This window comes from Marmota monax, unplaced genomic scaffold (genome assembly GCF_021218885.2).
Source record: "Marmota monax isolate L192 unplaced genomic scaffold, Marmota_monax_Labrador192_F-V1.1 WCK01_AAM20220418_F8-fsc00188, whole genome shotgun sequence".
NCBI lineage: Eukaryota > Metazoa > Chordata > Mammalia > Rodentia > Sciuridae > Marmota > Marmota monax.
The window spans coordinates 3095516-3166098 of NW_026692655.1; the positions used below are offsets into that span (position 1 = coordinate 3095516).

The window sequence follows — 70583 nt, forward strand, 5'->3', positions numbered from 1 at the left end:
TCACCCCTTCTTTCCAGGTTACCTTTTTTGGTCACCTGGAAAGCTGGTGGGTTCAAAATAAATTAGTATATTTCAAACTTCTTTTTTATTTTTTATTCCAATTTGATATATATGACAGCAGAATACATTGCAATTCATATTACACATACAGAACACAATTTTTCATATCTCTGGTTTTATACACAGTATATTCACACTATTTGTGTCTTCATACATGTCCATCTCATTCCACCATCTTTTCTACCCCTATCACCCTCCCTTCCTCTCCTATCCCTCCTTCCTAACTAGAGTTCATCTAATCCTCCCATGCTCCCTCTCCCAAACCCACTATGAATCAGCCTCCTTATATCAGAGAAAACATTTGGCATTTGGTTTTTTGGGATTGGCTAACTTCACTTAGCATTATATTCTTCAACTCCATCCGTTAACCTGCAAATGCCATGATTTCATTCTCTTTTATTGCTGAGTAATATTCCATTGTATATAAATACCACATTTTCTTTATCCATCTGTCCACTGAAGGGCATCTAGGTTGGTTCCACGTTTAACTACTGGGAATTGTGCTGCAATAAACATTGATGTGGCTGTGTCCCTGTAGTTTGCTGTTTTTAAGTTCTTTGAGTATAGACCTAGGAGTGGGGTAGCTGGGTCAAGAGGTGATTCCATTCCCAGTTTTCCAAGGAATCTCCACACTGCTTTCCATATTGGCTGCACCATTTTGCTGTCCCACCAGCAATGTATGAATGTGCCAATTTCCCCACATCCTTGTCAACACTTATTGTTGTTTGTATTCTTAATAGCTGCCATTCTGACTGGAGTGAGATGAAATCTTAGAGTAGTTTTAATTTGCATTTCTCTAATTGCTAGAGATGTTGAACGTGTTTTCATATATTTGTTGATTGATTGTATATCACCTTATGAGAGGTGTCTGTTCAGTTCCTTGGCCCATTTATTGATTGGAATATTTGTTTCTTTTGTGTTTAGCTTTTTGAGTTCTTTATATGCCCTAAAGATTAGTGCTCTATCTGATATGCACGTGGCAAAAATTTGTTCTCAAGCCATAGGTTCTATTCACCTCACTGATTATTTCTTTTGCTGAGAAGAAGCTTTTTAGTTTGAATCCATCCCATTTATTAATTATTGATTTTAATTCTTGTGCAATAGGAGTCTTATTAAGGAATCAGGGCCTAATCCGATATGATGGAGATTAGGGCCTACTTTTTCTTCTATTAGATGCAGGGTCTCTAGTTTAATTCCTAGGTCCTTGACCCACTTTGAGTTGCGTTCTGTTCATGGTGAGAGATACAGATTTAATTTCATTTTGTTGCATATGGATTTCCAGTTTTCCCAGCAACATTTGTTGAAGAGGCTGTCTTTTCTCCAATGTATGGCGAACTTCTTTTTTTAAATAGTAAAATAATTTTTAGACGTGAAAATTTTTAGGCAAATAGATTGAGATAGTTCTTGGGTCAAAGCAGAGTTAAGGTCCTCAAGGCCTCCCCTGGCCTCATTATTTTAGGCCTTTAGGCTTTCAGAGTGGCACGTCTAGTGGTACCCAGAAAGCTTGAAAACCACCGACATGGAGAATCTTGAAGACTCCATGCCAGGAGCTCCTGAGGAAAGGTACAGGAGTGGGGAGAGATGATGGGGCAGGAGGGCAGGAGGAGAGAAGAGATGGGTGGTAGAGAAGTGGGAGGGCCTGAGTCACCTAATCCCCATCTCCCTTCCTCCTCTGCACCTGGGATCCTGAGAAGAGAGGACAGACAAGAATGTCGCCCCCAGGCTGCCTGTGGGCTGAGTCACATGGCCAGGGCTGCCACGTCCCTGGCCTCACAGATGCTGAGACTGAAGAGAGGTTTGGTTTGTGGGCCACGTCAGGGAACGTGTAAGCGCTGCCACGCTGTCAGGGTTGGGCTCTGGGGCTGCTTTCATCCTCCCTGCAGAAAAGGTTTCCAGGCCTGTGGGGTTTCCGAAGAAAATTGGTGCCTGCCTGTGAGTGTTCCCTGGACCTGGACCTGGACCAGCAGCTAAGGCATTACAGACCAGGGGTGGGGAGACAGAACCAATCCACTGCCGAGCTCCTCCAACCCTGCCCAGGGAGCCCTGCACCAACAGAGTCCTGGGTACAGAGCCCTGGAGAAGGCTAAAGGGCTATGAAACCAACAACACAAATCTTTAATGTTTCGTCAGCGCTTATCCACATCAACAGTGGAAGACATTTTCTTAGTGTGATTTACTAGAAAGTGCAACAGGCCAAAGGATTCGTGAGCTTGAGTTGGGCCTCAGCTCTGCTGTTTATGGGCTACTGGGCAGGATGACCCAGGACAGGCCACTGCTCTTTCTAAACTTCAGTTTCTTGGCATTGGATCAAATAAACATTTCTCGGGGCTGGGGTGGTGGCTGAGTGGTAGAGTGCCCGTCTAGCATGCACGAGGCACTGGGTTTGATCCTCAGCACCACATAAATGTAAAATAAAGATATTGTGTCCAGCTAAAACTAAAAAATTTACGTTTAAAAGAGACATTTCTCAAGGAGTTTGTCATAAAACACAAGTCCTGTGGGATGAATTCAGAAATTCATTCAAAAGAAGGATCTGGGATAGGTTAGACAGAGTCCAAACCTTAGAAAAGTTTTCTTTTCTGCACACCTTTTCAGAGACTTTAGTGTTTTATTTATTTAATTAATTGCTTAATTAATTTTTTAGTACTAGGGATTGAGTCCAGAGGCACTTGAACTGAGTCACATCCCCAGCCCCTTTTTAAAAAGTATTTTAATTAGAGACAGGGTATCACTGAGTTGCTGAGGCTGGCTTTGAACTTTCAATCGTGCTGCCTCAGCCTCCAGAGCCGCTGGGATTATAGGCATGTGCCACTGCACCTGGCAAGCCTTTAGAGTTTTAAGGTGCTTCAGAAATATCCATGAGGAAGGTGATGGATGTCTCATGTCCCAAATTTATTTGAACCAGGGATGTTATAGGACTATTGTTTTGTGGAACATACAGACTGGGAAATTTCAAATTAGATGATGTAATCATAAGATCACTAACATTTATGAAGTGCTTAGGGCATGCATGCAACAGTGAACTAAATCTATTACATGTATTATTTCATTTAATCCTATGAGAACCTCATAATGTGGGGGGAGGGCAGTACTTTATACTTGAGGAAAACTGAGGCTGGAGTTTAAATAATATGCCTCAAATTTTCTGGAGTTAAATAACTTGGCCCAGGACCCAACCCCAGAGACCTGACTCCAAAGCTGGACCTCTTAAACTTTCTTTTTTGTATTAGTTGAGCCTCCAAAATCCATGTCCACTTGAATCTTTTTTTTTTTTTTCGGGGGGCGGGTGAATACCAGGGATTGAACTCAGGGGTACTTAACCCCTGAGCCACATCTTCAGCCCCTATTTAAAATATTTTGTTTGAAGCCAGGGTCTCTCTGAGTTGCTTACAGTCTCACTAAGTTGCTGAGACTGGCTTTGAACTTGTGATCCTTCTCCCCTGGCTCCCAAGTAGCTGGGATTGCAGGCATGAGGCCTGCACCACCATGCCTGGGTCCACTTGAACCTTAATGCTGACTTTGTACCCAGGAGATGAAGTATTGTAATCACACACAGGTAAGGAAACCCTGGTTGAGAGAGAAAAGGTGAGCTGCCCAAGTCAGACTAGTTCTAGGGCCTTAGGTCACAGGTCCTACAAGGAGCAGAACCCAGACCTGAACTCACTTAACGCTTCTCCTTGGGGTGGCTGTGTGTAGAGCAAGAAGGTTTGGCCAACACATAGCCAACCACTGGTCCCCGAGAAGCAAGTGGTTCAGCAAGCTCTCCCTGGGGCCCTGGGTGGAGGCAGCTGGTGCAGTGGAGTCTCCACTGAGTGTTGAGATTGGGGCCTTTCATTTCAGCTCCCCTGTGGGCCAGCTGTGTGGCCTTGGGCAAGTTCCTCTGTCTGCCCAAGCATAAAATGTGCTTAGCGAATCCCGAACTCTTCTACCTGATAGACTAAGTAAATGGTCCGGGCGAGTTGGAGGATCAAAGGCCTTCAGAGGGAGAGCATCTCATGGGGAGTACTGGGAGCGGGAGGGGCACTGAAGTCAAATTCCACTCTCCTCTGTATTTGGCCTTGCCCTGGTCAGTGGCCATTCTACCCAGGGGACCAAGAGTCAGATGACAATGGGACTTTTGTGCCCTCCAGCCAATGGAAGGGACTGCCTGGGGAAAGATACAGTAACAAGGCTGCAGGCTGAGCCAGTCTCCAATGCCTGGCCTCCTTAGCTGGGCAGCCTTGACTCTGAGCCAGACACACAAAGGGTGCATTTGAGAGTTTTGATACATAATCCCCCGCCCTGCCTCTAGAGATTTGGAGCAGGCCCCAGCTGCCCTTAGCCTGGGCCTGAAGTTGGGAGAAAGGCCCTGGCTATCCACACTGAACACTGAGCTCTGTAAACCTCCCCTTCCCCAGCCATCCAAGGACAGGGTGGCACATTACAGGGCCTAAGGACTGAATCAACCCTAAGCTTTAAAAGAACAGGAGAGCCAGGCGTGGGGATGCACACTGTATTCCCAAAGATCTGGGGGTCTGAGGCAGAAGGATCTCAAATTTGAGGCCTAACTCAGCAACTTAAGGAGACCCTATCTCAAAATAAAAAGTAAAAAGGACTGGGAAAGCAGTTCAGTGGTAAAGTGCCCCAGTGTTTCCCCACCCCTGAGAGAGAGAGAGAGAGAGAGAGAGAGAGAGAGAGAGAGAGAGAGAGAGAATATGCAGGTCTGGAACTGAGCCACTTGTGTGGATTCCTGGCTTTGCTGCTGTGGGACATTGAACAAGTTATTCAGTCTATTTAGTTCTCTGACCTTTTATTTCATCATCTTTTTTTTTTTTTTTTTTTGGTTTTGGGGATTAAACCCAGGAATGCTTTACCACTGAGCTACATCTCAGATCTTTTTATTTTTATTTAATAAAAATAGCAAGACAGAGTCTCACTAAGTTGCTCAGGGCCTTGCTAAATTGCTGAGGCTGGCCTTGAACTTGCAATCTTCTTGCCTCAGGTTGCCGAGTTGCTGGGATTATTGGCATGTACCACCACACCCAGCCTGGTTCTTCATCTTTAAAATGGAAATGGTCATTGTACCTACCCACGGTAGACAACATAATCCCTCCCTCTAAGATGTCCATGAGGTAATTCCCAGAACCCGCAACTCTGCTACTTCACCTGGCCATGGGGACTTTGCAGACGAAGAGTTTTGAACTAGGAAGATTATCCTAGATTATCCATGTGGGTCCAGTGATATCACAACAGCCCTTAGAAGATGGAGGCCAGAGTGTCAAAACCAGAAAAAGATGTAAGGGCAGAAGCACAGGGTAGAGTTGTGTCCTCAGACCATGGAGGAAGGATCTCAAGTTCAAGGCCAGCCTCAGCAATTTACAGAGACCATTGACAACTTAGTGAGACCCTCAGGAACCTAGTGAGACCCTGTCTCAAAAATAAAAAGGGCTGGGATGTAATTCAGTGGTGAAGCACCCCTGAGTTCAATGGTTCTATCCCCAGTACCAAAAAATAAAAAAAGATGGAGGAAGGGTACCAGCCAAGGAATGTAGATGGCCTCTAGGTGCTGAAAAGGCAAGGAAGCCGACTCTTCCCTTAGCTTCCAGAAGGGATATGCACCTGGATTTTAGTGCTTCTGGCCTGCAAGACCATAAGATAATAAATGTATGTTGTTTTAACATCACCAAGTTCGTGGTTATTTATCATTGCCATGACAGGGAACAAATAAACTACCTAAATGTTGGGGTGAAGATTGAGATAATAGACATGAAGGGTTTTCCAGTGTCTGCTCGGTAATGATGCGTATTCTGGGCTCTCTTTGTAGTTCAGTCATAATTGCTTCAATAGGACCCTCCCCTCCTGGGCCAAGCACTCAAGTTCTCATTTGTAACATCAATTGAGGTTTTTGTCTCAAGATCCACCCAAGAATGGAGAGCTGCACCCCTGAGGCTCTGGCGCTGTTTTGGAATCGTGGCCTGGGGGAGTGTTTCTTGGCCTTACTTTCACCTGGCTTTCTGTTCGGGTTGCCTCCTCCTTGCCAGAAACTAATCAACAGAGCTGCCTTGATCTGCTTCTGGAGTTCAGGTCTCTCTCTCCCTGCCACTACATGGGAGCACTGGTTGTCTCCTGACCCCACTCCAGTTCCTGGAGATGGTTCCTCAGGTGGCCAAGGTGAGAGGTTTTGAAGTCCTTGAGCAGAAAGACAGCAGGTTCTAGGTGGGCCGGAGAATTCAGCTCTCAGCAAGGAGTCAGGGGAGGTGGCTTTGAGTCCCAGCTACCCCAGGTGATCAGGCCTCGGTTCCCCATATCTGCACTACAGATTTCAATTCTTAACCTGACTCCTTCCCAGGACTGATCTACCATTCATGGAGACAGTGATGGGGAAGTATTTGGACCAGCTAAAAGGGAAGAACAGGAATAGGGGAGTCTCCTAGCCACACTTTCAGTTACTTGAAAAACCCAGTCTCTCCCACCTGGAGGGGCCTTGGAACTTATGCTTCTCTTTTCTGGAGTACTCTTTCCCCAGACCTTCTCAAGGACTCATCATTCAATGGTTTTCTCTCCTCCAAGAGGCCTGCCCTGATGACCCTATCTAAAACAAAGCCATCCCCCCATTTCTCTGTCAATTTATTATTTTCTGCAACCTGAAATTAATTAATCACCCACCTCTACCTACAGCAATGTAACCAGTATGAAGGTAGAGTCTGGCCCTCCTCCTAATGGCCCTGACCCCAGTGACTTGATTGACAGCATGAATGAGGTAGCTGATGGTCTAGGAGGTGTGGGGAGCTGGATGCCAGGTGCTTTGGGCAATCCCAAGGCAATGGTCCAGTGGAGCACCCTGTATTCTAAGCCTGGGTGCTAGTGAGGAAGGCAGTCAGGGGGAAGCAGTTCCTACAGTTGTACAGTGGTGGCACTGGGTGCTGGGCAGGCAGCACGGACCTCAAGATACTGTCTCCTCATTTTGCAAGATGAAAAGCAGATTCAATTTAGAGATGGATCAGTGACATACTTGACAAAGGAGAGGACTGCCAAGTGGCTGCGTGGGGGTGGCAGTGGGCACACTGAGCTCTGGTGCCTCATCCCCACAACCATGGCACCAGAGCTCAGTGTGCCCAGGGAGGGGAGATCTTTTAAGCTCCTAGGGATTTTAGGTGTTAAAAACACATTCCCTGTGTTCAATATTCAATATTAGATGGTTCATTTGGATCAGTTGTGACTGGGCTTGGATTTGTTGTTGTTGTTAACTAGCAGATCATGTGATGCTTGAGTAGGAGGATTTATATTGGTGATTTTAGGATGCTGGTTCCATGGTAGATAAAATTATGTGAAACAAAGAAACTGGGGAAAAATGACCAGGGAAGGAATTAAGAATCATATTTTAGCTGGGTGTGATGGTGCACCCCTGTAATCTCAGCAACAGAGGATCTCAAGTTCAAAGCCAACCTCAGCAACTTAGCAAGACTCTAAACAACTCAGTGAGATCCTGTCTCAAAATAAAAAGTGAAAGGTGCTTGGGATGTGCTCAGTGGTTAAGCGCCCCTGAGTCCAATCCCTGGTTCCAATAAATAAATAAATAAAAATAAGATTTTAGGGCTGGGGGGCTGGGGACGTGGCTCAAGCGGTAGCACGCTTGCCTGGCATGCCTGCGGCCCAGGTTCGATCCTCAGCACCACATACAAACAAAGATGTTGTGTCCACCGAAAATTAAAAAATAAATATTAAAAAAAAAAAAAAAAGATTTTAGGGCTGGGTTGTGGATCAGTGGTAGAGCGCTTGCCTTGCACCGGTGGGACCCGGGTTCGATCCTCAGCACCACACAAAAATAAAGGCATTGTATTGTGTCCATCTATACCTAAAAAATAAATATTAAAAAAAAAGATTTTATATGAAAACACCCACCTAGATTTTGAATGAAATCAGATAGCAACAGCAGTCATAGAACAGTCTTGAGCCTAGAAATCCAAAATAACTCCCTCATATCAGGACAAACAAGCTGAGATAAACTTCTTAAAACAGTTTATATACAATAAAAAAGCTCTTGATTGGGGCTAGGGATGTAGCACAGTGGTAGAGCGCTTGCCTAGCATATGTGAGGCACTGGGTTTGATCTTCAGCACCACATAAAAATAAAATAAAGGTCCATCAACAACTAAAAAAAAAAAAAAACCTCTTGATTAAGTAAAATGCATATAAGTAGTGTGTGTGTGTGTGGGGTGGGAGCTGTGTGGCCTGGAATCTATGAATGTCAGAGCTAAAAGAGGATTTACAAGGAGGTTGACTGTAGTAGTTGAGCACTTGGACTCTGGTGCTCCTTAAATCTGGTTTGAATCCCTGATTTGCCAGATGTTTGAACAAGTTATTGATCTGAACTCCATTTTTTACATATATAAAATGAAGATAATAATTAGTTCCTGTTTCATAGGGGTTAATCAGAAAATCTAGGCAAAGAACTTAGCTCAGCGCTCAGCACAAAGTACCGTAGGTGTTTAATAAATGATGGCTCTCAATGCTACCATTTAGCTGCCTGCTCTTTTTACCAATGAACGTACATAGTGCAGTTCTCTGTGCCGTCTTTCTTCTTCCCCAGCAGTTGCTGTCATGAATATCAAGCTGTTCAGTTTTAGTCACAATGAGATCTACCCCAGACATGGAAGGTGCTACACCAGGACCAGTGGGAAGCACTTCCAGTTTCTTAATGTGCAATGTGAGCTGGTGTTCCTTTCCAAGAACAGATAAACTGGACTGTACGCTAAAAAGAAATTCAAAAGAGAAGAAGCCTACGTGTAGTCAAATTCCAGGGGTCCCTCACTGGGTGCATCTCTTGCTGATACAAAGGCCAAGAAGAATTAGAAACCAGAAGTGGGAAAGCCTCAATGAGAGCAAGGAAGCAGCATTGCCCAGCAAGCCAAAAAGGCTAAACATGCACCTAAAAAGGCAGCAATGACTGCTACAAAGGCTCCCACAGAGAAGATTGTGGAACCTGTGAAATTTTCTGTTCCCTGAGTTGGTACAAAATGATAAATGGGCAGATCATATTTTTAAATAAAGACCCACCTATAACCCCTAAAAAAAAAAAAAAAGAAAAAAGAAAAGAAGTGAATAAGAAAATCTGTAGCTCAGACAGGGGCAGGGATAAATTCAAAGTCATTTGTGACTCAGTGGCAGAGGGGCACAGCCTCAATTCCCTGTCTAGATCAGAATCATCCTTGCTCCAGAGGCTCCTGATTCCCCAGAAAACTTTCATTCTAGAAACAAAAACCTGCCATGTTTTCCTTCTCTGAGGGATTCTGGCTCAGGGTGTCCCTTTAGGGGCCTCCGAATGACTCCCGGATGGAATCTCTGTCACACAGCTTCAGCTTAGCCCCTGCCAGGTTTCCAATTCCTGAACCAAAAGGTCACCTGGGAACTCCTGCCAAAGACTAGGAATCGTTCCCATGGCCCACCCTCCTCAGAATCATCATCTTAATTTATGAAGCAACCTATAAAACTTTAGTCCCCATGATGCTTAGGAGCTATAGTGAACCAATCTTACAAAAGTAGACACCTGTGTAAATGTCAAAATAGGTAACAGGGGACTCCTCCAGCACCCTGTATTCTACAGCCCAAAGCTCTTAGGTCAGGGAGAGGCCTGGAGAGTCTTTTGGAGAAGAAGTTCCCTTTTGGATTCCTAACTGAACCTTTTGAGAACCCAAAGGAAGCCATGGAAGTTCTCTGTAGAAAATTTCAAAGATTCCCTAATATTCATAATAATTGCATTAGGTTTGAGGGTCTCTAAAGACCCACATTGGACCCTGTTCCAGGTTGGAACCCTAGGAGAAGACAAGCCCTCTTTCTTCAGATAGGTGATTGCACTACTCAACGTGCTTGGAACACTGCAGTGAACAAGACCCGCGAAGCTCCTGTTCTCATGGGCTTCTGTCTAGTGGGGGAGGCAAGCAGTTTCTGATAGTGATGAGTGTGGGAAGGAAATAGGACAGTGTATGGGAATGAACTGTCCCTGAGAGAAGGGAGACAGTTTAAGTTTGCAGAGGGGGTCAATGGTCAAGCAGGGCCTTTCTAAGGAAGTGACATTAAAAGGTGACCTGAAGAATGAGAAAGATCCAGGCACAGGAAGATTAGATGGAAATGTGTCTCTGGCAGAGGGAAGAGCAAGTACAAAGATCCTGGGTAGAAATGACTTTGGCATAGCTGAGGAACTGAAAGGAAGTTGGTGTGACAGAGCAGAGTGGGCAAGAGGATAGTGGAGAGAGGATGGCAAGAGAGGCGGGGGCCGTGGCATGTAGAAATTTGTCATGAGAACATTCTCTGCCTTCTCCCCTTCCATGTTATTCAAACCCAATCCATGCTTCAAGGTCCACCTCTTCTAAGAACCCTCCACCAATCTGAGCCCTGGGATAAGCCTTAGAGTGTGTCACTTGTTTTCAAGGTCTCTGAAAACCACTCACCCTTGAAGCCAGCCTTTCCCTGTCCCTGTGTTCACTGCTGTCAGCGTGATGATTGTGTCCTTCCCTCCATTTGTCCATTTGTTTCATAAACAATAAAGTTTCAGGGGGAAACTGCATAGGGCATGTTCTTCCAGCAATGTCCAAAGCTCCTTGAGGACAAGGAGCAGATATTAATTCTTATACCCCTCAAGGCCTGGCATGCAATGGATATTCAGTTAAGATTTATTGCACGCAGCAGCTCAAGTAACCTAAGAGTGAACCAAATTGGCCAGGCATGGTGGCATGGCGGCACATGCCTATAATCCCAGCTACTTGGGAGACTAAGGCAGGAGGATCACAAGTTGGAGGCCAGCCTCTGCAACTAAGTAAGACCTTGTCTCCAAAAAAAAAAAAAAAAAAAGGAATTAGCATCCATACAACTAATTAAAACAAATTAAAAAAAATAATAAAAAATAAAAAGGAATATAGCTCAGTGGTAAATTGCCTCTGGGTCCAATTTCCAGTACTGAAAAAGAAAAAAGAAAAATAAACAAACAGTGAAAATGTACAATTGGCTTGCTTAGACCACCTTTGGCCAGGTGATTTTGGGCAAACTACTTGACTTCCTAAGTTTCCTGATTATCAAAATGACATAATATAACGATCCCAGAATCAAAAGTTTGTTGTGAAGATTACTAAGTTCCCGATAGACTGTGGCTATGCAACTACTTCGATTATCCCTATTATCAGTCACCTTATTTTCTCTGTGCTCATGACCCAGGTCTTCAGATGGAAGTCTCCCTCTTGTTCCCTACCCACGGTGCAAACAGGAGCTAGAGTGGTTGTTCTTTAGACCACACCCCAAATCATCAAGGATGTTGTCACCACCAGCGGCTTGTTCTGTCTGTACAGACAAAAGAGCTGGCCTTGCCTTTGTCACAAATGCACCCCCTCGAAAGGCTTTGCCCTCCTCGGCATTGCCCAATACTGGGGCGGCCCCTTGTCAAGATCGCTGCTCGCAAGTCCAGACACTCAGGCCTGGCTCTGCTCCTGGGGGCCCTTGGGGAATCCCTCGCACTCCCCAAACCTCAGTCCCCTCTGAACAAGGACGAGGCTGTTCTAGGTGGTTTCCGTGAGCCCTTCCAGCCCTGGCACCCTGTGTGGCTGTTTAGGCAGCAGCCCCAGAACACATGGGGCAGGCGGGTTGGGGTGTCTGGTCAGGACAGCCCACCGCAAGGAAAGGAAGAAAGAAATAAAAGAGAGAGAGCTTTGGCTCTGGGAGAAGGGGGAGGTAGGCCAGGGGAAGGAGGAGACAGAGAAGGAGGAGGGACCGCGGGCGGAGGGGAAGATAGACCCAGCCCAGAGCTCTGAGTGGCTTCCTGTTGCCTGTCTCTAAACCCCTCCACATTCCCTCGGACCTTCAGACTGCGAGTGCGCTCTGCCTGCTGCCTGCCCGCCACCAAGGTAAGTGGCACAGCCGTTCCCTTCTATGGCTGCACCCACCCAGATCACTCTAGGCCACATCTCTAGCAAGGGACAGGAAGCGGTGCTAGGGGATGCGTGTCTCCCTGGGGCTCCATCCCAACTGCCCCAGAGGGCAGGATCCCAGACCCTTGTGCCTGTTGCTTTTTCAGAAGGTGGATGCACAGTGCAACTTGGTTTTCCTTTTAGGTCTGCAGGAAACAATCTCTGTCCCTGGGGAAGTGTTTTCTCTCTGTGTCTCTCTCCACGCCCGTATCTCTGCTTGCAGAGGCTCCCTGCCTGTCCTCTTTGCCCCCTCCTCCTCTCCTGGGAATCTGATCCTGTCACAGCTACCACTGGGACCTGACCGGAAACAGAGTTAGTCCGGCTCCCTAGACTTTGTTCGGGGTCGGGGGACTCTGTTTTCCAAAAGGGACTTTGTACAAATGATAAATTGACCCCTGAAAGGCAAAGGAGGGGCTTCACCTTTAATCAGCACCTGCTCTGGGAAGGCTGGTCTCCCTTGAGTTCTTCACAAACACACACCATCCCCTACACCCCACGCCGGTTAGCCTGAAATGGCACCTGGCACAGCCAGTCCTGGGCTGGCCATTGTCCCTCCTGGGCTCTCTGGGATGGTCAACTCAGGAACTCCTTATCAGATATCATCCAGCCAAGGCACAGGGAGCAGGGTGTGGCAGGAGGTGTCCTGGAAAGGGAGGGAGAGGGCAGGTAGGACCCCTAGGGCCCCAAGCCCCACTGTTGTGAGAAGTGCAGACTCCACACTGGGCTGGGTCCAACCTGTCTGATGTTAGGGCATCTTCAGACGTGTCCCCCACCTTTCTTCATCCTCCTTGGCTCCTCCAAGTGTCCAGTGGACTTCCTGTGTCCTGAGATGAGTCTCCTCAAAAGCACGCGGAGAGACCTGCACCTTCCCCAGGGAGGACCCTATTTGGCATCCCTAGTCCTAGCTCCCTAGGACTAAATTCCCATATACCCAGTTCTGGTGGTTTGGTGAGAAGCAACCCCTAGGTAGGATGGCGGACTTCAGGAACACGGTTGGTGAACTGTCTTAGGTAAGTGTCTCCTTTGCATTTAGCTTTGTTATCTGTAAAGGAAGAGGGTTGGTCTTTGGGGCGCTGGGTGTCCTTGGAAACTTCCGAGGAAGTCCATGAACTGCCCTTTGAGTAGGTTTCAAGCCCTCTGTGAGTCCCTTAAAATTATGTGCCCTGGAGAGACAGAGTCAGAGACAGAGACATGGAGATACAGTTTCTAGGCTTAAGGTATTCTCCCATGGGTGCCTGACCCCCCAAAATACCAGAGGGCCCAATGTAGGGGATTGGACTAGGCAAGGAAACAAATTTATATTTGCAGGAGGGTGAAAAATGCTGTAATGGGGGTGGTTGGGGAAAGAGAGAGTTAACTTGCAGCCATCAGCTGCCACATCGACAAAGCCTGGAGCAGGGACGTGGAGGGAGGGGGAGGGGGTTGCCTGGAGAAGGAATCAACTTTTGAAACTTTCTCCAAGTCCCACCCACCAAAAGGCTCTTCTCTGCCGTGACTCACTCTCCGAGGAATGCGAGTTACCACGGCAACCTTTTTTTTCAGGGTCTCTGCCTGCTGGCTGGGAGGGGACGCTGGGAACACTCAGAACATCAGGCTCACTCTCAATGTCCCCACCCTCCTCCCCCCTCCCCCATACAAGGATGACTGCAAAGCTCTAGGCCCTGTGCAGATCTCCCAGTGTCCCAGGAAGCCAAGGACTGTGATAAGCTCCCTAAACTGGGTATTCAAAGATTTTTCTTTTCTTTTAGCTGAGCTCAGAAGCTGTCATCTGACCTTGAACTAATGGGTCCCCTTTCTGAGTTCCAGTTTCCTCCTGGGTTAAAGGGCAATAACGGCAGCCTCCTCAAGAGAGCATTGCATGGATGAAATGGGATAATGCATTTCATAATGCACTTTATGCTCTGGGTTTTTAGAGGTGATGGATTTATGGAAATCCAAAGAGCCGGCAAAATGATTCCCAGCTTTTTTCCCCTGGTGGCTCCATCGTTTCAGGCTCTGCGTAGAACTTCTCTTTACTAAAAGAACAGACAGGCATATCTTTTTAAAAACTCATGTTTACATTTTGACTTGAGGACCTTGTCTATGTCCCAAGAGTGAGAGACCCTCCCCTGCAAGCAGAGAGAGCATTGGCCCAGGGAGCCAACAGACATGGTTCCAACTCAAGAGCGGGTGACGATGGGAAAGACACTACCCCTCTCTGGGCCTCAGTTTCTTGATCTGTTACATGGGAAATCCAAGCTAGACGGTCTCCAGGCACCCGGCCAGCTCTAAAGCCATGAGAACCCAAATCTCAGCCACTCCCTTCCTCTGGGGGAATAGCTGGCCTACATTTTGAGCAGCACTTCTCTCCTCCCCAGTGCAAAGGAAACTAGAGAGAAGGGGCCTGGGGACCCAGGGCTACCTAATGGCCTCCATCTGTAAAGATTCCTTAACCAATAGCATAGCTGGGGTTGCTTCTCAGAACAGCAGCTTTCTTCGCTGAAAATAAGCTATAAATAGGAAAAGATGGTGGAAAGGAACGAGCAGAACTGAGGATGTGAAGTAAACAGTTGAACATTTGGCCTTTGAGGTTATTTAGGATGTTGATAAGTATGCGGAGATAAACAGGGACAGACACAAACTCACCTGGGGGCACAGTATAAACACCGACTCACCAACAGGCGCCACTGGCACAGCTAAAAATAAATACCTCCTGTATAAGCTGGTGCAATGTCGTGCGCCCACCTACCTCTCCCTGATCAATACTTTGACACACACATGCTCACAGAATGTCGATTGTAACAAGGGACAGACATGTAATGCACATGCACCCCCTAACAACCCTTATGTTTTAGAGACAGAGAAATTGGAGTTAAAGATGGGAAAAGAACTCACTTGAGGTCACAGGACAGGTTGGAGTCTGAACCAGGCTTCCAGGTGTTTTGAACCATCCAGATGTTCGCCATGAGTGCCTCCCACCCACTTCTGGTGGGTTTGGAGTCGGGCTCATGTACCGTCCTCCACAGGCTGTAAATCCTGTGGGCATAAGTGATTGGCAATACTTTTCTCTCCCCTTTTCTGGCCCGCAATGGCCTGTCCCAGCCCATGAGGCTTTGTCATTAGGCTCAAAGGGCCAACAAATGTGGCTAATCAGGGAGGGAGCCTGCTTCCTGCTGGCTCCCTCCCTGACCTCCAACTTAGAAGGAGAGGACGGGATCTTGGGCTGAGCTTCCAGGCAGCCCAGGGATAGTGAAGTTCCCTGTCCTCCACAGCACAACCTGGATCCTTCCTGCTCTCACTTCCAGCCTCAATGGTGAACCCAGGGACAGCTGGGCTGTGCAGGGCTAGGGCCGGCACGTACTAACTTGACAGAATAATTTAGGAAAGCAGCCCTCTCTTTCTCTTTAGCCAAGAGATGTCTTAGGTGGCAAAGGGACTCTGCCCTGGTCCATCAAGTGATAGAGCTTGGTGTCTAGGGGAGAGATAGGAGCAGTGACACCAATTCTCCCCAGAGCTGGGTTCTTCCAGAAACTTGGTATTAACTCCTCTCATTCGGGGATCATTCTGGGTCCCTTGTGCTAGTCATAGCATTAGGATTTCAGATTTGTCAGGTTCTGAGAAAGACACCAGCTTGCTATAAGACCCTGAGTGACTTATTTTTCTTCTTTAAACCCCAATTTTTCTCTCTTTAAAACAAGAAGCATGGCAAAGAACCTTCGTGTGGCCTGATAATGGTAATCCATCCATAGTGGCTATCAAAAGAACTGTGTTCAGCATTATGATACTAGACTTTTGGGGAAAGGGAATATGGTGGATTAGTAATGTCTGCCACGTGAACAAGAAGGTTGTGGAAGGCAGATATGCCACATGTTTGCTATCCTGTAGGATGTGACAGCCTGGACACTTTGATCTAATTTCTTATCCCCTCCATTTGTGGTCACCCCTGATGCAGCAGTGGTCCTCTAGGGGGCGCCAAGGAGGCTGCCTGGGGCTCCACCCTGAGCCTCTGCCAGCCGCGGTGAAACGTGGCATTTTAGGAGATTTTATGGAATCTCAGCCAGGCTGATTACAGTCTCAGAATCTGGAGCCTCCTCTGAGTTGTCCTCAAAGCTCTCCAATCGTAGGTTTTATTTTTTAAAAATTTATTTATTTATTTGTTTATCTTTGGGTCTGGGGATTAAACCCAAGGATGATTTGCCACAGAACTACATTCCCAATCCTCTTTATTTTTTGAGACAGGGCCCTGCTTTGTTGCTGAGGCCAGCCTTGAACCTTCGATCCTCCTGCCTCAGCCTCTCAAATCACTGGGATTACAGGTGTGCTCCACCGTGCCCAGCCAATCCTGGATTTTAGCATCCGCAATGTCCTCACCATTTACCTTAGCTTCTTCCCTTCCATCAAGAAATATTACACGTGGAAATGAAATGTCTAGGGGCCAGTGGGGAGAGGCGATACTCCAAAAAGCTTTTGCCTGAGTTGGCTCGTAAAGTCTGAGCTGAGGTGGGCAAGGTGGCAAAGGCCTATAATCTCAGTGACTCAGGAGGCTGAACCAGGAGGATCTCAAGTTTGAGGCCATCATCAGCAATTTAGTGAGTCCCTAAACAACTTGGTGAGACCTTATCTCAAAATAAAACATAGAAAGGGCTGGAGATGCAGCTCAATGGTAAAGCACTCTTGGGTTCAAATTCCTGGTGCAAAAAAAAAAAAAAAAACAAGTAAAAAAAGACTGCTGTGTCCAAGGGTTTCCATCTGTTTCTAAAAGAACCTGAGATGTTCCAAGATGTCTCAGGGTACAGCTTAGTGGGTAGAACTTCTAGCCCTCAACTCCACTCCAGTTGTACCTCCTCTTGTTTTTCAAGCTTATTTATTAATCAGACATATTCACATGCTTAACAGAAGCAAAAACTTCTACTTGCTTGAAATATGGGATTTCTGCAGGAAGCTTGGTTGAAGGAGTATTTTCTGCTTTACTTAATTTTGAACATCACTGATCTAAAACAGATTCCTGAAACCAGGCACAGTAGGTGGTGCACACCCGTCATCCCAGCAACCTGGGAGGCTGAGGCAGGAGGATCACAAGATCAAGACCAACCTTGAATTTAGTGAGACACTTAGCAAATTAGCAAAATCTGTCACAAAATAAAAAAAGGATGGCGATGTAGCTCAGCGGTAAAGTGCCCCTGTGGTCAATTTTCAGTACCTCTCCCAATAAACAAACAAATAAACAAACAAATATATAGAATAGCCTCTTTGTTGGACAGTCAGGACAGGGTAGCTTAGATCCAGAGAGGAAAGAAGTCTTCTCCAATTTTGCACAGTGATCTGGGAGCGAAACTTGATCTCAAGACCCCTAACTTCTACTTCACAAGGCCACCTCTGAGTGACTGGGTCTGGTCCCAGGACATGAACAGGAGTGCCAGTGTCCCCACCTTGGCCACAGTGCCACGTCTCTGACTTGGTTGGGCCCAAGCTCTGTGGAGCCCACCCTCCCTGCCTCTGAGTCCTGGCTCCTGGCACATGGCTTCCTTTCTTAGCCTCTAAACTTGTTTTCCTCCCTTTGGGATTGTTTACAAGTAACATGTGATTTTGGAACCCTTGTTTCCAAGCCAGACAGTGGGAGTGAAATGTTTGGCTTGCGTCAGCAGCCCACTAAGAGGCCAGCCTGGGGCCTGGCCATCCTTACTGCACTCTCTGGAAGCTAGGCTGGTCTCCCCCAGGCCAATCTGGGCAATATTTCTTCTGTTCCACCCCAACACACCTTTCTCCTGGGCAAACAGACAAAGAGCTGGGATTCTTTCACAGAATTGTTGAGGGGGATGGAGATTCTGGATGCTTGAATTCTAAGATGCTCTTCTGCACAACATTGCTTACTGCTTACCTTGTGCCCTCTAGTGCAGATTATCCAAGAGCCTTTCGAGGTAGGTATGTTATTCTGTCCATTCCACAGACAGAGCAACTCGTTGAGACTCGAGAGGCAAAGCTCGTTTCTGAAGATCCCACAATTGCTAAGTGGCCGAGCCAGGACTTGAACCTGTACATTCTGGCTCCAGTGCCCATGAGCTTACCTTTGTGCTGCGTTGCCGTTACAACCACTGTTCTAGTATGGTAGTCACTAGCCACAGCTGGCTATTTAGATTTAAATTAATTACAATGAAATACGATAAAAAATTCTCTTCATTTGCTCTGGTCACATTTCAAGTGCTCAATGATGGCACATGGTCAAGAGCTGCTGCACCTGGCAAGGCAGATATAGAATATTGTCATCATCTTAGAAAGTTCTTTTGGATCACAATTCTCCCTAAACTCTTTTCACTCAAGTTAAGATTTAAGGATGGCAGGGGGGTGTACTGGCGCACACCTGTAATCCCAGATGCTTAGGAGGCTGACCCAGGAGAATCCCAAGTTCAAGGCCAGTCTCGGCAAGTTAGCGAGACCCTGTCTCAAAATAAAAAATGAAAAGGACTGTGGTAGAGTGCCCTGAGTACCATCCCCAGTACCACATACACACACACAAAAAAAAAAAAGAAAGAAAGGAGAAAGAAAGAATGAATGAAAGATAAGATAGAAAGAAATTGATTTGATGATTAAAACTCAGGTTCTGTGATTCTCTTCTAGGGGCCTAAGATGATTCTGAGTCACACGATCTAAAATTCTGATTCTGAGATTTCCTCCAGTTCTGACACTCAGTGACTTTTCAGCGTCCAGGGAGAGCCCCAGAGAAGGCCATTGATGTTTGGGGGGAGGCAAGCTGGGGGGCTGGCTGTACTTTTCCATCCCTAGAGTCTTTCTAAAGACAGGAGTGACCTTGAGTTTCGTGTCCTGCTGGCAGCCCAGGACGGGTTTTCAGCTGGCTCCAGAGCAAATAAAGGCAAAGGACAGGACTCGATGTACGGAACAGGAGGCCGCCCTGGCAGGGTGGGGGCGTGGGTTCTGCGCTTGGTGGCCACCAAACCAAGGGAAATACACCTCCAGTGCCTCCTCTGACCAGGCGCTTCTTTTCCTAGCACTGTGGCTAGTTCAGCCCAGCAGGGGCTGTTTAGGTGACCACTTGGGAAGGAGCAGGCGCTATAGAAATGGCTCCCTGAGATGGAGAACAGACCAGTGGCGGAGGGCGGCTGCCTGGGTCCTCCCCCAAGCCTTTCTGCTCATGCCCCAGAGCTATCAGCTCAGCTCTCTAGGGGTCTCAGTCTTCTCATCTGTACTCTTAGGCAGGAAGATCTATCTGCTCTGAGCCCTCCATGGGATGCTGGATTGTCTTCCCTAGAGACAAGGTTTTAATTTAACCCTGGTTTATACAGAGGGTGTTTGGGCTGTCACTGGGCATACTAGACCTAGGCTTGATTGGCACAGGGTCACAGCTGGTGAGTCCCAAACGCTGGGTTTCGACACTGGCTTCTGACCTGCCTGGGGTGACTTTTATGCCCCACTAGCTTTGCAGGGTGGACCCCAGCCTCTTTGGCCAGCGGTGTTTTACAGAACCTCAGGCAGGTATCTCATGGGTATACAGGAAGAATGGCTGTGCTTCCAGAAGAGTCCAGCTGCTTCCCTTTCCTGTCACCCTGTTGTCTTGGAGGAAAAGGGTTCTAGGACTGAGAATGTAGCACTGTGGAGCATAACTCCTCTATGATGCTGTGTTTCATTTTCAACAGTCTCTACCTGCATATCTCCCCTGCCCCCACCTCAGTTTCAGAGCATAATCCCTATTAGGCTCACGGCTCCATGAGGGGAGGAGGGTCTGTCAAGCTGGAATGTGCTCAGATGCTGTGAGACTGTGGGCAGGGGCCCCCTCCCTCTGACCTCAGACTCCCTGGGAAAGCAGGACTCGGGACTCTAACGCACTGTCTGCCCAGTGTTGCCACCAGGCTCCAAGGGGCCAATGTGCATGTGAGAGTGCCCCGGAACCATAAAACCCAGCAAGACGTAGGCCAGAGATGGGGATGGCCGAGAGGGTGCCTGTGCAGCCAGAGAGCCAACCAACAAAGATTCTCCCTGGTCATGGGAGAATCTGTGTCCCTGCTCAGATGAGGGACACAGACTCTGAAGAGCACATCTTTCTGGCTCTCTAATCTGAAGCTCATTACATTTTCAGTCCTAGCTGGGCTATTTCTCCAGTGACATGACTTCTCTGACATTGTAGTTTAGACGGGGTGACTTTTTGTTGTTGTTCCAACTGCCAGTCTCACTTTGATCCTAAAACTTTCATCTCAGACAAGTCCTTCATTGATGCCTCCCCTCCTGTCCCATTTGCCCAAAGCCACATGCAGGAGTTGTTTAACTTATGTCTTCCAAATGGGGAAGAAAGGCGGAAGACTTTTTCCACTTGAGCCTGGGGAGACAAGTGAACAACTGTGTGAAGGAGAGGAACATTCCAGAAACTTCCTGAAGAAGGAAGACTGGACTCCTTGGAGAGCTGGGGCCATTGTGAAGCAATGCCAAGCTCGCACGCCAATTCCTTTAAATTCCTGTTAGTTTTATATCATGCACACCTCATAAAACAGGGGCTGAGGATTTCTGTCTCTTTGAGCCCAGTGAAGGACCATTTGTACCCAAATACTGTCATCCAAGGAAAGATGGGTGATGCCCAAGGACAGGACACATACCAAGACCAACTTGTGCCTGTGATTTTTTTTTTTTGGTGTTGAGGACTGAACCCAGGTCTTATCATGCTAAAGAAGCACACTACCACTGAGCAACACCCCCAGGCTTGCCTGTGGCATTGCAAGAGCATTTTAAACCCAGTCTATCTCAAAGTTCACCTGACCTAACATCCTCAGTTGACAGATGGAGAAACCAAGAGAGGACAAAAGACTTAATTAACATAGTAAAGTCTTGAGGTAGAACAAGAACTCCTGGCATTTAATTCCCAGCTGAGGAATTCCACAATGTTAGGGAACTCCCACCGTCATGCTTGGTCAGTTGAGAAGTCTTGGAAGGACCTGGGGATGATGAGCCCGATGGGAGTTGTAGGGACAAGAGAGGAAAGAAAAGGCTGCCCTTGACTGAAATGCTATTTGGGGACAAAGGGAGCAGGCTTGTTCTGGGTGGTGCAGAAAGAGAGAAATGATAGACCAGGAGAAGTTTGAGGGATGTAGATTTGAATCAGAATAAGGAAGAACTTTCTAAAGCAAATTGGAAATGAAAGCCCATTTAGTTAGCACAAGAAATAAAATGTCCCCATCACAGACCCTTTGTTGGGGATGAGATTTTGGCATCGAATCATTAAAGATTCTGCTCCAAATTACCTCATAGCCATGAGTATTAGAGTCTAGGGTTTGGCATCTAGAGACCCAGGTCTTAGCAGTGATCTGGGCAGGCAGAGAAACTTTCTAGATCGTAACTAACATCCCCTGTGCAACGTAATAAGAAGTATTTGGATGGTTTCCTTGGAGAATCCAAAGAAGTGCTGCCCTTTCCGGGTAGAACAGAGAAAAATGTGGTCACCCTCAAGTTTCCATGGGTCACACTTGAACATTATTGTTTGTTGTAAACGTGGATCTCATTGTTTCGGATTGGCAGGAGGTTGCTCTCTATTAACTTCTTCCACTGCAGAGCGGGTAGGAAGGAGACAGAGGAGGAGGAGGAGGAGGAGGAACTGGAGAATAGGAAAGAAAATAATCTTAGGACATCAGGGATTAAAGGGCTTGAATTAGCATGACCAAACTTGACTAATTAGCCCATCACCTTGGTTGAAATGCTTTAAAAACTTAAACATGTGTATTTTTATTTATCATTACCATAAAAGGAAAACTCTGTGTACCTTTGTTATAAATAGAAGGAAACTCTAAAAAATGAACAAAAAGCAAACAAGACAAGTTCATTGAATCTCTAGCTTCCTGTGGGGGCTCTGAACCAGAGGGCTGCTCTCGGTCATAAAGGAGATGAGGGCTAGCCCTCAACCTAGACTTTTTCTTCATATAATCATGATTGAAAGAATACGGCACGGAACCACCTTCCTCCCCCATCTTTCACCACCATTTAACACATAAACCATCTAAAGCCAACCCACATATTCCAGGGATGTAGAAGTAACTCCATCAGGACGCCTTCCCTCATGGAAGTCTCCACCTCTCTTCCCGCAGGGTTCCCAGCACCATGAGGGCCTGGATCTTCTTTCTCCTTTGCCTGGCCGGGAGGGCCCTGGCAGCTCCTGTGAGTACTCCGGATCCTATCTTCCTTCTCTTAGCTTCCACTGCCTGCTCCAGGGCGTCTGAACCTGCCAGCCCTGCATATTCAGAGGGGCCAGGGACTCCCCCATCTCAAGTCAGTTGTCTCATTTGTAAAAATTGATTTCTTTTAAGCCACAAAGCTCAGAAGAAAAATTGGGATGAGGACCGGTTGGGGGAGGGTCCAGAGAAGAGAGTTCTGTGGAACTTGAAGATGAACTCTTTAGCAGTTAGAGCTTCTGGCCAGGGATTAGGGTTGCCAAGGAAGTGGCCTCTCAGTCATGAGAGGAATTCAAGCAGTCAAGTGTGAGGGGGTGACAGGGATGGTGTTAGGAGAGAATCCAGCCTGAGAGGGACGGCTCCGTTTCTGAATCAGACTCCGATCCAAACAAATGGGGCCAAGGGGAGGTACAAGTGTAGATTAGGTGTTCTATAGCAGCAGAAATACTTTTGCAAACTAAATTTTAGGCTGGCCTAGATAGTTGGATATAAAACATACGAAAGGGGAGCCTCCCTGGTCTTCCCTGCTTTGTCCTGTGCCCCCCCGCCCCCCACCATGGCAGTCCTGAGGCAGCCTGGGGAGTCTCCACACACTGCTCTTCAAAGTCTACCAGCAGATGAAGCTGGCCTGGTCCTGACCTCTCCGAACCCCACTTTCTCTTTCCAGCAGCAGCAGGAAGCCCTGCCTGATGAGGCAGAGGTGGTGGAGGAAACGGTGGCCGAGATGACCGAGGTATGTGGCACCCGTGACCCCTCTCTGCCCATGCCTTCCCTGGGCAACCCAGACAGGTACTATGGGGCTCCCTGCTGGAACAGGGCATCTGTTGCCTTCCTGGGTGCACACACAGCATAGATGGACAACCTATTCTCCCAAATCCCAACATGCTCCTGAATGTTCCCAAATTTTCAATAGAATCCTATAGTTGGGAGGCATGATTTGGAAATTTTTAGTTTTTTTCTGCATGATCACCCAAAATCTCCCCTTGCACAAACAGATGAATGGGGATCTGCGCAGGTGTAGCTGGCAGGGTGAGGGGGCTTGGCATCCCTTCTGGCCCTAACACCCTGGGCGTCAAAACAGAATTCCAGAGCGCTACAGAACATTTAATCTAAGATGAACAAGAAGTGTGTTTAATAAATTAAGAAGTTAATAATAAATATAAGATTAAATCTAAATCCCCAACCCTGGCATTTGGGTGGTGACCTGGGCTCAGCCCACCCTTCTACCTCACTATCATCTCCTTGTGGGTATCTGAAGCTTCGGGCAAGCCCCCCCACCCATCTTCACCCCTCACTTCTAGGTCTGGGGTGAGGGTGGGGACCATTTGATTGATTCTCTTCCTTCCATCTCAGGTAACCGTGGGATCCAACCCTGTCCAGGTAGAAGTAGGCGAATTTGAGGATGGTGCCGAGGAAACCACAGAGGAGGTGGTGGCTGAAAGTAGGTCCCTCGCCTGTGACTCTGCACATCCAGTCCTCTGTTGGCTGATTGGGCCTGGGGCCTGAGGCCAGCCTACTCAAGAAAATTCAGGGTGCGGCCCTCAGTGGGCCAAGGAGAAGGCCGTTGAGGCGGCTTGGTCTTGGAGGTTTGGAATACTCTTTGGCACGCAGTCCCCTGGACCAGTCTATTTATAGCCAGACCATGTGTGCTCTGAATGGCAGGAAGGGAAGTTCCCCAGCTGGGAGTGGACTTCTCCCCTTTCAGCTCTTTGCCCTGATTCCGAAGTTGGATTTCACATTCCCAGTGGGGTCATGAGTCACGTCTGGTTCCCCAGATGGCCTGTGGCCTCTGTCTCAGCCTAAGCCCCTGCATAGGAGCACGTCTGAGAATGGAGATCGGGAGTGGTCACACTTTATCACCTTATCTGATTGTCACTCAGCCCAAGAAAATAAGGCCCCGAAGAAGGGAAAGCAGACCTAAGTCCTAACATTACCCACGGAGTCAGTGCCCGAGGGGGAGAAAGACCAATGGGCCTCAGGGTCCTGCTCTCAGGTTGAGTAGCTGTACCTCAGGGGTCAAGAGCATGGACTCTGGAAGCAATCCAACCAAGGTTTGAATCTAGACTTCTCCAGGAGAGCTTGCCAGCCCCTCTGACCCTCACCTTGCTCCCCTCTGGCATGGGAATGATGAAGTCATAGACCCTCATCCTGGGCCTGTTGGAAGGGGAAGGAACCAAAGCAACAGAGAACTTGACCCCATGCTGCAGAGCAGCATCCAGTAAGGGATGATTATAACAGCCACAGTTAAGCGTCAGGAGGAAATGGCTAGATGCAGCTCCCATCCTGAAGGGATAAATAACAGGCATTTGGACGGAGCTGGCACAGAGCTTTTGTTGGAGCAGGCGAGTGTCTCCTGAGTCATGTTCCTTCCCTGTCCACGCCCACTTCATCCGGGGTTTACAGACGCAGCTGGCTCTATTGTCTCAGCCCCTTCTCCCTTTTCCTTTATAGACCCTCACTGCTCCATGACCACAGCTGACTTGCTAAGCCATTCTGGAAAATCTGTCCTGGATTCCCGAAATGCCTCTCTGTGATGGTTCAGCTGAAAGCTGAGACCACAATTCTTGGTTGCTTCAGTGTCAGGGAGGCCATCTGGCATCCCAGTGTTTCAGAGACCCAGATTGAGCCCCTAAAAAGTACCTGGTCCCAACCTTGGATTGAACCTCTCATTCTCACACTGAGCCATCTGCTCCCCTAAATGCTGATTGCCAGGCTCAGTTGAAGAGCAGGGTGGCCCACCCAAAGCTCAGAATAGGACCATAGCAAATTGTCCAGAGCTCTGCTGGGATCAACCTGGGGAGGACATGATAGCCAGGGGTGCTAACTCCCTGCCCGTGTGCCTACCAGACCCCTGCCAGAACCACCACTGCAAACACGGCAAGGTGTGCGAGCTGGATGAGAACAACAGCCCCATGTGCGTGTGCCAGGACCCCACCAGCTGCCCTGCGCCCATCGGCGAGTTTGAGAAGGTAAGGGCCAAGGGACTGGGCCCCGCAGCATTCGGAACGTCTGCCCAGCAAACCCTGGGCTTGGTGATTCTACAGGGCAGCTCAGGTCTCAGGAGCCCCTTCGTTAGATCCAGTCTCAGCAGAAAAGCGGAGCTGAGTCAGGGGCGAGGCTGTCCAACAACCAAGGAGAATCTCATCAACACCATCACGATCCCAGCTCTGTGCTGGATGCACACTCTCAGGACTCCAGAATTCCAAGCTCTACACCTGACTCGATAGAGGAGAATAAGTCCTGTGCAGCTTAGCAGAGTATCATGTCTAAAAATGTTGCTTCTGGAGCCAGATTAGAGGTTGACTTCAAGCCTCCTCTCCATCACTTGTTAGCTATAAGATCTCAGCCAAGTTGCTGAGTCTTTCACAAATCTCACTTTTCTCATGTCTAAAGAAGGAATAGGAATGGTCCTTAACTCTAAGGGTTGTTGTGTGGCTTTGTAAGACAATGCCCAGGACATAATAAGTCACCCATCATGCTATTTATTTATTTATTTATTTATTTCATTATTTCTCAGACCTGTCCATTCTGCCTCCAGTATCCATCCATCCATTCATCCAAATCAATACCCACCTATGTCCACCATTGTGTGAGTGGTAACCTAGCTCAGGGGAGCAAATATGGTACCCGCTTAGCTTCTCCTTCTTTAAGATGCTCCATGTTAGAGCATCCTTGGTCACTCTTTCCGCCTCCCAGTTCCCGCATCCCGCAGATCACCGATGCCAGGAATTCCTCCTCTGTACCACAGCCACTTTCTGACTCCTATCTAGCTGAGCCCTCAGCATTGCTGCTTGGCAACCCCTATGATCAGAGGTTCCAATGGAGATTGGAGGGGCTCAGCATGCGGTCGTGCCATAGCTGTGATCTATTACAGCGATGTGTGGAGGATACAGCCAGAACCTAAGTGGGAAAGACCCAGGCAGAGACTGGAGGATCCATGGGAGGCCTGAGTATTCTCTTCCTCTCTTCCACATGGAGTTCACTCTTATCCCATCTTCAAAAATGCAGATACCTGTTTCTGCTCAAAGAAGCCCACCCAGAGACTCAGCACCCAGCGTTTTAATAGGGATGGGCAACTAGGCACCCTCTGCCTAGTGTGTACCAAAATTCCAGACTCCCAGGGACAGCAGATGTTCAACATGAAGTGAAGCATGTGCCTGAGCAGTCTAGGTTGAGTGAGCCTCCCTATCAGGGGAAGATTTGTGACAGTGCAGAGACCTGCTCACCAGCCAGGTTCCCTGACACTAGCCAGAGGCCAGCCTCACAAGCAGGCCTTTCTAAGGACACCAATCTCCCATCTCTCATGTCCACTCTTGTCTTTTTCCTGTCCCCATCTTTGGCTGGTCATTCAAATGTCCTCCTGGGTCTCCATCCTGTCTCAGTTGTGCCTTTGCTCTGAGACCATCAGTGGCTCTCAGCATGGGCTGACCTCTGGCCTGGGAGCCTAGAGAATGGGCTCTTGTCCCAGCCCCACCACCAACTCCCTGCATGACCTTGGGCTCATCACATTCCTGGCTTGGCCCTCAGTGTCCCCATCTCTGAAACCAGCCAGTGTGGGCCAGAAGAGGGCTTTGGGAATGAGGAAGGGGCTCTGTGCTTGGCCAACAGGTGTGCAGCAATGACAACAAGACCTTCGACTCTTCCTGCCACTTCTTTGCCACAAAGTGCACCCTGGAGGGCACCAAGAAGGGCCACAAGCTCCACCTGGACTACATCGGGCCTTGCAAATGTGAGTCTTCCCTTGGGCCCTTGGCTCCCAGCTTAGGGAGGGAGCCCTGGCACTGGCAGGTGTGGGCTCTACCACCCCCTATGCTGTGTGATCTTGAGCAAATCTCTTTCCCCTTCTGAGCCTCGGGGTTCCCATTTATAAAATGAGATGATTGTCTATGGAGTTGTTTCCTTCAGCTCTGAATTAGGACAGATCCCAGGAAAGAAGGGAGACATCATAAAAGCACAAGATCAGGGAGGATATCTGGAGCCTCCCACTGGCACCCAAGACAACCACATTTCTTTTCTCTAGTGATGAAGAAGTTCTTGTAGAAGGCTAACTCAAATCTTTCCTGCTTCAATACTGTAAAGCAAAAATAATGTTTTAACCTGGGCCTACAAAGTTGTTTTTTTTTTTTTAAATATTTGAATTTGAGTGCTTTAACTTAAGGGTATGCCTGTCAGTTCCTTTTAAGCTCTGTTCCTCAATATTGTCATAGGCCCTTTATTCCAGTGCATTTCTATCTGCCTTCTTAAGACACATAATGACCACCCTCCTCTCAAAACCAGGGAGTCAGGTGTTTGAGAGAAAGGACGCCAGGATGTCCTTGGCCCTTTGTTAGTGTTCCCAGCTGCAGTTTCCCCTGGCCCATAGTTTGAGACACCCCAGACTACTCGTTCCCTTGCAAGATGACACGCATTGCATCCCCAGTACCTTCTGGTACAGGTGGCACTAAGAGAACGGCTCACCTGCCTCAGGTGTGCAGGCTGCAGAAAGGTAGAGGACAGGCAGGAAAGAAGGTTCTCCTTGTGGTTAGCTCTATGCTGCCAGTTATGGGGCCCAGGGTGTGAAATGGGTGGAGATGTTGGGAATTTCTTGGACAGCGAGGTGTGAAGTGGGCTTTTGCCCCAGACAGCCACACTGTCCTAGATGCTGGGGGGGGGGGGCTCTGATCATGGGGTCTGCAGTAAGCCCCTTCCTCCACTGACCTCCAGTGCGTCCAAGAAGAGGGTGGACTTGGATGAAATCTCCAGGTCTGATCTCTGGGAGGCTAAGTTATAAAGGCAGGATGGAGTCATTATCTCTGAGAAAGTTCTGGAGGCTCAGTTTTCCTGATTCCTCTGCCCCCGACCCAATAAGCCTGCCAAGCTCATTCCCCAGCCTCCTGTCTTCAAACACCTCCTGACATTTGACATAGTGCAGGCTCAGCCTCTGCAGGCCTCACACCCACGGCTATCACCCAGGAAGGTGACCCTGACCCTAGAAGTGCAGATCAAGGTCAAGGAGGCAGAGGGATACCTCCGCACATCCCCATTCCCAGAGCATTCTCCCCACAGGGTCTCCTGGGAGGAGCTGCTCAGAGGTGGGGAGCACTGTCCCAAGGCACTGGGTGAAGTGGCCGTGGGAGTCCAGCATGGGTGTGGAGTGGCTTGGGCAGCGTGTCAGCTCTCAGGCAGGGAGAGTCCGGGTCTGGGCTGACTACCCATGTGTTCTGGACCCTAGACATCCCCCCCTGCCTGGACTCTGAGCTGACTGAATTCCCTCTGCGCATGCGTGACTGGCTCAAGAATGTCCTGGTCACCCTGTACGAGAGGGACGAAGATAACAACCTTCTGACTGAGAAGCAGAAGCTGAGAGTAAGTGGGCTCTTTCCTGCCTGGCCTTGCGGGCCCTGGGTTGACTGAGAGCCTGTCCTGGCCCTAGAACGAGGCCCTCTCTGTAAGCCTGCGTCCTCCCTGGGAAGCACACTGGCCCTGAGTACCAGGGCATGCGGTTCTCCTTGCTGCCTTTGGAGGCTGAAAGGCATCTTAAAGGACCTGAGAAGTCCTTTAGTAAGGTGTCCACTCATTTTGTCCGGCCCAGTGTTGAACAAAAGAGACACACGTCCTGGGCCTTCTTCTTTCTGAGTTTGTGGATCTTTAATCCAAGATGCTGATGCAATGTAAACTCCTCAGCTTCCCTTAACCTGGTGCATCAGCTTCTCTGTGGCCAGGAAGCTGCCCTTAAGCACATTCTCCAGGTGACCCTGACTGTGGAGCTCTATGAGGACACTTTCAGGGAGTCCCAGGCCTGCCTGTTTGTGAGTGAGTGCCTCTGCCCCTTCCTTCTCCTTACTGAGACCTTAGGTCTTGGCTGGTTTCTGTCTGGCCCGGCCTCCTGTCAGAGGTGGGAAGGGCCCAGGTGGGCTTTGAGGTTTTCCTGTGGATCCTTTGTCACCCGTGTCTCTGTCCCCACAGGTGAAGAAGATCCATGAGAACGAGAAGCGCCTGGAAGCTGGCGACCACCCTGTGGAGCTGCTGGCCAGGGACTTTGAGAAGAACTACAACATGTACATCTTCCCCGTGCACTGGCAGTTTGGCCAGCTGGACCAGCACCCCTTTGATGGGTAAGACCCCAGGCCCTCAGGACCACAGGGGCCAGCTCTGGCTTGGCCCTGGAGCGGGTGGAGTCACAGGTCAGGGCTGGTGGGTTCACTAGATGCAGCCAGAAAGCCTCTAGGCAAACTCCACTGTTCCTAGTCTCAGACCCCAGTTTGTCTGGGGCTTGGAGAAGAAGGAAGAGCCATTTGGAGAAAGGATGTGGATTTGGGAAGAAGAAAGCAATAAGATGCCCTTGTGCCAGAGGCGGAAGTCACCAGGAACTGAAAATACCTCCTTAACTCTGAGAGTGTTGGCACTTGGGTCCCCACCAGTTAGGAAGGAGTACCAGACCCCAGGGGGTACAAGTGTGGCCGGCATGTTCCCTGTCCTTTGGCAGAACATCTGGGAGCAGAACAATCATCCAGCAGAGTCTCAGCCTCATCCCGAGGCCCAGTCCCAACAAAGCCTGGAAGTTCCTATAATATTCGGACTCAGTTTCAACTACATTGCTTGTCCCTGGCTTGAGGTCACCTGCCCCTTGTCCAAATGACTTATGCAGCACAATAGGCAGGCAGCTGGGCGGTTACGAGGTACACACTGTCTCTTCTGCGCCTAGGACTGTTCCAGGCAGGGACTTTAACAATGCTCAGAGATCAGGCTCTGTTCTCACCCCTGCCACCACCCGCAGGCCCACTCTTGTGGCAATGAGAGCAAGAACCCAGCTCAGCCAGAAGGAGATACCCTTCCCCTCTTTCCTGGAGCCCTTTCACCCTTTTCTTTGATCATGAGAAGCAGATGTCTCACACTGGGGACAGGAGGGCCACCCTGCTCAGATGTCTGGGGGAACAGCACTGCACCCTGGGACACTCCTCTCTGGGATGCTCACTGCTAGCTCTTTGTCTAGCCCGTCCGTGGGGATCGTGCCCACCCTGTGGTCCATCCTGGGTGGCTGGGTTCTCCGGGGCTCTGGGAAGCTCCCAGCTACTTCTCTCCCAGGCTCTTGATGTGGCAGGGATCCAGCTGAGTCACTCACTGTGAGGGAGAGGGGGAAAATCATAGGGGACCATCTGGAACTCAGGCTGAGCCCTTGGATCCCACGGCAACAACTGGATCTGGAGAGAGGTTTCCAGATGCGCCTGCAGGAAACATGCATCTGGGAGTGCGCTGCAGCCTGGGCTGGGGGAGCCACCTCCTACTCCTCCTCTGGTCCTAGAGCTGTGGGTGGATTTGCCTATGTCCCCACCCCTCCCTTCAGTATCCCGACCTGTGCAATGAAGCAGGGTGGGGCCAGGGAGTGTTTCTTCCAGTTCAAACATCGTGGGATTCCCTCCATGAGTTGCATGGGCTGTGAGGTCTGGTTAGGAAAAAAAAAAAAAAAAGTATTGAAGTCCCAAAGTTCCCTGGAGTCCCTTGAGGGGAAGAGTGACTTGGGACAAATTGTTAAGGGCGTTGGGAAAAAAAGAAAAAAAAATCACACATGTGCTCTGGAGTCCACGGGTAGCAGGAAGAATAGGAATGGAAGACGGTGGGAGGCAGATCAGAGGAGACTTCCCGGAAGACCTTATGTGATATGCAAAAATAAAGCTTTGCAAACTCACAGCTTCCCTGGACCCTGGCTGCCCATCCCAGGCCCGGAAGTCAGCACTGGCACTGGTTTGGTGTGTCTCTTTGTAGACCCTTTCTGAGGCATTTTCAGCTGTATAAATGTGTGTTCATACCAGTTTCTGACCTAGCAGTAGCAGAAGTGCTGAATATTTTTATTTTTTTTTTTTTTTTAAGTTTCTATGCCCCCAACTCTTGGCTAATTAGGAAACAGTTAAATACTCCAAGAGACCTCTGCTAGTGAGCCCAGGACACCTCAGAAATGGAAGGGTCCTTAGAAACTAGGGTCAGCTTCTCTCCCTCCATCAAGGGGTGGGGAGAGCTGGGCTCCGAGGACCACAGTAGAATCATGGCAGAGCAGGGATAGACCTGGGATCCTGGCATGGAACGTTCTCTCTTTCCATGCTGCCGTGCAGGCTCACTACCTGGATGTCTCCTGTGCTGGGGCTTTCCCGCGCTCAGGCCCTCCCCCGCCCCTCTCCTGCAGGTACCTGTCCCACACGGAGCTGGCCCCTCTGCGTGCGCCCCTCATCCCCATGGAGCACTGCACCACCCGCTTTTTCGAGACCTGTGACCTGGACAATGACAAGTACATTGCCCTGGATGAGTGGGCAGGCTGCTTCGGCATCAAGGAGAGTGAGTGTCTGCCCAGGGCATGGCGCGGTCCCCCAGGTGGTGGGCTGTCGTCCCCCACCTCTCTGCCGGCTGCCTGAGTCCCCTTCTCTGCTGTCTCTGCCCTCTGTGCCTATTTCACCCCTGTGTGCTCTCCCAGGCTGGGTGAGCCTTGCTCTCTCAGGTGTCTTCCAGATCCTTCTCTGTCCCTCTCAAGGTCTCTTTCTTGTTCCGTTTCTGTACCTCAAGCTTGGGCCCTCGCTTTGAGCCAAGCACTATTCTGGGAACTGGCAGGCTACGGAGAGGAAGCAGGAAGTGTAACTTGGCGGGTGTGTAAGAGACTGGGACAGGCCAGAGACAGGGGGCAAGGTTACCAACACCCTGGGGACCTTGGCCTTGGCCCCAGCCCCCCTGCCTCTGGATGGGTGGGAATCCAACCGCCTTCCCCTCCAGGGGAGCGCATCTCCTCCACCCAGGGCCTCATGGTAAACTCTCTTTTCTTGCTTTGCAGAGGATATCGACAAGGATCTTGTCATCTAAATCCACGCCTCCTTCTGCAGAACCGGATTCTTTCTCTTTGATCTTCCCGGTCCTGTTTCCCCCCATGTTTAAAATGTTTGGATGGTTGGTTGTTCTGCCTGGGGATAAGGTGCTAACATAGATTTAAATGAGTACATTAACGGTGCTAAAAAATGGAAGTGGTAACCCAAGTCATGACATTCTTGCTTGTCACTTAACTGGGGGTCGCCCATTCGCAGCCCCACCTTTCTCTTGGCGTTGGCACACCGTGGCCATTGTCTTGCTGGTCACGGTGGAAGCTGACCCGCTCGAATCTGCCTTCGACACACATTGAATCTTCAGATTTTCTATTATTCTGCTTGAAACTAATACTCACCAAGTCAGACTTTATGTTAATTTTATTTCAGGGGATGATGTTGGCTGCCTGGGGTCTTCCCCAGGTGGCCTGGAGGTGGGGACGGGAAGTAACAGACATGTTGTTGGCAAGGCCATTCCTGGGACAGTGGTGGGAGAGGTCTCAGGGACCCAACAGCCAGAACCATAGAAAGCAAGTCTATTTTTTTTTTGCCTGGGGCTGTGACTGAAAGATTCTGGGGCCATGTTCTAAAAATACACAAATTCTCATAGAAGCCCATTTCCTCCTTCACCCTGGTCTAATTTCTTTTCACATCAGGCTGTTTGTTTGAACTTTTGGGAGCCCCGGGCCTTCCGTGCTCTGAGGGCGCGGATCAGCTACAAGGACTTCTTCCCTCCTAACTTCTTTTGGAGATTCTGGATTTTTTTTTTTTTTTTGGGGGGGGGTGTGTGCTCCAGGAAATGAGAGGCCCTTTCAGGCAGGAAGACAAAACCAAGAATGAGACATAGAAAGTAGTAAAGCAGAAATAGTAGAGTTGGGTGAATTGGTTGTATTTTTTTTCACATTTCAATGGCTGTCCTAAGTTGCTAGCACGTTCTTCCTTTTTTCTTTCCCCCTTTGCATCTTCTATTAATCAGAGAAACTTCAAAGTCAATGGGATGGTCAGATCTCACAGGCTGAGAACTCGTGCACCTCCAAGCATTTCATGAGAAAGCTGCTTCTTATTAATTGTGCCAACTCTCACCGTGATGTGAAGAGTTTGACAAATCTTTCAAAATAAAAAGTAATGACTTAGAAACTGCCTTCCTGGGTGATTTTGCAATGTGTGTTTGTCTCGGGCACCTTATTACCCTGGCACAACAACGCGTGGGCACACGTATCTACACACAACCACACAAATGCAAACCTACCACCATGTTTTTGGACACACACTGCACATACACACTTATTTATACACAGGGAATGTATGGTTGCTGTGAGCACTAATTTATTTATTTGTTTGAGTACTGGGCGTTAAACCCAGGGACACTTACCATTGGGCCACATCCCCAGCCCGTTTTATCTTTTATTTTTGACACAGGGTCTCACTAAGTTGCTTAGGGCCTTGCTGAGTTGCTGAGGCTGGCCTTGAAATTTGCAAACCTCCTGCCTTAGCCTCCCAAGCTGTTGGGATTACAGGTGTGCGCCATTGCACCTGTATGAGCACTAATTTAGCTAACTCTTTTGAATGACCTACGGTCTGACCAATTTTAATAATTGAAATTCACTTGGCTAAGCAATTATCTCCTTTCATTAATCATACATGTGTTCATTCATTCATTCAGCAAATATTTACTATTTGTCTATTCTATACCAGGTTCCATGAGAGGCACCAGGGACACAATTGTGGTCTAGCAGACAAAGTCTTTGCTTTTCTGGAGTTTATTGTCCCTTGAAGGATACATTAAATAATTGCACAACTAAATACAAATTTCAGGATGTGGTGGGTGCAATGAAGAAAGAGTATAGGTGACCATGAGAGTGTCTAACAGGACAACAGCATTCTAGCAGTAGTCTATTATTATATTAGCTATAATATTAGTTATTCATTAGAACTGGTTATTACATTAGTTATATTTATTATACTTTCCTGGAATGATTCTAGCATTGCACTACTCATTTATGAGTTGATTGAAGTTTAAAATTCAGTTTCTCTGGGCCTGGGGACATGGCTCAGTGATCGAGTGCTGTCTATCATGAATGAGGCTGTAGGTTCCATGCCCAGTCCTGAAAATAAAAATAAAAATCCAGTTTCTCAGTCACAATAGCCACATTTTCAGTGCTTGACAGGCATGGCTGGCTGGTGGCTCCCCTATACAAAAAGGAAGATCTAGAACATTTTCATCATCACAGGAAGTTCAATGGGACAGTGCTGTTCTAGCTCGCCATAAGCCCACAGGTCATTTTCCACAGCTTGTGTGTCCATCACTCTAGTTACTAGTGTGATATTTCAGTTCCAGGAGTCTCCATAGAGATGGAGAAACAGGCACCAAAAAATGTGCTCAATTGCAATGGGCCACATAGTTGGGTCTTTAGGTGTCAAACTTAGAAGTTGTCCCCCTTATTTCAATTTTTTTTTGTACTGGGGATTAAACTCAGGGACACTCAACCCTTGAGCCACATCCCCAGCCCTACTTTGTATTTTAATTTGAGACAGGGTCTCACTAGTTTGCTTAGCATCTGGCTGTTGCTGAGGCTGGCTTTGAACTTGCGATCCTCCTGCCTCAGCCTCCAGAGCTGCTGGGATTACAGGCATTCGAACCACGCCTGGCTTATTTCAAATTATTTAAAGATTATTAAAATAATACAACTCCTAAAAACAGAGCAACCATATTTTGGTGTTCTCATCTGCATAATGGGAGGGAGAGAAGGGAGGGATTGTCTGGTTTGGTCCTGTTCTCATGAGGAATGCAAGCCCAGCACTGAGCGGCTCATAATCTCGAGGCATCTGGGCAGAGAGAGGGAGGAGAGTAAGTTTCATTGCTGGTTTGTTCATCTGCTCACAATGTTTTTCGGGCCTGTGTATTGTGTGAGGCACTATCATCCTGTGGTCTCAGGGGTAAGGCAGGCACGGGCTTTGCTTCCCTGGAGTCTCCCTCCTAGCTAAGCAGATATCCCTAACATCACCATTTCAGTTAGCAGCAGGCGCCTGCTGAAAGGAAACAAAGCAGGGCTCTCTTGGGAAACAGGTGCACGGGTGCTCCTTCCAGCAGGTGGGAAACACGGCCCTGTGGAGGAAGGTGGTGGACTTGCCTTGCTAGGTTGGTCCAGGACTGATCATTTGTGGGGTACACAGCACCGACCAACAGATCTGCCAACAACTTACTGAGGTTCAGGGAGGTTGGGTGACTTGGGCACGAAAAAGGAATGAGAAAGGATAGTGGTGGGGGAGGAGGATGGGAACCCAGAGCTTTCTCCCCTGTGTCTGGATGTCCCCCTGTAGCGAGCTCCTCAGTATTTTCAAGGAAAAGCCAGTACAAAGAGACATGAAGCATGACTCAGGCCAGGGCCCTGGGGGGGGGCAGGGTAGGGCTGCACACCTGCTGCCTGTGGGAAAGCTCAGGATCCAGGATCCTTACAGGCAGGGCTTCCATATCCTCCTCTCCTCCCTTTAAAGCAAAGCATTTAAGGTCTCTCTCTCTCTCTCCACACACACACACACACACACACACACCCCTTAACATTCACAAGAAATTGCACTATTGCCTTAAATGGAAGATCAGTTTCATTTGCTAAAAATAGAAATACACTTAAAGATAAAAACAACAAAAATAACAAATGCAATGAAAAAATAATGTGCAGGTAGGCATGTACCCCATGCTGTTTTTTTGCTAAAGAAGAAAACTTAAGAGAACTTCTCTTTGATAATCTGACTGTCCAAAGAGAATTTAATTATCAATCTTAAAATCATTTGCACCAAAATGGTGGCCGCCCCTCACTTCCCCAATCCCTCCTTTCCTTTTCACGGGGAAGGTGAAGGTCTCCTTTGGAGATCATCCAGGCCTCTGCTACCATTGGTTAAAGAGGACACGGCCAGGCCCTTAAGGAAAGAGGAGGCACCCAGGTCAGCGGAGTCAGAGAATCGAAGCCTCTCTGCCTCTCAACGGCTGCAGAACTGGATTGAACCTCATTTAGTCCTGTGGCTCGGCACTCTGAGCCCTTCTTTCTTCATCTGTGAAACTCCTGATGAGAATAGTGCCTGCCTCACAGGTTGCTGTGCCTAGCATAGAGCAAGCCAATAGATCATCACCACCAACAACCATTCCCGGCAAGTGTGAGAGGTCACTCCTTCCCCACTACCTAGACTGGGGAGTGTCTCAGTTCTGCCAGGCTCGTCAGTGTCTTGGTTTTGGCTCCAGGACTGCAAGGGTTAAACATGTCCAACTGGAAATGGAAAAATAAGGGTGGCGACAGTTCACCAGACAGGGAATTAGGGATCTAGTTTCCAGGACAGCTGTGGGAGCCTGCACAAGTGTCTCACCCTCTAAGGGGTCATTCAGTGTCCTCTTTTAAATAATGGTAGACAGATCTGGATGAGATGGTGCAGTCTTCAGAAACTGTAGGATCTCCACTGCTCCCCTTCTGAATGGTGGTCCCAGGGAATGAGCAAATCTGACTCTCCCGGGCCTTCCAACCTGGTTTCCAGATGACCCAGAAGAGCCAGCAGGACCAAAGGGGAGTCACCAGCCCATGAGGGACTGAGGAGGGTTAGGGCGCCCCCTGGTGGGAATGGAGAGAAAAACTCTCAGGGATACAGAACTCCTGCATCTCTACCAGCAAGCCATAGGGGCCCATCTATTGGAGCCCCCTCACTTTCCACATGGGGAAACAGGTTCAGAGAAGCAGAAGATATTCCCTCAGGTAGGGTAGCCAGATAAAAGACAAGATTCCCAGTTAAATCTGAATTTCAGGTAAAAAAATGAATCATTTGTTTTAAAGCATGAATATGCCCCATGTAATGTTTAAGACATATTTCTACTAAAAATATATTTATTGGATATCTGAAATTCCAATTTAACTGGGAATCCTGTCTTTTTCTTTGCTAGATATGGCAATGTAAGAGCTCAGACTGCAGCTCAGACGGAGGTCAGGGTTTCTCCATCCTCTCTCTTCCCTAATGTATTTTGCTAGCAGCTCTGCCTGACATCCAGCAGGGGGCAAAGAAAATGCTTTGTTGATATCGTTCTAGGAGAGAGTGGGTAGAAAGACACCTGACTCCTGACTTTGATGATCATCAGGAATGTTTCAGGCAGAAGGAATGAAGTGGGTTCCTCCTCTGTCCCAACTTCTTAATCAATGGGAAATCCACCTGCAAGACTTTCTTTCTTTCTTTCTTTCTTTCTTTCTTTCTTTCTTTCTTTCTTTCTTTCTTTCTTTCTTTCTTTCTTTCTTTCTTTCTTTTCTTTCTTTCTTTCTCTCTCTTTCTTTTCCTTCCTTCCTTCCTTCCCAGGGGATTGAACCCAGGGGCACTTTACCACTGAGCTACATCCACAGCTCTTTTTTATTTTGAGACAGGGTCTTGCTAAGTTGCTTAGTGCCTTGAACTTGCAGTACTCCTGCCTCAGTCTTCCCAGTTATTGGACTTACAGGTATGCACCATTACACCTGGTTCTACCTGCAAGATTTTAATAATAGAGTTGCCTTACATCCTTGCCCCAGTCTGATTTACTAGATTAGGAGGGGTCTGGGTATCTGCATTTCTAAAAATTCCTCAGGGGATTATGATGCATAGCGGAGATTGGGACCCCTGGATTAACTACAGGGAAGTACTGCTTGAATGGGACAGATTTTGACAGGCATATATCAGTAATTGTCAGTCTTCCCCAAGCATAAGAATCATAGTGGGGGGCGGATATGTATTGTTTCATAACATAGCTTTCTTATTATCCTGCACAAAAATTTTAAAAGCATGTAGCATGTCAATGTTATACATTTTAAACAACTTCTACAAATGAAATAATTTAAAAGTTCTGCATTTCACATACCTCTGCTAATTTGACAGTATTTCTCCATCTGTTGAAAGGAGTCTCAAATCTCTCTAGTTATATATTTGCTCAGGACATGGCTGCAATTTCAGATGGATGCAAGTGGGTTGAAGAGGTGACCCCCACACAAGTGGTACTGGTGACAGGAGTTTATGAGACGGTGAGCAAGTATATCTTGAGGCATTGAAAAATAATTCCATAACAAAACACAAAGAAAAACAAAACAAAGCCTCAACCACTTTGTTATTGTTTGTAAAGGGGAGTTAAATGCAAAGCTCAGATAATTTGTTCATTCAAAAGCCACGCAGAATTAGTACAACCAGTGTGGAAAGCAAAAGTCCTCAAAACTTCCTCAAAATAAGAAAGGACCCACCATATGACCCAACTATCCCACTCCTTGGTATTTATCCCCAAAACCTAAAATCAACACACTATAATTATATGTCAATGTTTATAGCAGAACAATTTACAACAGTCACATTATAAAATCAGCTAAGATGCCCATCAATAGATGAGCAGATTAAGAAAATGTATATATACACAATGGAGTTTTACTCAGCCATAAAGAAAATGAAATTATGGCATTTGCTGGTAAATGCATGGAATTGGACAACATCATGTCGAGTGACATAAACCAGACTTAGAATAGCAGGGGTTGGATGTTTCTCTTGTAAATGGAAACTAGAGCAAAATGGGGGGGGGGGGAGTGTGTGTGTTGATTTGGTGGGGGGTGGAAATCAGATATCACAAAGATATAGGAAAGGAGGATCAGTGGCGGAGAAGAATATTGAGAGGGAGGGAGGAGGAACAGGAAATGGGAGGAAATGCAGAGTGAATTTAACAAAATCATGCTATGTGCATGTGTAACTATAGCACAGTGAATTCCACTCTTATGTATACCTATAAAACACCAATCAAAAATAAATAAATAAATGAGTGAAAGAAGACTCGTAGAGTAGAGGAAGGGGAAAAAGGGGTGGGGGGAAGGAGAGGGAAAGGGAAGGGGCACCAGGGACTGAAATAGAGGAAACCAAATTCCATGCATGTGTGATTTTTATCAAAATGAACCCAACTATTATGTATAACATAATGCACCAATAAAAACGAACGAAAGAAAAAAGCCATGCAGGGAGTGAGACAATTTATTATGCAGGACATCTAGCTTCTCCCGGCCCTGCCACTAAATGCAAACAGTGCCTTCACACACCCCACATTTCTGCATAGTTTCCAAAGAACCCCAGAGGACCACAGAACCACCGTTGAGAATGCCTTTATTGGGGGTTTACTGAGCACTACCTGTGGAGACCAGCAGGGGTCAGCCTGTCCTAAGGAATGGGAACCCTCAACACTGTGGTCCCAGTTTAGAAGAGCAGCCTGGACCAAGGGTTCTCAGGACCCAAGTACATAGAATTCCTGTGCCCTGAGACATGCATATCCCCAGTTCTCAGCCAGAGGACAGATAGGCACAAGGAAGAGCCTTCATGTGGACCAAGCCTGGTTGCTGGTCTTAAAACAGAAGAGAGTGGGCTAAAGTGGAAAGAGAGAAGCCAGGAGGCTGTGTTCTGTCCCTGAGGCTGGCAAAAACTGGAAGACTACACAGTCCCAGCCAAGTGATCTCTATCTCTGAGCCTCTGATTTCCTTTCTTTCTTTCTTTTTTTTTGGATTGATTTTATTATTGGTTTTTTAAATACACGACAGCGGAATACATTACAATTATTATCACACATATAGAGCACAATTTTTCATATCTCTGTATATAAAGTATGTTCACGTCAATTTATGCCATTATACATGTACTTTTTTTTTGCATTACAATTCTTAATACACACATATACCACAATTTTTCACATCTCTGTTTGTATATAAGGTATGTCGACACCCAATTCAAGTCTTCATACATGTCTTTGTATAATGATGTCCATCACATTCCACCATCCTTGCTAATCCCCTGCCCCCTCCCTTTTCCTCCCCCCTTCCCTATCTACAATTCATCTAATCCTCACATGCTCTCCCTCCCTACCCCACTATGAGTCACCCCCCCTTATATCAAAGAAAACATTCGGCATTTGTTCTTTTGGGATTGGTTAACTTCACTTAGCATTATCTTCTCCAATGCCATCCATTTACCTGCAAATACCATGATTTTATTCTCTTTTATTGCTGAATAATATTCCATTGTGTATAAATGCCACATTTTTTTTATCCAGTCATTCACTGAAGGACATCTAGTTTGGCTTCACAGTTTAGCTATTGTGAATTGAGCTGCTATAAACATTGATGTGGCTGTGTCCCTGTAGTATGCTGTTTTTAAGTCATTTGGGAATAGTCCAAGAAGAGGAATAGCTGGGTCAAATGGTGGTTCCATTCCCAGCTTTCCAAGGAATCTCCATTCTGCTTTCCAAATTGGCTGCACCAATTTGCAGTCCCACCAGTGTATGAGTGTACCTTTTTCCCCACATTCTCGCCAGCACTTGTTGTTGTTTGTCTTCATAACAGCTGCCATTCTGACTGGAGTGAGATGGTATCTTACAGTAGTTTTAATTTGCATTTCTCTGATTGCTACAGATGGTAAGCATTTTTTCATCGTCCAATTTCCTTTCTGTAATAAAAACAATAAACACATGGTAAAAGCTACCAAGGGAAAAACTTCAAACTGTGCAGAAGGGTGTAAAATGAGGTAAACTATTAGTATTCCTCACATGCTATACTATAGTAATGAAATAATATGTAAGCATCTACATCACTCTATATATTTGTTACACAAATGAGATCATACTGTTTCTCTTTTGTGTTCTTAGTTTCCAATTTGAAATATAGCTCATCATCTTCCTGTGGCCATATTCCCCATATTTCCATATTCTCCTTCCTTGCCGCAGCTGGTCAGTATTTCATATCACAAATGCACTAGTTCAAGGCTGCACCTACAGGTAGCCACCCATGCCGGTGCTGTCTCCAGGTGGTTTGTGCTGACAAAGCTGCAGAGATCAACCTTGTGCATCCATCTTCCTGCACATGTGTAAGGCTTTCCCTGGGATGAATTCCTGCACATGGAACTGCTGAAACAGAGAATTGATGTGTGTCTAAAATGTCCACAGAGGCTGCCAAATTGTTCTCCAAAATGCATCCATTTCAGCCCCCTGTTTGGGTGGAGGGGTGGCCAGCTCCTCTCCTGGCTAACCCTGGGAAGTGCTCATCCTCGGGGACCTTTCCGTCTGTGAAGTGTGAGGGCTGGACTGAATGAAACTACTTGCAGGCCTGACTTTGCAAATGAGTGACTTAACCGTCCAGATATCGTCTTGGGAGTGGGGCGGGGGGGCTAGAAAGTAAAGAGCTGAACTCCCAGCAGAGTGGGAAAAGGCAGGAGACGCAACTCCAGAGGCAGCCCAGTGTTTGGACCTCTGAGGGAGCCTGCCCCATCCAATCTCCCACCCGGTTTAGCAACTCCTGCCTTCTCTCCTAGGGCTCCATGCGGGTCTCCTGAGATAATATCTTACAAAGTCTTTTGCCAAAAGCATGCCTTTTTCTGCCCCTGGAAGGAATTAGTTTCACTTGTTCTGAGGAAGAGTCTCTGCATGTACTTGTTACTCCTGCCAAGAAACCTGAGAGGCTCTGAATTCCTCAGGGCCTGGATCCAGAATCACTTAATCTGCCATAGCCCCCTTTCCTAGGGCTCCGAGATGATGGAGTTTACGAGCTGCTCAAAGGCTCAGGCAGGTCAGGGGAGCATTTGCCTGCACTTGGCTTGGCCTTCCAGATGGAAGAGCCTGGGAGAAGGGAGTGTTTACAGGGATTAGCGCAGATACCCGGCGGGGCCCCAGCTGCCCTTGGGTTTCTCAAGAATGGCTTAGGATAGGCATCATGGAAGCCCCGGAGGATACTCTTTCCACCTACAAGTTCTCAGAGTCTGAAGGCACGTGGGGCTCAGCAGCACGGCTGCTCCACCTGGCCCGACCTGGGGGGTTCCATTTACATCAACTACTAGGTGAACGGTGTCCTGGAGGGGCACAACATGGTATTAGTGACAATAATACAGCATCTGGCATGACCATTTAAGAATAAATAAATCAAAACCTGTAATGGTTTTGTTACATTCCAAATCCATAAAGCTCTTCATGATTCACCCCATGTTCCTTTTCAATTACATGTCCTACCATCACGCTGGATACACTCCAAGGACATGGACTTGATTTTTGAACTCCAAACATGCCTCCCAGTGGCCTATTTGGCTCTTGCCACAGGGCCTTTGCGCAAGCTGCCTGTAGAACCTTCCCAAGGTTGGCTGCTTCTTGTTGGGGAATGATCATTCTAAACCTGCCTAGTCAAAGAGGCTTTGTAGACTAGAATGGTCACCTTGGGCTGGGGGGCATCACTCAAGGTAGGGGGCTTGCCTAGCACATGCAAGGACCTGGGTTTGATCACTAGTACTTCAAATCGATCCTTCAATACATAGAATGGTCATCTCCTTCTCCGTCAGGCCCTAGAGCCCTATCCTTCTAGCAAGCTCTGTGACTCCAACAAGGGTCCCCGAGGTTTCTGTGTAAAGTGAAAGTGAAGAATCCTCATCTTTCCTTCTTGATCTGGGCTTTTTCTATTGGCTCCTAGCTTATAGTCTAAATTCCATATACAAGGAAGGTGTGCATCTTTGGAACTTACTGTTTCTTTTTTCTGGTACATTCTTTGCAAACATGTACCTCATTCATGCTTATTCGCAGAACCACAAGACCTCACACCTTATAGATGCTCAAAATGACTTGTTGAACAAACACTGAATTCAGTCAGGGCAGTGAGGGCCTCTTGCAATTGTAAAGTGCCTTTCTTTGGTAAAAGACGCCCCCAAGAGCAGAGAAGCAGAGTGCGAGAGCCAGGGGACCCTCGTGTCTCTAGATGCATGGGTCCTTCTCAAGGAGTAGAAAACATTTCTTTGGTGTAAGTCATGTCTTTTCTTTTTCTCCTCCCTGCTTCCAAAGGCTTATGAATGGTGAGGCTGGGGGTGATGACCCAGTGCAATCAGTGCACTCAGGAAAGTGGAGGCTTCTCCAAAGGGGACCATGTGCAGAGTTGAGCTGAGAACCCAGGTCTCACTCCTGTGAGGCCAGCACACTGCAGTGGGGATTATACAGAATATGAATGGACAGGATATTGGCCTTCAAGAGACGATATGCTATAGAATAGCTAAAGAATTCTGGTAAGGACAGAGTGAGGTCACATATTTCTATTTACCCTTACAGACCTGTCACAATTCCTGGCATTCTTTATTTTCTCTCCTTCCCCCTCTCCCCTTTTTGGTACTGGGAACTAAAACCAGGGGCTTTCAACAATTGAACTACATCCCAAGCCCTGTAAAATTTTTTTTTTTTTCAAATTTTGAGTCAGGGTCTCATCAAATGGCTGAGGCTGGCCTCTGACTTGAGATCCTCCTTCCCCAGCCTCTTGAATAGAGGGGATAACAAGTGTGCATGCACCACGGTGCCAACTATTGTCTGTTATTTCCAATCATTACTCTTGGTCTCCAGAGGACTCCTGTTAAGACAGAAGAACTTAATCAAAATCTCGTGCCTTAGAAAAGATTTGCTTATTATATAAGCCAATCTGGAAAAGCAAAGAATGGGACCCTGACAGAAGGAGGACATTTCAGGAGGGGAAGTTGGTGTTTGTTCCAAAGGGGAAGGTCTAGGGGTCTAGGCTTGCGGCAGGAGTTAGGAGGGAGGAGTGGCATCCAAACCAACCTCTGCCAATTTCACTGTGCCTCAGGCTGGCCTCAAACCTGAACCACAGAGAACTGTTCAAAAGCCAACAAACAAATACAAGCAGCAAACAAAGAGCCGTGTGTGTGCTGGGGATAACCAGTCCCACGGGTGGTTTGGGTGTAGCGGAAAGCAACGCTCAGGTTTTGGAACAGAAGGCATTTAGAAAGCAAAGGGGAGAGAGGACCGAGCCCTACCTCCCATGCCACCCTGCCCTCCGCCCCCGTGGAGAGGGGCAGTTAGTCCACATCAGAGGCATGACTGAGAGCCCGCAGGACCTGATCTGGGCCCCTGTCCATCCAGCTTGCCTTACTGCAGGGTGGGTGAGGAGGACCCTCAGGGCTGCCTAGACGGCTTGGAACCAGCAGAACGCAGCAAGTTCAGCAAGAAGGATTGATATAGAAACCTCAGAGCGGTACACACCCTCCCTGCTCCCTGCAGTCAATAACCAGAAATGCCTGCAAGAGTTGGCGCCACGGCATACGCCTGTAATCCCAGCTACCAGGGAGGCCGAGGCAGGAGGATAGAAAGTTCGAGGCCTGCCTTGGCAACTTAGTGCCAACCTATCTCAAAATAAAATGGGCTGAAGATGCAGCTCAGTGGTGGAGTGCTTGGCTAGCATACACGAGGACCTGAGTTCAAACACTGTAAAAAAAAAAAAAGGAAAAGAAAAAAATGAAAAAACTTCTACATGAAAGTCAGTGGAACCAATAATGTCCCCAGGAGATCTGGTCCAGACACACTCTGGTTCTTTCCGTAAGGTTTGGCTTTTTGCATTCATTCATCCTCTGCTCCTGTAGGAGGGAGATGAAGCCAGGAACTACATCTGGAGCCTAGTTTGAAGGTGGCTGAGAGGTGTCCAAAGGGTATATAATTTTTCTTTCCTCTCTCCCTGTTAAAAGCCTATCTGTTCTGGAAAGTTCAGCTAAGGCCTTTCCAGTTCCAGCATCTCTCTCTTCTCTGGACTCAGGTGACTCTTTCCTGTAGCTGGCACTCCACCTAGGCGGTCCTGTGTCACAGAAGGATGCCTGCCATCTCTCCCCTACTGTCCCAGGCTCCTTGAAGGCAGGACCAGGGTGCTCTCCTGTGTCCACCGGGAAGAGTGGACACAGGAGAGCTGGATGGAAGGCAAGTCACTGTCATTACCCTCTCTTCACATGACAGTTGGAGAAATTGAGGCCCAGAGAGGGCAAGGGGGGTGGTGCTCGAGGGAGATCTGGGCAGGTCTGTGATAGTCATTGAAATGACAAACCAAGATAACGGGGTTCCTGTGCTCATCCAGTGGCACAGTGGCAGGCACGGGAGGTGAGATTTTAATGGATAAATCTGAGATGTGTCGAGACATCTGGATAATCCGCATTTTAACAAATCAGATACTATTTTAGCTGCCAGAGGTATGGTGGTTAAAGAAATAATGCAGCACGTCATTCCTTAAAAGTCAAGGATCCATCAAGGTTCTTTGGTTACGAGTCTAATACACTGACTCCAGGTAATTTAACAGAAAGGAAATTTACTGGAAAAATGTGGGGTTACCTGCAGAATGGAAAAGTTGAAATGCCAGACTTGAAAAGGGCTGGAACCTGGGCAGCTTTGGAGGTTCAGGTCGGAGGAACCTGTCAATAGTTACCAGGGACGTGGGTTTGATCAGCACCAGCCATCTTGTCCCTGCGTAGAGATAGAAAATTCTAAGATAGAAAAGCCCAGCTAGTGTCATGTGCCTACTTCTTGGCTGGAGCAAGGCAGGGTATCTTGGCTGACAAATCCACCAAGATCACGTACAGTGGGAAGACAGGCAGTTCATCCAAAGCTCCACTACCAGGAAGATGGGAAACAATCCCACTCCTGCTCACACCACCCTTCAGTTTGCTGGTTTAAAGCAGGTACCAGTAAACAACTGCTGTTTTTGTATAAAATTTGTTAGAACCCAGCAAGGACCACTTGGTTACATGGATTACCAGTGCTTTTGCAAAACACACCCAGTGGCAAAGGTGTGGAATTTTGACTGAGACCATATAGCTGGCAAAGTCTTTAGGGACAGAGACTTTACCATCTGCCCCTTCTGGTTCAGAGTGCTGTGCCATCACCTCAGTCCCCGTGGCCTGACTTTGAGAGTGGCTCTATTCGTTGGCTCATTTGTGCAGTGCTGAGCTGGGCTGTGCGTCCTGCACGCGACTTTCCGGCTGATTTAACTTTGCCCGTTGTTCTCCAGTGAAGCTGGTGTCAACAGTTTTTTTTCCCCCTTAAAAACAGTCTTTACTTCACACCTCGTGAGATGGTGACTATTGCAAAAGAAAGGAAATGACAAGAGTTGGCAGGGATGTGGAGGAACTGGCCCTGCGGTGCATTGCTGCTGGACATGTCAATAGTGCTACTATTGTGGAAAACGATATGGCAGTTCCTCGAAAAATGAATATGGTCCCATGTGATCCAGCCATTCCACTTCTGCTGTGGAATGCTCAAGAGAATTGAAAGCAGATTCTCAGAGAGATATTTGTATGTTCATAGGAGAATTCTTCAAATAATTAGCCAAAAGGTGGAAACAACCACAGGTGTCCATTGGCAGGTGAATAAATAAACAAAATGTAGTAGATGTACATGTGCAATGGAACAGTGCTCGGCTCAGAGAGGGAGGGAATTCTGACACATGCTGTAACGCGGATGAGTCCGGAAGACATCATGCTAAAGTGAACCAGTCACAAAGACATAAAGGCTGCATGAGTGCGCTTTAATTGGTACCTAGAAAAATCAGTGCATGGATGGGGACAGTGGATTGGTGGTTACATGAGCTGGAGAGGGGCAAAGGGCAAAGTTGAACAGGTGCGGGGCTTCAGTTCTGCGGGATGATGGAGTCCTGGAGCTGTTTCACAACGATGTAGAAATATTCTTAAAGTTACTGAACTGTACACTTGACAATGGTTGAGATGGTAAATTTTATGTTGTGTACATTTTACCAGAATTTAAAAATTTTTAGAAGTGCTTAAGGCTGTGGTGTGAGCTCTGGAATTGCAGAAGCTTGCAATGCCTGTATGTTTAGGCACTGCTGTATTCTGGGTCCCTAGATTGATACTCGGCATGAAGTGGTTGCTCCGTACATGCTTATGGAATAGCTGAACCTCGGCAGATTTGCAGTGATGTTTCGCAACCCCTTTAAGGGTGAGGGAGACAGAGCAATAGCTGTTTGAAGGTCAAGCCAAACCCCAGAGGGTCCTCAGGGGACTTGTCCTTTCACCACTTCCTGCTGCTGGCTGAATTTGCCCAGCTCATGCCTGGGCCAGGGAACCAACCATGAATGGATTGTGACACTAGGAACCTGTCCAAGACCTGGCCTTGCCAGCATTCTTATGGGTAACTTCTAAAGCCATATCTCAGTCTATTTGCTCTGTCAGATACGAATATTCCAGATGATGCCTGATATTAGGACCAAACCAAACAAATAACTATGTCCAAGAGGAACAGTACTTTTTATTTCTCTCATTATCCTTGCTGGGTTGGGTTCCTTCTCTTCTACAGGACACCTGACTCCAGCAAGAGGGAGGCCAGGAAATTTCCTTTGTTCTTTTTTCTGCACTCTTGAGCAATGGTGGGAGCTCCTTAAATGACAGCATTTTATAGCTAGAAAAGATCTTATTTTAAACTTTGATTCTGAGAAAATTCAAGCAAAGGTGATACAAGATGGCGTCTCTCATCCCTCCATGTTGGTGGTGATCAATTCACAATCAATTTTCCTTCACTTCTGCTGTTATGATATCTTAAATATTCCCCAAGGCTCTTGTTCAGTTGAAGGCTTGATCCTCAGGTCAGCAGTGTTCAGAGGTGGGGCCCGTGCGGGGTGCATTTCAGAGAGCAAAGGCCCAACAGGGAAAATGACTGGCCCAGGAGGTAAAGTTCAAGGCTCCCCCGCTACTTTATAAACAGAGTTGGAGGTATAATGATGTCTTCCTGGAACGCAGGCTTCTGTAGGTGCTCGATGTCAAGGCAGGGGCTGGGGCTGGGGCTGGACCCACATTTTGCCCAGATGATTTCTGCTCCTGGCTCTATCCAAGGGTTTGGTTCTGACACTCCCGAGAAACTTAACAAGAAGGACCCTTAAAGATCTGATCATCTCATGGCTTGCTTTAAAATAAAAAAAGAAAAGGAAAAGAAAAAATAATACAAAACATTATTTTTAAAATCCCCTAAATTGGTAGGTTGTTACTATGAAACAACATCCTAAGTAACAGAGAAACATACCAAGTAATTGTTGGGTGTTCTCTTGCCTGGATTGTGAATTAGTCAAGGATATGACGGTTAGTTACAGGGTAAGGTGGGTGAGATTTATTTTATTTCTAATTTCTTTTAGTGGACTTATGTTTATATTTATTTTAAAACACAGTTCATTTATACATTGATATTTAGGCATCAATAGCAGACTTTTCACAGATAGTAAATGAAACTTTATAAAAAATAAAGTACAATGACAGCATCAGCTTTGAATTTCTTTACCACTTAAAAACACTATGAATTTTAAAGCAGCTAATCCTTCACAGTTTTTTTTATTGGTGCATGATAGTTGGGATTTGCTGTTACGTATTCATATGTGCACACAACATAACAATATAATTTGGCCAATATTTCCCCCTGCCCTGAACTTCCCCTGTCCTTCCCCACCTTCTAGCCCTTGGTCCCTTTCCTCTACTGATATCCCTTTGATTTTTAGGATATCTACCCTCAGCTTTGTTTTTCTTTTTCCTCTTTAGTTTCCTCAATGAGAGAAAAACCTACAACTCTTGAACTGAGTTTGACTTGTTTTGTCTAACATAATGGTCTCTAGTTCCATCCATTTCCCTGAAAATGCCATAATTTCATTTTTCTTTATGGCTGAATAGAATTTCACTGTGTATAGACCCCATTACCTGTATCCATACATCTGTTGCAGGGCACCTAGGCTGGTCCCAGAGTTTGGCTATTGTGAATGGTGCTGCTATACACATGGATATGCAAGTATCACTGTAGTAGCATGACTTTAATTTTTCAGGGTACGTACTGAGGAGTGGTATAGCTGGGTCACAAGGTAGATCCATGCCTAGCCTTTCGAGGAACCCCATAGTGATTTCCATAGTGGTTGAACTAATTTACAGTCCCACCAACAGTGTGAAAGTGTTCCTTTTTCTTCCCATCCTCTCCGGCACTTATTATTGCTTGTATTCTTGATGACTGCCATTCTTAACCAGTTTGAGATGAAATCTCAGGTATAGCTTTGGTAGATGGGCTTCATATGTCTGTATATCTGTATGTAATTTTTTTTTTTGTGTGTGTATGGTTCTGGGGATCAAATCCAGGACCTGTGCATGCTAAGCAAACCCTCTACCACGGAGCTGCACCCCTAGCCTGTGTATAATTTTTTTTAACACCTGGGGCAGAGAGGTGCTTCTTTTCCTTCCCTCTCCCTTGGCTTTCCTCAAAGTCTTTGTTCTGCCGCCAAAAGCTGCATGAGAAGGAGATGGGCAAGGGGTAGGGTGATCGCTCCTGATTGTATGCCACAAAAGCCCAGCTTTCCTATTGCCTCCTGATGTGCTGACTTTGTGTGTGATCGAGACACAGAGCAACGGGGGTGTTCCCAGTCTCTGCCAACAGGGTTATTAGTAGAAAACATAGAAGGTTAGAGTGGGATCCCACCTTAGTGCTCACCCAGGCTGTCCTTTGCATGGTTGGAGTTGGGGAAGACCCATGGGGCATGGGGTTCCTGGAGTCCCTCCCTCCAGAGCTCAGGTTAAACCCAAGCCTCCTGAGCCCAAGTCAATGCTCTTTATTCCATCCATCCCTAGAGCACTTGAGTTCCAGTTATCCCGATTCTATTTAGACTCTGTTGCTCTTTGTGCCTATTGTACAATAGCATCAATTCTGGGTTGGTGAAACATGGTCATTCAGGCAGAGTACCTGCCCTTAAAGAGCCAAGTCTGGCTGGGAAAATTCTGACCAGTAGGAATGTGTAGTAGGCAGAATCGATTTGATTGCAAGTGACAGAAACTGAGATCAAATTCCCTTAAGCAAAAAGTGAATGCTGGTGCACACAATTAACAATTACTCAGGTTCCTTTCTCAGGGGGCTGGCTCTTTAAGTTTTGCTCTCTCTTCAGGTTGGCCTGTCTCTCTCCTGTAGTCAGTAACTTCCTCCACATTAATGGGGTATGTCAGGTTGAATAGTGACCCACAAAGACGTCCATGCATTGATGCCCAAACTGTCAATGTGTTTCCTTACAGGGCAAAAGTGATTCAGTTACAGATTTTGAGATGAAGAGATTATCATGGATTATCCAGATGACCCCAATGTAATTACAAGGATCTGTGTAAGAGGAGGGTAGGAGGGTCAGAAGAGAAGAAAGAGACCCAGTGACAGAAGCAGAGGTGAAAAATAGAGAGGAAAAGAGGGAGAACAGCTTTGGAGGTACTGCCCTATTGGCCTTAAAGATGGAGGAAGGAACTGTGGGCACAAGCAGGAAGATAGCCTCGGGAAGCTGGAAAAAATCAAGGAAATAGATTCTCTCATTATGTTAGGATAGCTTTCCATTACTGTGACAAAATACCTGAGATAACTGACTTAGGAGGAAAGGTTTATTTTGTCTTATGATTTCCATGGTTTCTGTCTTTGGTAGTCTGGCCCCATTGACATTACTTCAGAACATCATGGCAGGAAGTGTGTAGTACAGGAAACTATTCAGCTCATGGCGATTGGAATGCAGAGAACCAGAGGAGGTGCTATGGTCCTAACAGCCCCTGCAGACGTATGCCTCATATGACTGGAAAATTCCAACTAGGCCCCACCTTTAAAAGGTTCCATCATCTCCCAATAGCATCACAGGCTGGGGATCAAGTCCTGAATACATCCAAAACAAAGCATCCAGAGAGCTTACAGAAGGAACATGGCCCTGCCAGTCCCCTGATTTTAGGATTTCTGACCTCCAGAACTATAAGGTAACACGTTTACACTGTTTGAAGCCACTAAGTTTGTGGTCATTTGTTACTGCAGCAATCAGAAACTGATACGATGACTGAACATCTCCAAATTAATAATATCTCACCATTTACAAATTTATGGAACAGAGGGAGTTTCTTTTTCCCAGGTCTCCACAGAACTTTCAGATAAAGATTTTACTTTGACCACAAGCAGTTTGAGGGATTCTCTTGTGGCTCCTGATCTCAAAACAGGGAAGTGAGAAAGCCCACCAAACCTGTGTTACGATCCTGCAGTGGTGGTTTGGGTGAAGACCCTGCTGTTGATGTGTCCCTCAGAGTCATTTGGGATAAGAAGAGGACAGCCTGCTGGACAGATGAAATACTCACATGCCCACAGTGGGAATATTTGGAAAGCAACCTAAGGAACTGAAGCCAGGGATGAGGAGGTGCTGATGGCAGGGGAGAGGTAGACAAACCAGAGCAGGGTTTTGCAGGATTGTCTAGAAGGTCCTGACCCCCTCCAGAACCACGTGGGGATTTTTGATGCTGCATTGCAGGGTTTCCACTGTGGATATTGCTGGGGAAGACTTAGTGAGGTGTGTGTGTGTGTGTGTGTGTGTGTGTGTGTAGGTGGGTGTACATAGAAAGTAGCAGAGTGAAGTCACAATTCTATGCATCAGATCTGCCTCTTCCCAGCTGAGCAATCTCTGGAAACGTCCTTCATTTCTCTTAAGACTTAGAGGTATTCCTCATATGACTGGAAGATTCCAACTAGGCCCCATCTATAACACGGGGAAAACAGTAATCTCAATGCCATGCAACCATTGTGAGGATTAAATGAAATCTGGCATGTAAAGTGTCTAGCACCGGTAAATAACACTGTAATGGTAGCTATTACTGTGATTATTTTAATAAAGTGGAAACACCTACTCCTAGAAAATTCTGAGGGGGTGACTTTGTGTGGTCCTGGGGGCAGACTAGGGTCAGAGGATGGAAGCCAAAGTTGGACACCAGGAAGAACTTTCTTTAGAGCCACTGGAAGAAGGAACAAGCTGCCTGGGGAAGTAGTGAGCATCCACCCCTGGTATGCTCAGGCAGTGGTCAGAGGGCCACATGGAGGGGGACACCATGGAGGGGAATATGCATTCGGGTGGAGATGGAGTGGTTGCTTTTTGAGTTCTCTTCTTGCTCAGAGATCTTGTAGTTTTCATCTCTCCACAGGAGCCTTCCCCAAGCGAGGGGAGCAGCTGTGGATTCAGCAGCTCCCCTGGATCCATCAAGCCTCCATGCATTTGGGTTCTGACATGCCCAGCCTGGGATCTCTTCCAGGCATTAAGCTTCCAGTCCCAGAACTTGACTCTGCCTTTAACCCGTTGGGCTGGAGTTTAGAGAGCAGAGGAACTGGTTTGTGCTCAGTACCACCTCGGGAATCCTGTGGGGAAACCTTGGGGAAGCGGCTTCTTTGGAGCATGAGATCCTGGCACCCTGGTGAAGAACTGAAAATAATAGCAATTAACAGCCTCTGACCACTTTTTAAGTGTCCAGCTCTGTGCAAAGCTCCGGCACCAACTGGAATGCAATTCAACTGCATTGTTAAAAAGACAAATAAGTTTAGTTTGCACTAGACATATACAGGGTTGGTTTTTCTTCTGTGCAAGAGAAGTTTGGGCATAGGCAACTCCATGCTGATCTGATTACTTCATGCAATTATGGGAGATCCAGGCTCCTTCTGTTTTTTTTTTTTTTTTTTTAGAGCATTTCCCAAAAGCGTCTCTGGTCAGATAAGTTTGGGACACACTGTATACTATTAGCCCACTGTACACACTCACAAATTGGTCCTGCAGTTCTCTGGACCTGGTACTATGTCCCTGCAGCTTTTAATTGATAATTTTTTGAAAAAAAGTATTAGCATTTTTCACCCCAACAATTTATATTTGCTATGGAAAACATTTTTAAGTACAAGAAAAGTAGAAAAAAGAATTTAAAAAAAGCCCATATTTTCACCTTTAAAAACTTTATTAGGATATTGATAGGTTCTTCTAAATTAGATATTAAAAAATGAACACAAATATTTACAAAAACATAGGGACCATTTTTTCCCCCTTAATCCCAGGGATGCTTACCACAGCATTACATCCCCAGATCTTTTTATTTTATTTTAATTTTTGAAAAAATTGAGACAGGTTCTCACTAAGTTGCTGAGGGCCTTGCTAAGTTGCTGCAGCTGGCTTTGAACTTGCAATTCTCCTGCCTCAGCCTCCTGAGTCACCAGGATTACAAGCGTGTATCACCACGCCTGGCTGAAATGAAATGGGATCATTCTTAACTCTTCTCTAGCCTTTTATGATATATAGCAAGAGATCATAAAAACCTTTTCATGTTATGAGACATAGTCACAACATTACATGAATTCATCTGTTTATCAACAGTATTAATTCAGTGTCTACTAAGTGGTGGGCATGAACTAGCCTAGGCAGGAAGCACAACACCAGGGTCTTAACATGTTTATCTTGGAGCTCACAGGTTTTTTTCCAGTGCATCTTGTTCCACACTGTGGATTCTTCACAATGCTCACACACTCTGACACACATGGCTGTTTATTGAGGTTTGTTGTAGTACAGAGTGAAGGGTAACATCTGTCGAGTTCATTTGGGTGGATTTGAATGCATGTCCACAACCACATAGCCAGACCCAGACAGAACAATTTCTATAGAAATTTTTAAAAAGAAAAAAGCATTCTACTAGCCTGGAACTATTTTTGACCCATAAAGTTTCTTCTTGCCCTTTCCAAGTTACAGATGCCTCACGAGTAAACCACATGGGAGTGTGTGTTCCCTGCCCTTACAGGACTGGGTGGTCAGAGAGCATGACTGAGGGCTGGCGGGCAGCCCCATGGGACTTTGTACCCATCTCCTCCACCTGGATGTGTTGGAGGCAGAGGTTAGGTGTCCTCCTAAACAGGAGGACTTCAGTGCTCCTCATAACAGCAGTTTCCTGTCCTGTCTGGTCTGGGCCAGGTGAGCTAGAGTGACGAGGGCAGTGGAAACAGGCATCAAGAGGAACGTGTGTGAGTGTGACGGGGGGACACCATTCAAGGTTATTCACATTCGGGAGTGGGTAGGAGGGGTGCCTGGGCACAGAAGTGGTGGGAAAAAATAATCACAGGTGTGAGGTGGGGTGAAGAGATAGTAAGTTTACTCTAACAGTAATAATTTACTCTTTGGGGGACAGTGGGGAAATTTGAATAAGCACTGTGGATTCCATAATGGCATTGCATCCAAGTTCAATTCTCTGATTTTGATCATTTTACTGTGGTTTTTTATAAGGGAATGTTCTTACTTTAGGAAATAGATTTAGGGCAAGATGGAAATAAATGGTGGGTCTGGGTAAGGGGTTATGGGAATTCTCTGTACCATCAATTTTTTATATAAATTTGAAATTTTAATAATATATAAAGTTATTAAACAAATGGCATCTGAGACTTCATGGGTTTTAGATGTGTCCACTTGAATACCAGTGACCTGTGTGATCTTGGTACCTGCTTTTCTTCTTGGTCCTGAGGCTACTTTGTAGGAGAGGCAATTGGATACCAGATAGTCTTTGTGAAACAGATCAACCCTGGTTTTGTGGAATTCTAAGGCTGCTGATTTGTGGAATCACAGAATGACACAGGTGACCCACAGGGGGACTGTTGGAGTGAAGGGTCCCTCTATACCAGCCTTCATTATTAGTACAGCCTGCAGTATGGGTCTTGCTTCCTACAAGGGAGGAGAGATGGTGGTTTTCTAGTGGCTGACTCTCTCCCCAATTAAAATACATCAGTAAAGGTTGTGGCCTTCTTACCAGTGCACCCTGCTTTAAAAAGTGTTAGGGAAAAAAGTTCTTTTTGAGACAGGGTCTCACTGTATTGCCCAGGCTGGCTTCAAACTCCTGGGCTCAAGAGATCCTCCTGGCTCAGCATCCCAGAGAGCTGGGATTAAGTCATGTGCCACCATACTCAGCCAGAAAAATTTTTAGGAATGGAAAGTAGAGAAATGATAAGCAAATGACCAAGGCATTTATAATCCCACCATTGTTAGGATGGCACTGATTTGAAAGGTACAGACTGTCAGAACAGGAAGGAAACCTCATCTTACTGTACAAACTGGGGAAATTGAGGCCCAGAGAGGAAGTGGCTTGTTTAACATTATAAGAGAGTTGGTGACAAGGTCAGACCTAGAGACGATGTGTTTTGCATTTCAGACCAACCTAGTAGTTTTTTTTCAATATTTTTATAACTATATTACAGTTACACACAATAGTGGGATCAATGGTTACATGTTCATACATGCGCACAAAATACCATGATGATTTGGCTGATATTATTCCCCAGAATTTCCCCCTTCCCTACCCTCCCTTCTCTTAGCCCCTTTCTTCTACTCTACTGGTCTCCCACTTTCACAAGATGATTCCCATGGCAACGACATCCCCTCCCCTTTCCTCTCTGGCTTTCACGTATTAGAGAAAACGTACAACCCTCGACTTTCTGAGTTTGGCATCCATTTGCATGAAAATGACATAATTTCATTCTTCTTTATGGCTGACTCCATTGTGTATATGTGCTACATTTTCTTCTTCCATCATCTGTTGATGGACATCTAGGCTATATCAACCTAATATTTGTTTTTTAATGTTATTTTTTTTCTAACGATGTAAGAAACACATAAAATTTGGAAATACAGAAAAGTCTGAGAAGCCATCTCTGGTAAATTTTGCTCACTGGTTTTCATATGGTAAGGGTCTCCTGAGTCCTGAGGGAGCTCCCCTCTCTGCCTCTGGTGCCCACATTGAGACCCTCCTTCCTTCCCACCCACCTGGGCAGGGCAGGGTGGGGCAGAGCTGGATTCTGTTCTTCAGGATGCTCTTGGCTTCCAGCGGATAGTCAGCAAAGCACCCATGCCCTGAGTCTTCCCAGCTGGCTCCTCCTCATCCTTCCACGGAAAGTTGGACTGGAGCTACCCAGGAACCAGGTGCCATGTTCACCACCCATGAAGCCTGACGTGGGGGAACCAGGAAGATAATCCATCTGTGCATTGTCCTGCCTGAAACTTTGGGGTCAGAGTTTTCCTTTAACTTAAAAGTGTTGGCCACATTCCTTGGGTTGCCACCTTTGGAGACAGAGGTTCATCAGAAGGTTGCATTGTTTCTGTGTGGGGGGAGGGAAGTGCCCTGCTCTTCCCTTCCTCTCTCCTCAGAATCCTTTTCATGGACTTCTTTGTTGCTTGCTCATGGTGCTGGGGATTGGACCCAGGGCGTGGTGCATGTGCACTCTCTACCACTGAGCCCCACCCCAGCTCCCCTTTGGAGCACTGCTCAAGTGATCATCAGAGTTCTGCTCTGGGGCCATCTGTGCATGGGCATTATTGTGATCTTGCGGTAGCTCAAGGTGAGAACACCCACGTGCTGATACATTGATATTATAGGGATGACTCTAAAGTTCATTTAGCTATGGTTTTGGGTTGAACACACTGCTATGTGCTTGTCATGCATTATTTCTTTTAAATGCTCACAAAGACTCTATGAGGGATATGTTTTCTTCCCCCTGTTTTTTTGTTTTGCTTTGCTTTGCTTTGCTTCTTTTCTGCAGTACTGAGGATTGAACTCAGGGGCCCTCAACAGCCGAGCTATAACCCGCACTCCCTTTTATTTGAGGCAGTGTCTCACTAAGCTGCCCAGGCTATCCTTGAACTTGCGATCCTTCTGCCCCAGCCTCCCAAGTCACTGAGATTACAGGTGTGCACCACCATACTCAGCTCTTCTATTTACCCATGTGGGAAACCTGGCTGGGAAGGCTAGGTTGTGTATGGTTGGAAAGACGAGTAGAGATGCCTCTGACTCTGAGGGCAAGGAGTCACCATTGCTTTGGGGGTTTGGCCATCCCCCAGCCCCCAGCCTTCTCTAGCACTATCTTTGTCTTTAGACAAAGTCCTGGGTCTCTATCTCCTTCCTCCCCAAAGCCTCCCTCTGCTCCGTCTGCTACGGGCTGAGACTTGGAATGGCCTTCAGGGTTGATCCCCATCAATCTTCATCCTCCTTTTGTACAGCTGAGGACACTAAGCTCAGAGGCAGGGCCACTGTGTTGCACAATGCTGGACGCATCACTACACTGTATCCCATGTGAAAGTGCCTTCCTGGAGTTGCTCAATGCAGATCCTGTCATACTGGGGTGGGGACCAGACCAGGCTCTGTGGTCACTGTGGAAGAGTCGAGACTTGAACCCAGAACCAAGGTATTTCCTGGCAATCGGGGGCAGACCTCTTGAGCGTGCATTGTGGTTTGTAGACAGTAATTCTTGTTGGATGGTCTTATGTCCCAGGGGCAGGCCTGGAAGGCTTGGTGTCCCATCCATCCAATAAGAAGCCTTTGGGGGATGCCTTCCCTGCAGGAGGAGCCACGGGCTCCCACATTTCCCTGGGCCCTAAGCAAAGTTCTTGGGAAAGGCCTGGCAGAGAACAGCAGGTGGGAGGCTTCTCCCAGAGCTTGGCCCTGGCCTGCTGCCTGCCTTTCCCAGGCTGGCAGCAAGCCCCAGGCAGAGCAGGTCACTCCTTTCTTACACAACCTCCCATGGCGCCCCATTGCCTCCAGGATGGAGGAATCCAGACACTTTTACTTAACTGTCGAGCCTGCAGCAGCCTGGTTCAAGCCCACCTTTGAGCTGCCTCTTGGCCACAGCCCTCTTGGTGCTCTGTCAACTGCAGACTGACATTGCCACCGAATCTTGAACTTTCTTGCCTATGCAGTAGCTCAGGCTGTTCCACCTCTCCATACCCCTCTCTCCTCTCTAACCTCTGGTTCTTACCCTGCTGAACTCTCACCCACCCTTTGAGACTTTGTCTAGATGTATCTTCTCTAAGAAGTTGACTTATCAGAATCAGTCTGATCTTTTCTCCACATTCTGAAAAACATCCAATGGCCTGTCCATCCATCCCTCCATCCCTCCATCCATCTGTCCATCACCCATCTGTCCACCCCTTCACCCTTCCTTCCCTCCCTCCCTTCCCTCCCTCATTACTTCTGTGTCCTATGCTTAAGGATTAAGTAATGAATGCTGCATGGCTACTGCCCTCAATTAGCAGCTAGGGAGGGAGGCAGACACTTCATCAAGGAATGTGCTAAGTGCTGCCCTGGGGGAAAGGAGGTCAGCAAAAGCCTCAAAAGAAGTGGAGATAGTTAATTTCCCTCCAATAAGCCAGACAAGGCCACATGGATTTGGAATTAAATAGCAGCACAATTCACAATGGTTAAACTGTGGAGCCAACCTAGATGCCCTTCAGTAGATGAATGGATAAAAAAACAATGTGGCCTATATACACAATGGAATATTACTCAGCAATAAAAGAGAATAGAATCATGGCATTTACAGAATGGAGTTGGAGAATATCATGCTAAGTGAAGTTAACCAATCCCCAAAAACCAAATGCTGAATGTTTTCTCTGATTTAAGGAGGCTGATTCATAATGGGGTTGGGAGGGGGAGCATGGGAGGATTAGACGAACTCTAGATAGGACAAAAGGGAGGGAAGGAAGGGAGGGGCAGGGGGTAGGAAAGATGGTGGAGTGAGATGGACATCATTACCCTAAGTACATGTATAAAGACACGAATGGTGTGACTCTACTTTGTGTACAACCAGAGACATGAAAAATTGTGCTCTATATGTGTACTATGAATTGTAATGCATTCTGCTGTCATATATAACAAATTAGGATAAAAAAGCATGCAGTATTTGTCACCAGTTGCATGTCTTTAAGAACTCTCCATGTTAACAGTTATCTACCTCCCTTTCCCCTTCTCTTTCCCTCTCTCTTTCCTTCTTTCTTTCTTTCTTTTTTTTTTAATTTTTTTAATGCTTATTTATTAGTTTTCAGCGGACACAACATCTTTGTTGGTATGTGGTGCTGAGGATCGAACCCGGGCCACACGCATGCCAGGCGAGCGCGATACGGCTTGAGCCACATCCCAGCCCCATTTTCTTTCTTTCTTTCTCTTTCTTCCTTCCTTCCTTTCTTTCTTTCTTTTCTTTCTTTCCTTTTGGTACTTGGGATTGAACCAGGGGTGCTTTACCACTGAGCTACATCCCCAGTCCTTTTTTATTTTTTATTTTGAGACAGGGTCTTGCAAAGTTGCTGAGGGTAGCCTCAAACTTGTGATCCCCCTGCCTCAGCCTCCTGAATTGTTGGGATGACAAGCATGTGCTGTCCATGTTTAAACACATGTTTTCTTATACACTCTCATTTGGGTCCCATAATGGCCCTCCTATTTATAGATGAAGACACAGAGGTTCAAAGAGGTGAAGTGACTTGCTCACACCACCCAACTAGTAAGAAGCAGAACTAAGACTATAACCCAGGTTCCCCCAAATTCTAATCCAGGGGCCTTTCATCTGTCTCAGCTGCTTCCTCAGGGTCTTTTTTTAAAAATATTTTTAGTTGTAGATGGACAAAATACCTTTATTTTATGTGGTGCTGAGGATTGAACCCAATACCTCACATGTGCTAGGCAAGCACTCTACCACTGATCTGCAAACCCAGCCCCTGCCTCAAGGTCTTTGTGTTTGCATTTACTACCTCTCTGTTACCTCTAACAGCTGCTGAAAGACCCTCCTCCTCATTGAACTTAAATTTGAGATGGATATTACTCCCACCTCCATCGAAATGTCTAATTCCTGTTCCTTTCTATCCCTGTTAGGGGGGCAGAAGGAAATAATGACAATTCCCAAAGCAAGTAGGTTATTTAAAGACATCTGCTCTGTGTCCATTCTGCTTAGAACTTTTTACTGAAACCAGTTTAAACAAGTCCTTCCCCATCTTGACACTTCAACTGGCCTGTCTGGTCCAGCTGATTATAAAGCCCCTTGCAGGGGTGATTGCTGGTCAGCGCACACCATACAAGGGATTGAACCCAGACCCTTGTGCATGCTAGGCAAGAACTCTACCATTGATCTATAGCTCCAGTCCATTCATTCCTCTCTGCCTTCCAAATTTAGGGTGTTCAGCATGTAGCAGATACTGTGGACACTGACTGCCTTTATGAACATGAAAATTGTACTTTTCACTTCTAGATGATGATAATAATGATGATGATTACTACTACTACTGATGTAGGGACAAACGAGGCCAGGCACCGAAGACAGCAGGAAACAGTTTTATTTGGCTGCAGCCAGGTTCAGAGGGCACAGCTTTTGCTGTAATCAATTAATCCCTGAACCCTGAGTTCAGGGAGTTTCAGAGTTTTATACCCAGCATGTAAGGGGAGGGGCTCAGAAGTTCACAGTCTGCAGAAGTTCACATAAAAGCAGCTTTTTCCCCCCACTGTTTTGGGCAAGTTAACTCTTCAAGGACAACACCTGAGAAGGGGAGAGCTTCTTCTCCCCTTTCTTTCCTCCCCCTGCCAGCTGTTCATGGAGCCCAGTGGGTAACTTATCTTAAAAATGTACACATCTCTGTGAAGCCCAGCTCAAGGCCAGAGGACTTGTTTGTGCATTTCCTTCAAAGTACTATACTGGCTATGTTTGTGAAAAACTAGTAAGGGAGTGTCCAGCACCTGGAGTGCTGGTATCTTCTCGGCCAGTGGCCAAGTAAAACAGGGTGACACGAAAATAGGAAGTCTATCTACATTGAACTCTTTAGCAGAGACTCTTTTGCTGACAGTCCTAAAATCAGACTGGGTGAAGTTTTTTTGGAGAAGCCCAGTTAAGTCTTTTCAGTGGAGAAAGGGGGTGCCACTTTACTACTACTACTACTACTACTACTATTTTGGGTACTATGGATTGAACCCAGGGGTGTTTAACCACTGAGCCATATCCCCAGCCCTTTTAAATTTTTAATACTTTCATTTTTATTTTGAGACAGGATCTTGCTGAGCTGCTTAGTGCCTCGCTAAGTTGCTGAGGCTGGCTTTGAACTTCAATCCTCCTGCCTCAGCCTCCTGAGTTGCTGGGATTACAGGTATGTGCCACCATGCCTGGTTTCACCTCCAGCTTTTTAAAGAGGATTCTCCTCTCATGAAACTTGAAACCATAAATCTCAACATTTGTATATCTTTTCTAGAGATTCTCTTTCTGGTGGGCCACACTTTAGCTGTATGAATTTAGACACGCAACAATTTCTCTGAGCTTCTTCTCTTTATTTATAAGGGGAGAAATCATCACTTTTCCAAAGGGAGTTGGGAGGATTCAGTGAACCCCTATATATTAGTAGTATAGTGATTTAGCACTTGAGCTCTGGGGTCACATGTGTCTTAGTTGAAATCTGAGTCCTGCCACTAACTAGCTCTGTGACTCAGAGAAAGTCACTTAACCTTTCTGTGCCTTTGTTTTCATGTCAACAAACAAGCATAATAATAGTAACAACCTGAAGGAGGTTAAAGGAGATAAGGTATGTAAGGAATTTAGCACAGCTGCCAGATAGCATTCATTACTTAATCCTTAACCCTAGGATTTAAAGAGAGCAAGAAGGAGGGATGGAGAGGTGGAGAGATGGGTGATGGAAAGGCAGACAAGCTTTCTGGTCCTCATCTCTCCCTCCTCTTAGTTCTCCGTTGCACCCTTTCTTCATCTTTTTAAAAATTTTAGCTGTGCCCTGTCATTTAAGGAGGCAACTCATTATGAAAAGTACAAAGCACTTGTGAGAAGTCCCCCTCCCATCCCTGTTCCCCAGTCACCTCCAGGGAATCTCTATGCTGTTGGTTCTTGACTTTCAGATTGTGTGTGTGTGTGTGTGTGTGTGTGTGTGTGTGTGTGAACAAATCTGTTTATATATGCTCCCCGTTTTTACTCAAATGATTGTTTCCTCTATTTATTGTTCTGTGCTTTGCCTTTTACTTCTTCATACTCTGCCGTAGAAACCACTGCATTATGTATGTAAAAACCTCTCCCACTCTTTTGCTATAAAAAGCTACACAGTGTTATATGACATGGGTCGCCCTGATTCATTAGCCAGCTCCATGCCAGTCATGTTTAGGATCTTTTCAATTACAGAGTATGGCAGTGAACACACTGTTCTTTTTGAGTTTTTTTCAACCCCTCTCAGCCCACAGTCACTTAAGTGGTCCCATGGGGAAGGGCCATGGGGATCCTAAATGCAGGCAGGACAGACTGGTGGGCAGAGTGCGGGTCCTTCCGCAGGCCCAGGATACTGTCTTGCTGTAGGAGTGGCCAAGCATCTTTCGCTCTAAGGCAATAGTACCAAGAGTTTGCTACTCTCAGAACTTTCTAGGTGATGTTGGTGCTGCTGGTCTGAGGCTGCTGTAAACCAATACCAAGGGGAATCTGCTCATTCCCATCTCATGGGCCTAACGCGGGGATTAAAGTACTGTAGGCAGCCCTGTAAGGCCAAGCTAGCACCACACCAGGAACTTAATATATCACTGTGCTTACTACTGTATCTGCCCCCTCACTGCAGGGACAAAAGGGAACTGGACACAAGGATGATTCACAGCGATGACGCAGGTTTGGGGTGCCCTGGAACTCCTCCCCCAGATCTCCTTCAAACCCCAGGTTCTGGAATGGCTGGGGAACTTGACGGAGCTCCCTGTTCATCGGAAATCTTCATTTTTGTAATGGCAAATGGGAGTGGAGAAAAGCGGGTGGAAGCCCAGCCCGGAGCCCTGGGGTCCTGATCCGTGCCTCTGCCAGTGCCATGCTGAGCCAGCTTGCTTCTTGGTTAAGGGGGTTGGACCACGGGACAGAGGGCAGGGAAGGGCCCAAGTCCCATCCAGCCCTTACCCTGCACCCTTCAAAGGCCCCTTCCATTCTCAGAGCCCCTGTAATTCGCTCTCATTAAGGCGGCTTTGTTCTGAGATGGGGGGCCTTGGCCATCCCTCAGGCGCTCACTGCAGGCCTGGTCATGCCCCTGCAGCTGGGCGCTCTCCTTCCTGCCCTGGGAGGGGATGGCAGGAGCAAAGGCTGCAGCTTTGCTACCTTCCCACGCTACCCTCCCTACAGGAGAGCCTGCTGGGGCGGAAGTGGTGAGTCTGTTAGTCAGAAGAAGGGCCCTGGCCTGAGCGCCAGATCGCTGGGTTGGGAGCAGGACTAGGCTAGGCCCTAACCGCTGTGTGTGTGACCTTGGGCAAGACCTTCACCTCTCAGAGCCAACAAGTCTCCTTTTGCAAACAAGATGTGCTCTGGCTCTCAGCCTGGTACCAGAGTCAGTGTTGGATTCCAGAAGATAGAAGAATTTTCCTTTGGTTCACCTGGGCCCAGTATGAGACACCGCGTCCAGCACAGGGCCCGCGGCTTCTTTCACCTGCATGCAGGCCTCCTCCCCTGCTTGGCGGCTCGACCTGCGCCATCTTGTCCCAGCCTCCTTTCACCTTCCCAGTCGCATTTGCTCCCAGCACACCACTGTGACCACTGTACCACTGTACCACTGGCTGGCGGCAGGTCTCAGCTTCCCCACACCCTATCTCGTTCAAGGGGATGATACCCATAGAGCATTCAGCACCACACCAGTCACCCAGGAAGCTCCCAACAACAGCCCACCATTCCTGGGGTTATCATCGTTGTTATTATTTTCAAAACTAAGTCGAAAGAGTGCTGGGTACACAAATGCCCCAACTCTCCAAACTCCCTGTCTTTACTTAATTTTCCATTTTGCCATTGTCTCCTCCTCTGTCCACTATCCCCAAAGTATCTCGTTATTTAGGAAAATGGTCCAAGTGTCCATTTTTTGTTTTGTTTTGTTTTTATCAATGAAAAGACATGGTTTTATCCCTTCTTTCAACAATCATCCAAATATTGGTAGAGACGGGCTGGGGATGTGGCTCAAGCGGTAACATGCTCGCCTGGCATGCTCGGGGTGCTGGGTTCGATCCTCGGCACCACATAAAATAAAGATGTTGTGTCCACCGAAAAACTGAAGAAAAAAAAAAACACCCAAATATTGGTAGAGCTCCAGCTATGGAGACAAAAGAACCAAGAGGGCTCCTGACTCAGTTGGAAGAGTAGCCAATAATCACAAAAGTTAATACATAATTGCAACCCAGAGGTGCTTTCTGGACAGCTCGGGGGAGGGTGGAGAGAGCTCAGATGTTTCACACTAAGGTCTCCCATAGGTTTGGTTTGGCTCGTGAGACTGCAAGTGGGGTGTATTTCACACGAGGACACAATCCGTGCCACAGTCTCCATTCCAGGTGTGCTGGTATGACGTAGGTGTAGAGGAGGGCAGCTGGAGAAGGGGCGTTTTTAGCTATAGCAGCAGCTGCAGGCAGGACTTGCTAAGTGACTTTGATGACTCACTTGGCCTCTCTGAGCTGCTTAGTGTATTTTCTATTTCCTGACTTTCCCCAGGACGGGCTGAAAAGTCCTCTGGCATGAGCTGACTGTTCGTTCACATGTGCCTCGTTTATTTGGGAAACTTCCTTATGTGCCTACCTCTACCCCATGGTGGGGGAATGGCGAACTCTCGAGGAACTGTCAGGATTTTATAAGCGCTTCCTGAGTTTCAGGCATTTTACTCATTTTATTACCACAAGAGTCTTGTGAGGACACTTACTCCTATCTGCATTTTATAGGCAAGAAAATAAGAGACACAAAGTGGTTCAATGACTTGCCCAAAGCTCCTAAGAGTTTGGCTTTACTACTATACCAGGCCTTCTCATGGACTGGTCTGGGGACCCCCGGGGACCCCAGAACCCATGTGGATGGTCCACAAGTTCAAAATAATTTTTAGGATAAAACCAAGACCATGTTTGTTTTTCTGCTGCCCTTTTCTCAGGAGTGCTCTGAGATTTCCAAAGGCCACGCGCTCATGGTACCACACCCTGCAGCTAGGAGAATCTGGGGGTCTGGTGAAGAGATTTGCAAAAATGCAAAACAGGACCACTCTCCTCATTGTTTTTTTGCTTAAAAATATTTTTCATAAAATTTGATGTGAACATGTGATGAGCTTATTGGAATTTTTTAGAATAAATAACTCCATACATATTTAAATGCTCTCCTCGTTTTTAATTTCTGATAAGGTAAAAGTGGCCTGGGAGCCACTGCACATGCCAAAGTGCAGGAGTTTTGTACTGTGGCCTGAGGCCCATTTGAGGTGTCCTCCTTGTGTGGCTTGCCAATATCATTAACACTGGGAAGTCCGAGCCCTGTGTAGTGCCATACCAAGTGGCCCATGGGAGAAAGATCCATTGCAAATCATTCACTGTGTTTCAGTGTCTGACCTTGGGAAGTGCAATATAGGACATAAAATTTAAATCCCTTTTAAAGTTTCTCTTTCTACAGTTTCCTGAAAGGGATAGAAACTCACTGGTGTGAGGTGCTGGGGTTCGAACCCGGGGCCTTGTGCATGCTAGACAAGCACTCTACCACTGAGCTGCAGCCCAATAGGCTTCTCTGGGTGAGAGACCTTTCCTGAAAGCATCCAAGACATCTCCCTCACAGTTTGAGATGCTCCCTACTCAAGCCCTGAAAAATATATGATGTTTCTTACAAGTCCATATTTTTATTTTTTTTTCTCATTTTTTAATTGATTTTATTTTTTTAAATACACAATGGCAGAATGCATTACAATTCTTATTACACATATAGAGCCCAATTTTTCATATCTTTGTATATAAAGTATGTTCATGCCAATTCATGTACTTTGGGATTTTTTTTTTTTTTTGCATTACAATTCTTATCACACATATATATACAACAATTTTTCATACCTCTGTTTGTATATAAAGTAGGTTGACACCCAATTCGTGTCTTCATACATGTACTTTGGATAATGAAATTCTTTTTTAGTTGTAGATGGACACAATACATTATTTATTTGTTTTTATGTGGTGCTGAGGATGGAAACCAGTGCCTCATGCATGCTAGGTAAGCACTCTACCACTGAGCTACACTCCCAGCCCTAACAGTCCACGTTTTATACAAAATGTTTCCAAACATTCCTTTCAAATTGGTAACAGCCCATCTAGTGACTTTCACTTGATGAGGTGACAACTAGAAGCTGAATAATGAAAATGCCCATCACAACATCAGGAATTCTGTTAAATGTTCACAGCACCCAATCCAGTGTCACGTCTTGGCAGATCTGGAAAAAAATTATAAGCAGCCCTCATAAGGGAAGGCAGTCCTCCGGATGGCATTCCTGCCTTTATCTTCTGTTATCAACTTTTAGCTGGTACTCTTTATCTGGAAGAAGGAGGCTTGTGGAGAAATCCCGGAGGGCCTGTGTTTTAGAAGGATTTCATTCCAGAAATATTCAGACAACCTAACACAGAAATGAGTCTATTTCTTAGTGTTTCTATAAAGGTTCCTTCCAAAGACGGGAGCTGGCTTTTCCTGCCATATTGGTTGAACTCCTGTAGTCCTTAGGGGTTGGTTCATCCTCTAAACCGCCTCGCCGGAGAGCATTCCATATCATGCCTGGCAACTGGCCGTACTTGGCTTGCCTTTGAGCTTTGTAACCCTGTGATTCAGTGTCTGACCTTGGGAAGTGCAATAGAGGACGTAAAATTTAAATCCCTTTTTAAGTTTCTCTTTTTAGAGTTTCCTGAGAGGGACAGAAACCCTCTCATTTGTATGAAGTCAGAACTTTCCTGAGAGCTGATCTTGTCTTGGAAGCTCACAATGGCATGGTGTCAGAAGGAATGAGCCTTTGATCCTCCTGAAAGGGAAGTTCAGACCAGAGATTTCTGCTCCTGAATCAGGATATTCCAGTGTGATCCTTGCTCAACTGTAAGATGAGATCTAAATCTCATCTTATAAGATCTAGAGCCTCAGATCTTCCGTTGTCAAATGGAAAAAGGAATCAACCCTGTTGCTCTTACAGCCTTGTTCTGAGGACAAAAAGATAAAATGTGCCCAAAACAGAAAGCCCTTGTCTCTCTGCAGAGGCCTCTGATGTGCTGTTCTGTCTACCTGGAATCTGTCACCCCTCTTTCCTGAAGTATAAACACAAAGAGTCTCAAAACTAAATTAGAGACCTCTGTTGCTTTCCCCCGTGGCTTGTGCTCCTCGTCTCCCCGAGAGCTGCCCCGCATGAGCAGGTGCCTGGTGTAGTCTCTTCCTGATCGAAGTGAGAGAGCAATGCAGAAGAACTCTGGCCCATGGTGCCTTTACATTATTTTGGCTTTGGCTACACAGCACTGGTTGCTACTGGTGGAATCACTGGCTGTGCGAAAGCAGGCAGTGAGGAATCCCTGGGAGCTGGGCTCTTCTTTGGGAGTTTAGCAGGCCTGGGTGCTTATCAGCTGTCTCAGGATCCCAGGAACTTTTGGGTTTTCCTAGCTACTTCTTGGACCATGGCATCATTGGGAGTAAATTTCTACCATTCTGGAAAGTTTATGCCTGGGGGTTTAATCACAGGGGCCAGTTTACTGATGGTTGCCAAACTTGGAATTAGTATGTTGAATAGACCCCAATCGTAGGGGTCACATCCCAGCTCAGACTCATGAAGAATGAAAAATCTCCAGACTTGCACTGTTCTCAGGGTATTAAGGGAAAGAAATGCAACACATTTACACACTCTTGACATTTTACTTCAAAAACCAAACCAAAACAACACCGAATTCATTGGGGGGGGGGGGAAATTAGTCATTTCTATCACAGCCCTTCAGAGGTGGTGAGGATATAGCACAAGAGCTTAATGGCTCCCTTTTAAGGTTCAATTCTGTGTCAGTGATGAGTGAAATCACACTGGGTAAAATGTAAGGTGTCAACATTGGGGGTCCTGAAGCCCTGTTCCCCTCCCAGAAGAACAGTGTGAAAAAGTCTTGTGGTGAGATTTAAGATGTGAGATCTTTTCTCACTTTATAGCAAAGACCTACTTTGAGATTATGCAAAATGAAATATCAGTGAAAATAAATTTTACTATAAATAAAACAAACAAACAAAAAAACCATTAGGACTCTTGTCCATCTGCTCTGATCTACTCCTGCAAGTATCTATCCCCGGGCCTTTGTACCCGCCACTCCCCTTTGTATGGGATGTCTGTCCTCACAGGTGTCTTCCTGGCTGACATACTGACATCCTTCAGTGAGGTCTCTCTCTTGCGAAGTCACAGACAGGCCTTCTCTAGACACACCACGTGAATGAGCCACAGCCCCAGTACTGCCTATTCCCTTCACCCTGTATGGATGTTCTCATCGCATGTATCACCACCTGGCACCTGGAGTAGTTGACTATTCGACTTCAGAATGTGAGCTCCACAAAAATAGAGACTTCACTTTGTTCTGCTGTAATCCCAGCGCTTAGACCCCTCCTGGCACATTCGCCCCCTCTGCCAAAAATAAAATAAAAATAGCTGGACTGGGGAGAATGGAAATGAGCAGCCAGCCATATCAGAGCGTGGAACAGGGTGGGCTGGGTGGAGATTTCAGTGGGGTGAACCACTCAGAACAAAGAACAGCAGACGCCCTGCCCCCTCTCGCCCCAACCCCACCTCCCGGCTTAAACGTCTTAGATGGGAGCCTCGGCGTAATTATGGGCATTTGGATTGTTTACTCCTCGTTAACCACCCTCTTTGCACACTTAATTGGTCCGAAGCCTTTGGCATGAGTAACTAACTCTGCAGCTCTTTGGCACGTGGTCAGCCCGCAGCGGAGGGATTGCGCAGGGAGGCTGAGCTGGCACTAACTGGGCGGGCTTGGGGCGCATTGGTCACGTGGTAATGGAGCTCAGACTTGGCGGCTGCTGTGTGCAGTGCCTTTGATGTCCTGGAAAGCACACCCCATGGGACTTGCTCAACCTCCTTCTTGCGGTGCCCACCTGGGACCCTCTGAGCTCTCTACACCAGAGCAAGTATCACTCCGGGTCGGGGGGGATGAAGTCCAAGCTACATGCCTGGCCTGGCCGCTGTCTGCAGGACACCTCTCCTCACACCCTCTCCTCCTTGGTTTGCTCTAGTTCCTCTCCCCTCCACCTGCTCTCCTGGGAAGGTCCTGCCTTGGGCCCTTAGCAGTAGCTGTGCCCTGTCTTGGTGTGGCTTCCCTTCTCATCTGCTCTGTATCAGCTGTGTGCTGGATGGGGGCTTGTCTCCATTTGAGCAAGTTCTGCTTTCTCTTTGGATCTCCATTTCCACATGGATAAATGAGTGGATTTATTGATGTTCTGCATTCCTTTTCAAACATTTCCTGAGTATTGTGCTCTAACCATTTGATGAGGCCACAGAGCTTTTTAGAGATCCCCTGAGCCTTGAGTTCTGGGTGCCAGGTAGTGACAAAGAAATAAGACAGAAACTCTGTCCTCAAGGGGCACAGTGGGAGGAGATTGAAAGGCACAAAACACAGACACAAATAAGTAAGATGATTTCTGTTATTGACAAGATAAAAAGAGGGATTATGGTGGGGAGGGAGAGATGAGGCTTTGCTTTGTGAGAGGAAGGAGGGCCTCTTTGAGGAAGGGACTTGGATTGAGACCTGATGATGGGAAGCTGGGGACAAATGATCCAAAAAGGAGCAGCAATTGCAGAGGCCCAGAGAAAAGAACAAGAGCATCTTCTGGGAGTGGACAGAGGCCTGCATATAGCAGGGTGGGAGGATGTCTAGGGACAGAGGAGATGATGAAGACCTGGTCCAGGAGCCGTGGTAGAGTGTGCTTCTTGCTGAGGGCCATGGGAAGTGCTTGGAGAGTGACTTACATCTTAGGGCCCTTCATCCTGGCTGCTCCCTGGGGAGAGCACTAGGGACACAGCATCTAGGATAGAAAGGGCAATGGCTGGTTAGAGGACAGAGAGGCTGGAGGAAGGGGACAGATTCAGTGTGTGTGTCTGGAAGGTAGAAGAGAACTCCCTGTGGATTGGATGTGCTTGTGAGGGAAGGAGAGACCTCTGGGACACTGTTAGCCCGTGTCTGATGCCTGGCAGACATGGCCCAGTGATCCCCGTGGGGCGCTAGTTTTCCAAATTCAGCCTTGGGGTTTAGGCATATCTGACAGGAGAGTAGGTGACCCCTGTATTCTCACCTGTCATCGTCTTCGAGGGTAGGAACTGTGTGGCTTTGCCACTTTGTCCTAAGTGCTTAGCTCAATGCCAGGCACTCGGTAGCACTCACAATAGTCCCTGAGTTGTCCCTGGAGCTTGTATCTCCCTGAGGGACCTCCCAGGAAGGCCAGGAGGACCTTCCAAGAAGGCATTCCTGGGATCCTCAGCCACATGCTCACTGAAAGTCCTACCAGTTCCACAAGGCACCCCTGCCAGAAGGTGAGAGAGCTGGCTCATCACCCAACACTGTTCCCTGGTCACCCTGAGCCCTCTTTATTGGATCTCTGCACCCTCACTGGCTGCAGGCTCCCAATCATGATGCATCCTGGTGCTTTCCCACATTGAAATATTCTTATTGATTAAATTTCATTAATAGTTCCCTCCACCCCCTGCTTCTTTCCTTGTGGGTCACACATACATTTATTTAGAGCCTTTGGGAGGCCCCTCTGTTTTACATTAAAGGTAGAATTACAACTGGGTGTAGGAGATTATCAGGGGCAGGGGTACCCGAGTGAGAGAGCAATATTAATCCAGATTTCTCTTGGCTGGTGTGGGTCGGGGGGACCTCTCACTTTGTCTACAATTAGGGTTGGTGCGGGCAAAAGACATTCCTTGGTCAGAAGGTCCCTCCTGGATCCTCCCAGAGAAGAAGTATCAGAAAGCTTCCCAGGGAAGGGACTCCAGCCCATGCCTTCTTGCCCTGTCTAGCTAACTTTGCAGGCTTCGCCTTGTTCTGGGGCTAACAAGAAAGCCCAGCCCTGGGGCGCTGGGGCTTTGTGTTAAATTTTTAATAGCCATGGAGGGTTTGATCCCACAGTCCTGAGAAAATTAGTCACTATAGATTCAAGTGAGGAATTTACGGACAGGCCTCAACAGTCTACTTCTAATTTGGGGATGGAAACTTTGATTTAAGAATTCCAAAAGGCAATACAATATAGAGTAAGGAACACTAGACAAGGAGCCCCCATTTCTTCCCCTCAACACATTGAACCATCTGTGGGTCTGGTGCTGTGCTACTCCAGATTCCTTCCCGTTAGGCTGAGGCTGTGTGATCTTGGGCAAGTCCCTTCCCAAGTCTCTGGTTCTCAACTTCCTAACCGGCAAAATGACAGAGTGGGGCTCCTTTGGAGCTCTGGTGCC

At 47.1% G+C, this 70583-nt stretch overlaps 2 protein-coding genes, 1 long non-coding RNA gene and 1 pseudogene across 5 annotated transcripts; all 4 read left to right on the plus strand.

Moving 5' to 3' along the window:
• The first annotated feature begins 8640 nt into the window (after positions 1–8640).
• Positions 8641–12310, plus strand: LOC124093876 (large ribosomal subunit protein eL24-like; annotated as a pseudogene).
• Positions 11793–33094, plus strand: Sparc (secreted protein acidic and cysteine rich). Of its 2 annotated transcripts, none has more exons than XM_046446401.2 (10): positions 11793–11930; positions 22052–22121; positions 22806–22868; positions 23489–23576; positions 24983–25104; positions 26744–26864; positions 28347–28480; positions 29081–29229; positions 31293–31441; positions 31929–33094. In XM_046446401.2, exons 2-10 carry the CDS (start codon positions 22065–22067, stop codon positions 31955–31957), a joined length of 912 nt encoding a protein of 303 aa, XP_046302357.1. In that variant the 5' UTR covers positions 11793–11930; positions 22052–22064; the 3' UTR covers positions 31958–33094. The 2 variants fall into 2 exon arrangements, with proteins under 2 accessions (XP_046302357.1, XP_046302356.1); XM_046446400.2 differs by having other exon boundaries at positions 11795–11930; positions 22803–22868.
• Positions 33095–53418: 20324 nt separating this feature from the next.
• On the plus strand, positions 53419–64459 carry LOC124093862 (uncharacterized). Of its 2 annotated transcripts, none has more exons than XR_006852060.2 (4): positions 53419–53510; positions 60381–60476; positions 61932–61978; positions 64245–64459. It is a non-coding gene; the product is annotated as an uncharacterized LOC124093862 (long non-coding RNA). The 2 variants fall into 2 exon arrangements; XR_009226943.1 differs by having other exon boundaries at positions 53431–53560.
• A 2111-nt stretch (positions 64460–66570) lies between these two features.
• Positions 66571–66891, plus strand: LOC124093877 (transmembrane protein 14C-like). The gene has a single exon (XM_046446416.1). The coding sequence runs from the start codon at positions 66571–66573 to the stop codon at positions 66889–66891; it is 321 nt and encodes a 106-aa protein (XP_046302372.1).
• Positions 66892–70583: the final 3692 nt, after the last annotated feature.

What these genes read in the sequence shown, in the direction of transcription:
- Sparc (XM_046446400.2), top strand. Translation starts at nt 22,065, where the DNA reads ATGAGGGCCTGGATCTTCTTTCTCCTTTGCCTGGCCGGGAGGGCCCTG. An exon ending in CTGAGAAGCAGAAGCTGAGA is followed by an intron (nt 28,481 to 29,080) that starts GTAAGTGGGCTC and finishes CTGTCCCCACAG; the next exon opens with GTGAAGAAGATCCATGAGAA. An exon ending in GACCAGCACCCCTTTGATGG is followed by an intron (nt 29,230 to 31,292) that starts GTAAGACCCCAG and finishes CCTCTCCTGCAG; the next exon opens with GTACCTGTCCCACACGGAGC.
- LOC124093877 (XM_046446416.1), top strand. Translation starts at nt 66,571, where the DNA reads ATGGTGCCTTTACATTATTTTGGCTTTGGCTACACAGCACTGGTTGCT.